Source organism: Medicago truncatula, chromosome 6 (assembly GCF_003473485.1).
Source record: "Medicago truncatula cultivar Jemalong A17 chromosome 6, MtrunA17r5.0-ANR, whole genome shotgun sequence".
In the NCBI taxonomy this organism is placed as follows: Eukaryota; Viridiplantae; Streptophyta; class Magnoliopsida; order Fabales; family Fabaceae; genus Medicago; species Medicago truncatula.
This window is the reverse complement of record NC_053047.1, coordinates 29,421,571-29,484,924: the sequence shown is the minus strand read 5'-3', so window position 1 is coordinate 29,484,924 and position 63,354 is coordinate 29,421,571. Positions and strand designations below refer to the sequence as shown.

Here is a 63,354-nt window from a genome sequence, read left to right as displayed (position 1 = left end):
AAAGTGTGATTTTATTTTATAAGGACTAAAAACAAAACTGTGAATATTTATAGAGACTAAAAACTTAATTAACCAATCTATATATAGTTCATTATACTTGATATGGAGAGGTCACAAGTTCTGGCCAAGATAGCTTGAGGACAATGGAGCACGATAGTCCAAGAGTCTTTGACAAGGGTGATATTTGCAAATACTTAAACGCAATAGCTTATTAAAAATCATAATAAACTAGGAAAAATTGATGTAAGCTCATAAGCAAAAAAATGTCATCAAACAAATATACTTTAATTATACCAGTTTATAAGTTATAAAACATTCAGGTGCGATCATACCATAATTATTGCACTGAATCCCATCAGAACTCCGCAATTAAGCGTATTTAGACGAAAATAATACTAAGATGGGTGACCTCCTGAAAAGTCTTTGTGTTGCACCTCTTTTTAACTTGTCAAAAAAACAGTTATAAAACATTCGATATAAACTAAAAAATTGATCTTATCAATGAGTCATATGCCGTCCCATTAACTACTAGTCTCAACCTGCACTATACTCCATGAGACCATGACATTTTGATTGATAAATCTAAATCCATACAAATATTCATAAAAATAATAATCTAAATCCATACAAATTTCATGACTTGTTCAGTGTTACTTAACTTGATGATCACATGATTCTTAACCATGAAATAAAGTCTCTTTTCTCCCTTTTACAAAACAAAATCTGTTTTAGTAATATTCAAAGATAAATGTTGATTTGTGTCTTTAAGAACACATTTTAAAGAACTTATTATAAAAATATATATTAAAAAAAATCATACATTTGACTTTTTAAAAGTCTGAATATTATATTTTTTTAACGTAAAGATACTCTTTTTAAATTCTTTAATATCTGAATTTAAGATATAAGTTAGCAATATCCATTATTCCATTCAAGATTACCCTTCTATTTTGCTTTTTCTTTGCAAATATCATTTTTTTTTTTTTTACAAAAACAAAACAATATTCATTCATTGAAATTGAAAAAGTACATCATATACAAACATCGGTAAAAATGTAAAGGGTGAATCTGCGAACAAACTCATAACACTCAAGTTAATAGCATACAACGACAAAATGCCTACAAATAATATGATAAAACATAAGTCACCGAAATACCCATGCTTCCGGATCTGCAACGTTGGCACCCAAATCATTGGTTGAATTTGTAATTGACTGATGTCGATCTTCCAATTGTAACTAAACAAACACCACGACAAGATGCAAAATCAGACGCCACACAAGACGACGAACAACATAACGCTGCACTTAGACGACAAAATCACAAAAGAAAAAACTTGATATATGTGAAGAAAGAAAATTTAGAGAGAAGTTAGAGTTCTAAAGGCTAAGCTGTGTAATCTGTGGCCACACTTGCAAAATTGGAGTTTGATTCCGCTCGGTAAAGGATTCTTTGAATTCAATTTAACCTCAATTGAAGATATGCGAAGAATCTGGGCTATTGGTACAGTCAATCTCAAGCCTGGTCTGATGCGGTTCTCACAATGGACTAAGGACTTTGCACCTCATGCTCAATCTCAAACTCATGCTCAAATCTGGGTACATTTCATTAATCTGCCTCTTGAATATTGGGGGATACAAACTCTGTTAGAAATAGCTTCAGGCCTGGGTACTCCTTTGTCCATTGATGAATCTACACAACAAAAGCGATTTAGTTTTTTTGCTAGGGTTTTGATTGATGTGGATTTGTCTGAAAACCTGTTTGAGTCTGTTGTAGTGGATAGAGAGGATCATGCTTTGTCAATTTCAGTTCAGTATGAGAAACACCCCTTGTTCTGTGAACATTGCAAAATGATAGGGCACACTATTCAAAACTGCTCCAAATTAGGTGCCCACAGCTCAACACCAGCCTCTGTTCAGGCTCACAAGAAACTAGCTCACACTTTAACTAAACCTGGGGTGCCTTTGAAAAATGTGATGAATGTGCCGGGAAAACAGTCTAGCAATATGGTAAGGAATATGACACATATTGTGGAAATGGAAGCTCATAAGGCCCCTGCTAGTGATTTGGAGAAAGAAGTCACAAATAAGAACAACTCTGATGGTGCTTGCCTTTGTAATGGAAGTCAAGACCTAGAAATTGTTGAGAACAATGGTGACAATTTGACACTCCACAACTCATTTTCAATGCTGGAATCTGAGGCTGAGCAAGGTACTAACATTAATAACACAAAGGACAAAGAAGCTACTTCCACCATTCTGGATAGGCAAATGGTTAAAAATCCAAGTGTGGGGGAAATTCTTCTAGAAAAGATGCAACTGAATCATTCCACTAACATAGAAAGCCCTAGTAAACTGTTGAAAAGGGTTTCTAAACCAATGGATATGAGTTCAGGCATCTCTCTTGATCAGAATTCTAAAGCGAAGGAAACTACTTTCACTACATTGGGATATGCAAATTGGGAAAAATCTAAGTGTAGAGGACACTTCTCTAGGTAAAATGCAGTTAAATCATATCACTGCCATAGAGGAATCTAGTAAACTGGTAAAAAGAGCCTCTAATCAGGTGGATTTGAGCCCTGCTACCTTACTAAATCAGAATTCTACTTTTGTGACACTGAGGCAGGATTTGGAAAATACTTTTGTTGATAATTCCATGCTGCAAAGTATTATTCCCCTATTACCACTAGGGATGAAGTTTTGGGACCAGACAAAAGGAAAGTTCATGTTGTTGAACGTCCTAAAAACACTTCTGTTATATGCAAGAAAGATGGCAAAATATTGAGCAGGCTTTGGGGGATGAGGACACTGATGCTACTGATAGCACAGTGGATCCTGAAACCGACTCTGAGAGGCATAAATGCAAGCCACCATATGCTGCTCAGTACCTGCTATCACCCTATGAAGTGGTCAAAAAATCCAAAAGAGGCAGGCCCAAGAAGCATAAGAGTCCCACTGAGAAGAAAGATGACCCTTCTACACCTATTGGCTCTCATAAGCTGGCTAATGAAATTGTGAATACTAGATCTCAAACTGGCAGCAAACACCAGACCAAAAACAATAGCTCACAATGAAGTGTATACATTGGAACATAAGGGGAGTTGGTAATCTTGAGACCCAATACACTTGTTTCATATGATCCAAACTCACAAGCCATATTTCTTATTCCTTGCTGAACCACTGGTAGCTTTTACTTCTATTCCATCATGGCTCTGGAAGAGGCTTAATCTTCATCATCATATCCTCAATAACATTACCCCAACTATCTGGTGTTTGTGGAATTAACTCTACACTCCTGCTAGTTTACTTAATAAAGCTCAATGTGTGGCCTTCTCTTGCATGGATGAAGTATACTTAATAAAGCCCCAATGTCCTCACTGGAACCAAGACTAAGAAAAAGAATATCTTAGAACTTGTTGCTAATGTTGGTTCTACTCTGTACCTACAAGATCCAAAACACATATTCCCTCTAATATTTCTCATTGAAGTCCTTTTTTGGAATTTTAAAAGTGTGGGATTTTTTGTTGCTTTGCCTCTTTGTGTTTGTGTTCTTTTAATATAGCATGGTTATATCCTTGGTAGCAGTGTGAGCTAGGCTACTTCGGAAGTGTCTTTGCTTTTCTTATGGTCTTTTATGTTTAATTGGGTATTGGTTTAGTCCCCCCAATTTTATACTTTTCCTTTATTCTTTTAATGCATTTTCTAACTTTATCAAAAAAAAAAAAATAATAATAATAATTTATAAGATTTCTCCTTCACAATTAAATTTTTAAAATATGTGTTAAAAGTCCGTCAAATAGTTAGTAAGTTTAAGAGTGGTCCCCTAATAAATTTCTTCCACGAGAAAAGCCAATGACATGTCAATATTGTCTCCATTCAAAGTGGAGTGTGCTATCCACAGGTTCAGGGACACATGTAACATTTCAATCTTCTTTTATTATCTCATCTACCTTATTGCAAAGTTCAAAACTTGTGAAACCAAAGAGAAGATAAACACAAAACCAAATTCAAAGACACCCTTTTCAATGGCATCTGTTTTAAGCCAAGTTGGTGTAGTTTTGTGCCAAAAGCCATGTTTAAGTGAGAGAAAAAATGGAATTACAGGTACCAATTTCAACACTGGTTCCTTTGGTATTGGTAAGAAAGCAAGGAGTGTGGTGGTGAAAGCAGAGACAGGGGGTGTGAGTAGTATAAATCCAGATATAAGGAAGAATGAAGATAAGGTTGTTGATGCCGTTGTGCTCAGTGAAGTCTCCAAGGCTGTTACACCTTATTGCAGGTATGGTTCAGTTTTTTATGTTTTTCATTTATTTATGGTTAAGTGTATCATTGTGGCTCTTAATATATGTGATTTTAGTATGTTACTAGTACAATTTACCATTTTTATTAGGGAAATGTTAACCGGGCACTCGTTAAGGATATGAAAAAGTAAATTATATAGTAGTTAATACATTAAAATTATGTAATTAATTTATAATAAAGTCAAAAGCAGTTTTTTTTTAAGGTAATAATTTCTTTTATGGTATGCTTAACCAGTGCCTCGGGAGCACCGGTTAGAAGGACCCTTTTTATTATTGGTTAAAATTTTGAAATCTTTATCCGTTATTGAAGAAATCTTGATCCGTTATTGAAATTTGATTATTGGTTAATTTATGTGGTTTTAGTATGTTATTAAGGTTTTAAATAACGTTTTTGTTGCGGCCTTTTTCTCACAACCCCATAAAACCGGTTTGTGAGGTGAGGATTGCCCCCACTTATAAACAGATTGTCAGGCCATGTTCTATCCGTTGTGGGACTCTTAACCTCGGTAACGGACCGTTTTTTAAAACCCTGTTAGTGAAGCTATCCTAGATAGTTTATGGAATTTAGTTGAAAACAACTTATGTACAAGCGGTAGTTGTTTTCATAAGTTCTCTCAAATAGTTTCTCAAGTGGCTATGTCCGTGGATAATCTTAAATAAGTTAATCTAAACAACCCTTTAATGAGAAAATTTGACAAATAGTAGAAAGCAAAAAGAACGAATCGAAAATCAATAGCCTGCATTGATGTCATTTGTAGTTGAGATCAAAATTATGAAACTCTAATTTGTTATATTAGCATTTGATTGATATTAGATGAGTGATTCTGGTTTCTTTCAAGCTTGAAAACTAGTTAAAGAATTTACATTTCATATCAAACTATGATTGATTGATTACATCTGTTTCTGGAAGTCGTTAAAAAAAATGTCATTTATGATTTTAATTTCTGTTTCAGCTATTTTATGATAAATTACCAATGTTTGGTTAAATTGCGTTAGTTGAATGCATTTTGTATATGATAATCTGGAATAATGTTGATAGGTTCCACATAAAAATCCTGCTTAGCCTTGTTATACATTGTTGGTTCCCTACGAAGCACGGATACGGACACAAACACAGACACAGACATGTCGACACAGTTAATAATTTGAAAAAATAACATAATTCAGTGTAATTATAAGTGTCGGTGTCGGACACGACACGTGTCCGACACCAGGACATGCCTAATCCGATGAGTGTTCGTGCTTCAAAGCTGGTCCCAAGCCCAAATAAAAGGAGAGGATTGTGTTAGGCCTCGACAGCTAACATAAAATTTTATTTAATCTTTATGATGTAGATCAAATACGAGCCGACCCTACTTAGTGAGATAAAGATTGGTTGTTGTTGGTAGATTCCACATAAAGAACTTATTAATGGAAAGTTTTTTTTATCATATGCTTCTATAATATATGTCAGTGGATGTAGTTCTAAATTTTATTCTTATTATAATTACTCAAGAAACCTTGTTCTTCATGTTTTGAAGTTATGATCTTAGCAACAATTAATGATAACCTAAAAAGTAACATTTATATTCTTTCTGCAATCTTCTTGAATTTTAGTTTTCTTGTTTAAACTCCAAAACAAATCTTAATCTTTCTGGTTTTGGGTGCTTTGATACAGATGCTGGAGATCAGGAACTTTTCCTCTATGTGATGGAAGTCATGTAAAGCACAACAAAGCCACTGGAGATAATGTTGGGCCTCTTCTTTTGAAAAAATAGAGTTCATAGTATTTACTTGTGTTATGAGAGAAATATTAAATTTTCAGAGGTTGTTTATGTATCAGACACAACATTTCAATGTTGGAAATAAAATGTGACTTATTTTTCAATTCATCTTAAGTTGGTTTGACTTATTTCTTTCAGTTAGTAGTTAAAAACTTTCAGTTATTCAATTTATCGCTATCGAGCAATTATGGTTATGGAGATGCATTTCGAAGAAAGATACAATTTGGTATGATTTAGTAAAATATAGATACAACCCAGTTTTAGAAAATTTGTTTTGGTCGGATGTTTAGTATTCGGAAAGGTTAGACTCACTATGGTGGCGTGATTTATGCTCAATTGGTAAGGTGTGTGAAATGGAACCAAATTGAGTCAGACACATGGTTGAAAACGGTGACAACACTGTATTATGGAAAGATTTATGGTTACAGGGTAAACCAATTTGCGACCAACTTTCGGTTCTTTTTAACCTGGTTGTGGATAAACACTCAACTGTTACGCACAAAATGTCATAGCCTGGTATATTGTAGAACTGGAGGGGGGTTGACTTTGATTGATGTTGTATCTGATGTTCATTGCGCTGGCGTGATTAAGTGGCTGCTGGACGAGTGCAAAGGCTTCAAGGTGAAGGGTTTTTTTTTTATAAGGAAGGTGAATGGTTGTATATAGTCTTCTGTGCTGTTAAAAATTGTTTTGTTCAGATGAAAATTATTGCAGGATATACATCCAACCTGGGTTGAACTATGGAGGAGAGGAGTCACTAGGGACGTTCATCAACAATGTTGTGTCTTATATTTTGATCAGATCGAGTTGGCAAGTCGTTTGTTTGTAAATTGCAGAAAAATTTGACAAATCTGGGAACTAATTTTCAAATGACTGGATTCGAGAGCAGATAGTTGGAGTAATAAGTTAGTTCACAACTTTCTTGTTTAATTCGCTTTGCAAATGAAAGAAGGGAAGGAAAACGTCTCATTTAATTTTGCTTTAACGACTTTATATATTTGGTTGGAACGAAACAATATTCTATTTAACGAAAATATCCTTAACATTCCGGAGGTGGTTGATTGTATTAAGTGGTTGTCATGGTCTTGGTTTATTATCAGAGACGGTAGAAATAAGAATCTTGTCTTCTCAAATACGTGGACGAATCCATTTCCTTGTTTGAATTATGCAGGGCTGAGATAGTGAGGTGCATGAGCTTGGAATTGACGGGAAAATTGGATACATTATATTATTGTTTTACAGAGAAATATCTTTATCGAATTTCGCGCGTTCTATAACTTAAGGCAACTTCCAATACATGTTTAAACACCTTCATAAACCCTCAATGTTTTCAGATTTTATAATCTGAATAGGACGTGCGAAAAGAAAGGAGGGTGGAATAGAAATAACCGTAAATTGGTTGTCGACTCATTAGGTTCATACTAGTGGCTTGTGATCATGATCGATTCTTTCAAGGTAGTAACTTCGCTTATGTTTCCATAGCAGGAACTGACAGAGTTGCTTATGTATGGATATACCAGACATTTTAAAGATGGAGTACTCTGACAATTAAAATTCATGTCAAATGAATGACAACCTTCTATGTGAAATAAAGATTACATTGTCAGCGTTGTCAATTAGAAAGTGACATGAACAGCTTCAAGAAATTATAACATTTCATGTAAAAATTGTCATCAAGTAATGGGGAAAATGTCAAGGAGCTCCTTCCAAGGACGTATCAGGGAATACCGGGTTCGATTTCCAAGGGGAACAACGCTTGACCAGTGCGCATGCCTCAAAGCATAAGCCGGATTAGTCGCCTATCAAGGGTGGATCTGAAACCGGTACGAAAGCCAAAAAAAGTAAAATTGACATAAAGATGGATGGCATACTTAAAACTCAGAGAATGGTTCATGCCTCAACGCATGAGCCGGATTAGTCGCCTACCACAGGTGGGTCGAAAACCGGTGCAAAAGCTAAAAAAATATATATACAGAGCTTTCAATATTGTTGACATAAAGATGGATGGCATACTTAAAACTCAGAGAATGATTCATCCTTTTAATATATACAGAGCTTTCAATATTGAATTAAAATTATGACAATTCCTATTATACCATTCTTAATTGTTAAATCAATATAATTCAATATCTATGTTCGTGACATATGTATTTGAACTCTTTGACTATTTGATATCCTTAGACCCATTTTAAAGATCTAATAACAATAATATAAGAAATCAAAATCAAAGAATTAAGATACATGATGAAAAAGACTATAATCAAGACAATTCAATGCAACTTTTATATTGTTCACTACTGAAGTAACAACATAATTCATTTTCTACAAAGATGGTTTGGTTTATCCATTTGAGATGTCTTTTTTTAAGTAGGTCATTAATTTTTTTTTATTATAGGTCTTCAAGTTTAAAAACCAAAAGAAAATTGAAAAACACGAGAGTAACAAATTCAAAGTTGAAGGCCAAGTTTGAAGGGAAAGTTTTCTAGATAAAATATTAGCATTTATTTTTTATGATCGGTGCACAATATATGGCAGAATGAGTCCCATGATGAAGAGCACACCAATGTATTCAATCAATTCAAATCCTTGCGTTTTTCTGCAGAGAAAAATAAATATAAAAAAATGAATTAAATCCTTGAGCTTAATTACTAATTTTTACAAAAAATATATCTCTAAGATTTAGCATATATACGAACTAGAATCAAAGCTTACCGTAAAGAAGCATAAATCTCAAATGTGGATCAATAGGTAAACCCATTTGCTCAAATCATATAATCGTTAAATAAACTTGTTATAAACCACTTAAAAAAGACTAAAAATAATGATTTATATTGGTATGTAACATGTTCTATAAAATAAATATAAGAACAACTGCAAAAATGAAACAAGTAATGGAAATATATTCTACGAGGAGAAAAAAATTGTAAATTCGATTGAGAAATTATTATTTGCTTTTTCAAATTGAAAGTTAAAATTTGTACTTGTTGTGAGTACAATCTATAAAACTAGGTTTAGTCTCTTTAGGTCATGTCTTGAGAATGCTCTCAAGGTTAGTATTTATAGTCATAGATGGGCTCGATCAGCCCACTAACTTAGGTGTTTAAGTTACTTAAAATTGGATAAGCATTAAGGTTTCTAGCGACTTCTAGAACATGTTATTGTTGGTGCTTGTATAGGCGCAGCCCTATGCTATTTCGACCCTTAAGAAGAGCGCTTATAACTATCTGAGCCTTTATGATGGGCATTGTGTCCTTCATCTGAGTTTTCTCGGTCCACAAGCCCCCCAAGCACGAGTCTTGGGACAAGGCGAAGTGTTTTAGTCGTGATAGGAGATATAGCTTTGTGTGTGTCCTTTCTTGTGGGCATATCCAGGTTGTGTTGTTCTTTATGGAGGGCGCTAAGTCCCCCATCCGGGTTTCCCTGGGCCACAAGGTTGATCGTATAGGATACTTTGGAGCATTATAGAAGCTTCTAGATGCCTGTTGAGGTGGCACCCTTAGGAGGGCGTGCCCAAGGCCGTTTGGACCCTTCTGGAGGGCATTTGTGCCCTTAATTACATATTGACGGTCCACAGCACCCCAAACTCGAGTCTTAGGACAAGGCGAAGTGATTAATTATGAAGTCGCTATTTTGATATTGGAGTATGGGCAATATCTGCATTTTATATGTCCTTTGGCGAGTTCATTGGTGTATGACATGAGTGAGCCCTTTAAGGCGTTATAGTACTCTGCAACTTTATTTTTCTATGTAACTTATGTGGGCGAGTCGTCTAAGGCGCCTTCAGTACTGTTTAAGCTTTTGGTGGGATATTTATTTTGAGACGTCGTATTTATGTTTACTTGTCTTAATGGATTTGAATCGGTTTCATATTTGCTTATAATATTCGTTGCTCTCCCTGGTTTCGAATTCTTCTGCTTGAGAGGATTTTATTCCTCCCGCTCTATGTTATTTAGACGACCTCTGCTTGAGAGGATTTTTATTCCTCCCGCCCTTTGTTATTTAGACGACCTCTGCATGAGAGGATTTTTATTCTTCGCCTTAATATGTTTATTTATTTGTACTATGCAGAAATAAAGTAAAACATGCTATGAAATCATTGTGAGAAAGTAGGATGCCCCGTTAGAAATAAAAACAAATCGAAAAAGGTTAGAAAACTTTCGCATTTCATCTCCATGTTCTTAATGGCGGGACCGTTGCTCCTATATGCATCCTTTTTTCATGGTTTTATTTTCGGCGCGTTGTTGGTGAGTTCTTGTTTTAATTTCGCCCTTTGACGAGTTTATTTGCATTGTGTTTACCTGAATACATAACAATATTTTCCAAACTTCAAAGTAACCAGTATAAATAAAGGAGTCTTAATTGCATTTAATCACATTCAACGGTAACTAACTACTCTTTGTCTTTCTTCTATTTAATCACAAAAGATTGTTGCTAAAACATATTAGCGAAGAATAATAACAAGTTAGCTGATTGGTCACATATTATGTATATGCACAAAATATAAAACCTAATCATTAATCTTTTCTTGAGTCTTGAGTGATGTTGTTTCGGTTGTGCGGCGCTTTCTCTATTTCTTTTGTTGAACCGTGTTTCTGTATCTTTACGCAGTTGGCGAGCAGATTCGTAGATGAAATAATTATGTGTCTTGTGAATGTCCTTCCATGTATCAATTTACAAGCATGAAAGCTATCTGAAGATGTAATTAAGCAATTCCTCGCAATGTATTGAGTAATTGTCCTATCAATTATTCTGAGAATAAAGCTGACATAAACAACTCTTGAGCAAAAGCAGCCTTGTTACTTCTCTTTTGAACATCTTCTTCATGGCCAATATCCACTACTTCTGCTCCGTCAGAGCTGGAAACATAAAACCATCACCACAATTTCAGCATTAAGAATAACACCTGGTATAAATAGATAAAACCTGGATAGATAAAACCTGATATGGTTTCTGATGAAGTATTGCCAACGATGGTTGGCGTGCTTACGAGATCTGATGGTTTGGACTTCGCCGGCCACCACTGTTTCGAGATCGTCGGGAGGTTTTTAAGTTTCTGAGTGCGGCCTAGGTTAGTTTTACCAAGGCCCCACGGTGGGCACCATATGTACTTGCGGTGAGTACAATCTATAAAACTAGGTTTAATTTGTTTAGGTCATGCCCTAAGAATGCTCTCAAGGTTAGTATTTATAGTCATAGATGGGCCGGATCAGCCCACTAACTTAGGCGTTTAAGTTAATTGGAATTGGATAAGCATCAAAGTTTCTAGCAGCTTCTAGAACTTATTATTGGTGGTGCCTGTATAGGAGCCGCCCTAGGCTATTTCGACCCTTGATAAGGGCGCTTATAACTATCTTAGCCTTTATGAAGGGCATTGTGTCCTTCATCTGGGTTTTCCCGATTCAAAATTCGATCTAGTTATATAGTGATAGCTAATGGCAATAAAATTAGGATCGATAAGAAAAAGAGACAAATTTAATCGTTTATGATTCATATCTAAGAAAAAAATATGTTTATAGATTATGAATAACGTAGAACATTTTGATACTAAGGAAGAAATAATACGTGTGTGTGTGTGTATAACAAAAATTAAATATAAATCAAAATAACAATTGATTGCATACCTTTGGTATTTCGTTGATTTGATTTGTTATTTGTGATGTTTTTAATAATAACATCATCATTTTCATCTTCTTCTTCATCGTTGTCCAACTTTATTAAAATCACACGAGATCGGTATGACATACTTGTTCGATAAAAAATCAAACACATAATAGATCTAATTAAGATATTAGATCTACAACATTTCATGTCTGGTGTCACCCTTGTCAAATTAAATCTGATTAATATAAGATCTAATTGGTACAACTCGATAACCTAGTTATAATGTGAACTTGTCAGGGAAGTCACACAAGTAACTACAAATTCACAATCACAATGAGATGTTGCAAAAAATCATAAAACTGATAGAATAACTGAGATCAAAAGAAAGGACAAATAAAGGATATGAAAAAGAAACAATAAAAGAGAAGTATAACTAGGGAGAAGACCTAGAGAGAAGAGAAACAATAAAAGAGAAGGATAACTAGGGAGAAGACCCGGAAAGAAGAAGTGAAGATGAAGGATAAGCAAGTTCTTCTTTAAATAATGAGTAAGAACTAGGGTTAGCAACTATGGGTTTGGGCCCATAAAAATTGGGTTGGACTATTATATAAGCCTAAAATATGGCTATTGCTTTTCTCACCCTATGTGTGAGACACATGACTTATTTTTTTCCCCGAAAATATCATTTGTTTGAATTATTGAACCTGAACTCATATAGAGCGATTTTTGGATTATACAATCCAAAACATGTTGAAACCTAGAAATGACAGTCTAATTGATATCAAAGGTCTCTGCTGACCATTGTACGGTCAAAGCAATTTCTAGGATCGTATGAATGGTCAGTAGTGACTATGATATCATACACCAACTAAAAACTAAAAATAAAAGAAAATTTTAGAATGCATGAGAAGAGAAGAATGAATGAGAATGTTGAAGGATGCAAGGCTATTTATAGCAGTAAATTGTTCCTAGATTGTAACTATGGTCAAAGAAAACTCAATTAACACATCATAAACTGTTCAAACCTTTGGTGTAACACCGCCGTCCACATTCTAGGATGATTCAGATTATATAAATCTGAAATAGTAAGAAGAAATCAGATAATATAATCTGAACAATCCCATACTCTTTTAAACTTGAGGTTTTACGGATTTTGGATGGTGCAAAACATAGGAAAAAAATAAACGACATAATTAAACAACCTAAAACAGCATAATAAGATAAGTAATGATAAAGGGGAAAGTGTTCTAAGAGGTCTTTTTGAACTTGATCCTACTGCCTTGTCAACTGACATATTTCTATTGGCAGGGCAGCAAGATCGAGTTCATAACAACCTCTTGGTGTTCAGATTTGCCGGATAATAATTAAAGAGAAGGTGTTCCAAGAGGTGATTTTGAGCTTGTTCACCAAATGACCAAAATACCCTTGAGTCTAAAACGACTGAAATACCCTTCTTAAGCCAAAATCCACTAATCCAGAATAAAATACACACACAGACAAATAATCACATACAAGCACCTATAAATACACATAATAAATAATTAAAAGAATTCTAGCGAAAAACGACTGTTACAACTCTCCCACACTAAAAAGAATTTTTGTCCTCGAAAATTACCTGAAGAAAACAACTCCGGATACGAAACCCTCATCCTACTCTCTGATTCCCAGGTAGCACTCTCACTAGTTGGTCCAACCCAAATCACCTTCCCCAAAACAATCTCTTTGCCTCTCATACGCTTCACTTCCCGATCCTCAATCCTAACTGCTCAAGTATAAACGGTCAAATTATCCCTTACTTCCAAATCATCCACTTGAATCATGTGAGACACATCATACACGTACTTCCGCAACTGAGACACATGAAACACATCATGAAGATTCGACAACGACGGCGGTAACGCAATTCGACAACAATGAGACTTTGAGACCTAGAAAGAATAGATGCAAATGATTCAATATTTTGGGAGTTATGAGAGAGTGTGTATATATAGAAAATGAGTGTAGGTGTAATTTTTCGACCAAAATCAACTGTGTGAATCGATTCATTAAATGAGTAAATCGATTCAGACCATAAAAGACAAAAATGGAAAAGGCAAGAATGTTATGAAGAATGATGTGTATCAACCAAGTTTTGAAACGATTCATAATGCCCAGGATGAAGATTGATACAATGAATCGGTTGAGACTAAGTCAGAAAGTTTGATGATACGATTCAGGTATTTATGATACGATTCAAAACTGAATCGATTTAGAATTTGTGTGAAACAATTCACGCAAAGTCAGAGACAAAATGTGATATTATTCAGATCAAAATGAATCGATTCAGACAGAGAAAAAACACATTTTTTTGACAAATGGTGTGCAATTTTCTCGAGACACAAGTAAGCAAACACAATGAATCGCTTTGTGCAAGGATGCTTGTAATGCTTGGGTGCTTTAACATATTCTAAGACTACCTATAAAAAGATCAACATGATAAACATATAAAACTCATTTGGTTGGAGCACATCATCAAAAACTATCTTATTTATAGCTAGAGGCTTCACACATCACATATGAGAAGGCCTGGGCAATGGAATTCTATATGGAAACTCAAAGTTCCGCCAAAAGTGAAAAATCTTATTTGGAGAGTTTGCTGTGATTGTTTTCCTACTCGTATACATCTCAACAATAGAAGGGTTGCATGTCTTTCAGAATGTGTTATGTGTAGTGAAGCATATGAGGATTTTTTACATGCTCTTTTTACATGTCCTCGAGTGTCTCAAGTTTGGCAAGTTGTGAACCTAATGAATGTTGTATGTGACGTCGTGATTTAGTATGATAACACGACATTAACAATCTTATGTTTAATGGATCGACTCCAACCATCATAATGCGCTATATTCGCATCAGTCTTTTGAAGTATTTGGAAGCGTCGTAGCTTGAGTTTGTGGAAGCAAGTGAATGAAACGGAAACACAGATTCGTGAACATGCCATCAACGTGTTGGAAGAATGGAAACTTGCTCAAGAATTGCGAAGAACCGCAGGTACACAACCATCACCTATGCCATCGGGGCCACATGCCCCTAGGAGAAAAAATGCAATGTAGATTCATCTTTCTCGATGTCCCATAATAAGGTTGATATCAGTATGTACATTCGAGATGCCAATAGAGGATATGTGCTTGTTAAAATGACATGGTTTGTAATGTTTTGTTCGGTGGATGTAGGAGAAGCTTTGGGACTTTCTGAAGCGTTGCAGTGGGTGGCTGAGTTAGGATTCGAAAGTATGGACTTCTTATTGAATTTGAAGCTCATCATTGATTTCGTTAATAGTAATAATGCTTAAACGCACTATTTACCCCTTAAGTTTGCAAAAGTAGCGATTTTGGCCCCCTTTAAAAAAAATGGCAAAAGTGACTCCCATATTTACCCCCTTTTACAAAACATCAATTTTGACTGAGTCAATCCTATGTGTCATGTCATATGTGTATTTTTTTGAATTAAAAAAAAAAAGCCACGCGTGTATTTACATAATTATTAAAAAGGATAGAAAGGAGAGGCACGTGAGTCTCTCTATTCTCTCTTCCTCCCCGTTATTTCTTCCTCTTCCTTCTTTCCTAACCCACCGCCCCCTTTTTCCGGCCACCCACGGTGGTGCTTCTTTTTCAAAAAATTACCACCATAAAAGTACTCTCCTTCGTATTCCTTACAAAACCCAGAAAAAAAATCATGTTTGGATGACCTTGCTCTGGCGACCACCGCACCGGGAAACATCACCACTGTGCCGCAAATTACAGGGCAAATGATCCAAGGGAGTGAAGCCAGTGGCAAAGGTTGACATCGTACAGAATCCAAGTGAACTCCATTTCAGAGATTTTACTATGGAAACCGTTGAAAAGGAACATACACAAGGGTATCACCAAGGTGAATCAATTTTTTTTGAATTAGAGGCTATAGTTCTCCAAATTTTCGAGGTTAAGGTTACCCATTGCATTGTAGAATCAGAAAATGCAAGAAAGAAACAAACTTGAGAATTAGTGACACGTAATATTATGTTCTTGCTGGATTTATGGTTTGTTAATTTTGGATTTAGTTTGAATTAGTGGTTTGTTAATTCTGGTTTGTTAATTATGGTTTGTGAATTAACGTTTAGCTTGATTTTTGGTTTGATAATTCTGGGTTTGTGTTGTTGCTGGATTTTGTTAATTCTAGCTTGAATTGTTCTTGTTAATTTATTGTTGTTGGATTTTTGGTTTGTTAATTCGGGTTTATATTTAAATGATATAGTAATATTATGGATTTTATTTAAGAAATGGATGAAGAAAATGGAACTCACGTGCATATCCTTTTCTTTCCTTTTTTTTTCTTTCTAATTCTGTAAATACGCGTGTGGTTTTTTATTTATTTTTTTAATTTCAAAAAATACACACGTCATGACACATAGGATTGACCAAGTCAAAATTGGTGTTTTGCAAAAGGGGGTAAACATGGGGTCAATTTTGCCATTTTTTTAAAAAGGGGGTCAAAATCGCTACTTTTGCAAACTTAGGGGGTGAATAGTGCGTTTAAGCCTAGTAATAATAGTAGCAACACTGATTTTGGAAGCATTACTAGCCATTGTCGACAGCTGCTTAGTACTCAATTTACCAACTCTAAGGTAAAGTTTAGCCAGAGGTAAGCAAATTGGGTAACTCATGAATTAGTGCAGGCAACCTCATTAGAAGCTAGCTCCTAATTATATATTGATGTACCACATTGTATCAACGACTTATTATCTAATGAAATGAGCTTAATTTTAGGGTAATAGTCATTTTGATCCTTGAATGTGCAATGAGTAGCCACAATAGTATCTGATTGTATTGAAATTTCAAAATAGTTTATGATTGTGCACTTCGTTAGTCAAAATAGTCCCCCCACATTGAAATGTTATGTTAATATTGTTATATCAGTCCTTAAATATACTTACCGATCAACATATCAATCCCTATAAGTACTTACGTATTATCATATTGGTCCCTATAAGAAAAAAGTTATTGACAACAATAAAAGACTACTTCAATGTCAAGGACTATTTTGACTAACGATGAGCATAATTATGGACTATTTTAAAATTTCAATACATTCAGGGACTATTATGGTTAATTCGTTACACATTCAAAGACCAAAATGACTATTATCCATTTGATTTTTCCCCTAAAAAAAACCCGAAATGTGATTTAACTCAAGAACATTTTGCTTATAAACAAGCCGGAGGGTGTAGATAGTTGGACATTATAGGAAAATTTCAAATAGTTGCGTTTTGTCTGGATCTAGGATTGCAATGAACAAGCCCAATTGTTTTTGGCATAAGAGATTTTCTTTTCCCACCTTTTATATTTCTCACGCATCCTACAAAACTCTAAAAATACTTTTGAATTTTAAGATTTTATAATTTGAAATGATTCTATAAGAGTAAACCATCAATTTGGTCTTTGTATTTGTAAGACACTCTCAAATTAGTCATTGACTCTATTAATATTTCCAAATAATTCATATCTTTGCCAAAAGTTTATCAATTAGATCCATCTCTATGTTTTTATCACATGACAAGACACTTAATTGAAAAACTTTGACAAAGACTATTTTGAAATATTGTCAAAAGTTTCTCAATTAGATCATTGTCTCAATTTTTTTGTCACATGACGACGAAAGACTTAATTAAAAAACTTTTGACAAATACTAAAACTATTTTTAAATATAAATAGATTGAGATACTAATTTGAGAGTGACGTATAAAAACATGAATCAATTTCGTGGTTTGCTCGACTTTATAATCTTTATGTGTAATAACGAAACTCGTGCACCGCAAGGAAATGTACAGCAAGTAAAAAAATAAACTCGTGCACCACACATCTGTCCAACATAGAAACCTAGACAGGGACATGCTACATCATATTAACCCTTATTTCGTTAGTTGTTAGATATTTTGTTTTTTTCTAAACCAACCCTAAATATCTGTGATGCATATAAATACCTTATTCTAGTGACTTTGTTAGTTCCAAAATATTTCAAGTATCTTGACCCTAGTTTCAAACCTACCCCACTTTTTAGCTAAGTTTTTTCTTAGAAAAAAATGATGAAAATGGTTCTTCTCTTGTTCTGCTTAGCCACTGCACTTACCTTCAAAGTTTCTGAGTCTAAATCTGCTGTTTCTTTGCAACCTCATGCTTTGGAGTCCTTTGATGTTGGTTATATTCAGGTACTTTTTATTTAATTAATTAAATAATTAATTTTTCTTGTAATAATCTATAACCCTTTGTTTGGTTTTTATCTTTTTTTTTTGTTAATTAATTCTTGTTGAAGCTGTTTTTGTTTTATGATGTGAAGAACAATGTTTTGTTTTTGTTTTTTGTGTGTTTAATAGATGAAAGGTGCAGAAAACTGCTCTTATTTGGTGATGATAACAACAAGCTGTTCTTCTCCTAAGTTTACTACTGATAAAATCAGTATTGCTTTTGGGGATGCTAGTGGAAACCAGGTTTTGCCTTTACCTTTTTATTTATTTACTTATTTTTTTATTTAATGTATTTTAATAATAAAATTAGTTGAAAATAGAGTTTGGAAATGTTCAAGGGGTTTTCAAAACACCTTTCTTACACTATAAAATGATAGTAGATTTTTAATTTCCTAGACCTATAAATCAAGATAAATAAATGACCTTCAAATTTATGTAAATTATTTTAAAAAAAATTATTTTATTTTATTGAATTAGTGATATTCTTTTTTTGGTGTTTGGGGTTCGAACACCGGAACTTACGTATATTATGAATTGTCTTTATCAACTGAGTTAAGTTTATGTAACGAATTAGTCATATATAGTGAAATAAAATGAAACACTATGAATTTTTTGTTGGATAGATTTTATAAAATAAATTTTATTTTCTTTTGCCGACAAAAAAGGGGAAGAAGCTCCAAACAAAGAGAACAGGGAAACACTAAAAGCCTCACGGAAACATTGGTATAGCGTACATAAATTTGAATACAATTTCTAAACATAAGTTATTTGTGAGAACTCATGAACTTGTTGTTAATAAATCGTCCTCGTGAACTTAACTTAGTTAGTAGCGACGTTGCATGATATATGTAGGGGCTGGAGTTCGAACTCCAAACACCCTATTTATTCATCTTATAAAGGTTAATTTCTAATTCCTAGGCTACCTGACAAAAAAAACTGTTAATCAATTTGTTAACGCATCCAAAAAAAAAAGTTACATATTTGTTCACACGCTTATGTAGTATTAGGCAAAAGTCTATGGTTTGAAAATCAAACTGAACTGGACAGTTCAATCGGTTGAATTGTTAATTAGTGTTGTCTATGATCTGGCTATTTGAGCAGTTCAATCACATTTGCGTCCTAGTTCGAGCGTTTTAAAGTAATTGAACCATGAATCAAGGTCTCGCTGGTTGATGTCTAGTTCAGTTTTATAAAAAAAATTATTGCTGTATATGTTAATATATATCTAATTAAACACGAGAGTCGAGAGTGGTTTGTTGCTCATGCAGTATCTCTCAGTTTGAGGGATTAGTCTTTTGCACGAAGATAAGGTCATACAAAAAAATATAGCTAATTAAGGAAGCATAATTTAAAACTTTTTAATGCAGTGTTTAGTTTGACGTCTAGGAGATATGACACGCGTTCTACAACCCCTCCAACGTGAAAAAACAAAAGCTACTAATTGTAGCCTCTCTTTAGACGCGTATTTACTATGCCTCTACCGCCAATACAAACACTCGCTAAGTAACTTTTGTTGTTCATCAGGTATACGCAGCAAGACTAGACGATCCAAAATCCGGAACATTTGAGCAATGTTCATCAGACTCATTTCAACTAGATGGACCATGTGCATCTCCAATTTGTTTTGCCTATCTATATAGATCAGGTTCAACGGATAACAAGGGTTGGGAACCAGAAAGTGTGAAAATCTACGGATACAATTCAGATGCTGTTACGTTTACTTTCAACTCGTCCATCCCTAGTGACACATGGTATGGATATAACTACTGTGACACTCCATCTCCTCCTTCATCTTCCATTCAACTATCTATTCAGAAATGGGTTTTGTTTGTAATGTTTTTAGGATCTGTATTTAGTGTTTGGATGTAAGTTATGTTGTGCTATATGCACTTAGATGTTCTGTTTCTCTTCTTTTTTTTTTTTGTTATTGCCACGAAACTTATGCAAAGTGTCGAGCCGAGGAGGATAAGGTTTAGGAGAAAATCCTGCAACCAAGTGATCTAATCGGGAAATCGGCGCGAAACTTAGCTATTAGTACTTTATGCTGAAATAGGGATATGAGATATGTAAAACATTAGCTTTTATCTGATGCATGTTCTATATCTCCCTTTTATCTGAGATATAATGCATAAATAAACAGAGGCCTTTTTTTTAGTTATGTGCTTTTATTATGTAATGCATAAACATTGTGGTATCCTCTTCAAAACAAAAACATTATGGTATCAGAGTTTTACTTTTATTATATGCTATATATCCCACATTCAATATTTTAATGATGTCATTTTATTATATTTAATTATTTTAAAAAAGTGTTGTAAAAAAATTATAATAAAAAAGTAAATTTCAATTATGAGTAATTTTCCTCTAGAAAAAATTATGAATAATTTTGCATACGATACCGATAATGTTGGCAGTTGGTTCATTATAGTTGTAGAAATAAATGTTCAACCACTTAACAAATGAATTTGATAAATTTTCAACCACAAAATCTTTCTATTTTTCCCTTTTATCTCGTGACACGTTAGGGAAACAATCTTGTGGTGCGAGTTTAACTTAGTTATTAGGAAATTGTATTGTATATGCATATAGGGGTCGGGGTTTCAACATCGGATTTGTACATATTCACCTTTAAAAGTAAATTTTTAATTACTAGACTATCTGATAAAAAAAATGTTATATGATATTAAGATATTGACGCGAATTTGTGACATGCGATAAAGTTAGAATTTATGATATGCGATAAAGTGGGATTCATATCTTCTACTACACTTTCGTCACTGCTATCCCTCGTGTGTTGATCAAACAACTACATATAAAGGCAGTAAATAGAATTAACAAATGTGGTCATCTAAAAAACTCAACGCATATTTCTTCGCCCATTTTTTTAATAAGCAAAGAGGTTGAATACAAGGACTTCAACTTCCAGGCTCTTTTGTCCCTTTCTTTGTTTCTTGATCCTGCTGGATCTAATATGGTAGGCTTCTTGGTGAAGATATGTCGTATAAAGCGACATGATCTTCGTCGTTCATCACGATTCACTATGAGTTCGTCTCCACAAGAGGAAGGGTGGTGTACCTACACCTTCTCCAATGCTCAGGTCACTAAGGATTTAAGAGTGTGCATAATAATATATGTTAAAGAGTTAGATACTTGACTCAATGTTGTGTGTTAGCATTTATAGGGAATATGCAATGTTTTGGATGTTAAGCCTTCACTGGAACAAGTGTCCCTCAGGGACATCTATTAACATCTTAGGGGTACTACAACATCGGATATGGACTGGACAATCATGATTTATTGGTCCGGACCATTATCCAATGTGATTTAGGGCGTGTCCATCGTATGAATTTGCCTGACTTTGGGTCTCGAATCGACTCGGTTCTAATCCTGAATAATTGCCCCTAACCTATAAGCTAAGGGAGTTAGACCATAGCTTGATAGAAGCTTTCGTTAGTCTGATATTCAAAGATGGAACTTCTTTGAACTCTAAAAGCTTGAGTTTTTTTGTTGGTCGCTTCTTTTTTAGTTATTTTACAAGGTTCGATTCCATCGTCTCATTAAATTAATGGTTTGTGATGGGCGATATTGTTGCCCCATTTGGTGGCCTTTCTGTGGGGGAGTTTATTGACTTTAACTTTCTTTATCGAAGTATTCTATATATATATATATATATATATATATATATATATATATATTACGGTTCATGTATTTCCTTGTCCCTAGACATTGTCCTTCATGAGGTTTGTTGATAGGGGAAAAAATATAGCTTCAAATCTTTAGGCCGGAATTGATTATCTCTTGTTGTGTGTCATTTGGTTTATGAACCTTCGTTTAGTTATTTTTTGTCGTTGTGATTCCCAATGACATGTGTTAGGGAAGTTAGAATGACAAAGCATGTCTATGCAAGGCATCGTTTCAAGGGGATCTGCCACTATTGATAGCCTCTATTCGGCTTCCTAGTTATCATTTGTTGGATCTTTGGGATTCCAACATGTTTCACAACCCATTTAAATGGTGCTCAATGTCCTTCCTTCATTTTTCAAAATTAGTCCTAGATTTAATGTTGCACACATGAGAATTTTCCGATTTTCACCAATTTCTTCTCTACATTGTCTTCACTTCTCAAGTAAGTGTTAATGTGTTTCCCTTCTCTATTTATTCTTTCACGTTATTGATTTGCTTTATACTTCATCTATTCGCATGTTTGTTTATTGTTGATAGGGTTAGCCTTAGGATTAAGAACGGGGAGTTTCTTTGCGCATTCTTGCTTTGAAAGTTGATCAATCAGATCTTATTGTTTTTAGGGGGTTTTAACCCTAACCTTTGTCGTGTCATGTCACTGGTAGAGTTGGGCTTTTTGTAACACCCCGTTACCCAAAAGTAATTAAATAATTAAACATACATCAGAGTAAATCCCAAACGGGCATGTCACACTACATTTTCAAATTTTTCTTAAATAGAAATATAAAACTATTTAATTAAACCTCAATAATCTGCAGCGGAATATTTGCATTAAGAGCAACAACATTAACTGTTTAATTCTCCATGATAATCCTTGGCATAAAAGCCTCAATAACATAAATTCAACCACTAAAAAGGGCTACAACATCAAGTTTCAAAATATGATACATAAGGAATGAAACATAAATAAGGTAAACCCATCCCAACTGTATCAGAGCCCTAGACACTTGAGCCACCACCAACTACTCAGGATCACCTGCAAGTTACCCATAGGAAGGGCAACATTTTCAAGCAGAAGGGGTGAGATTCACAACAAGAAGATATAGATATTAAAATTCGTCAATTGAATCTAACACCCTAAATATAATCAGTTCATCATCTTATATGCATAAATATATATATACTTCATAAAACAACATCATCATCATCAATATGACAATTACAACTAACAACACCGACTCATGCAAATGACATGACAACTCCGCTAAAACAACACCCTAGACTCTTCGATAAATGCAAATATGCATGTGGTACCATAATCAGGGCCGTGACCCACACCGCTGTCGAATGGTTAAAGCATTCTCATCAGGACCTAAGTCCTCACCGCTCAACACCGCTTTTGAACAACTAGTGTTCCACCACTTTGAACGACAAGGCGTTCCAGAGCCGAAGCTCTCCCACTTTGATGCTATGCAACTACCCAACCTGTGTATATCTACATACAACTCAACAAATGCATATATATATATATATATATATATATATATATATATATGTATATGACTCAACTCTCCATAACTCCACACTTGTATGATTTAATGAATGTAAACATACAGCACAGTCATCAATAGTTCATCATTAATCAATCCAACAATCCAGAAAAATGCACAATTTATCTTAATCATGCTCATACATCAGGCTCCATTCAAAACGTTCAAACAGAATTCAACAACTCAAAGATATTAGTAATCAACAACATCAATTATATTAGCTTAGATACATTGAGAGGCTATACCCTTATAGACAACTTCCATCCCTACCCCAAGGATCACTCATGAACTCATTAGACCCTTATACTACGTTATATCTTTCCTAAAAACATCTCTATATGTTTAGGATAAAGTCCCTACACTTAGGAAGAAGTTTGGAAGCATTTGGAGTGAAGAAAATTGCATTTTTAGGGTTTATTGGATGACAGCATCGTGGCACGTTGGTATCCCATCGTGGCACGATTTTTCCAGTGTCAAACGAACTAAATTTCTGATCAAAATCGTGGCACGTTGGTCCCGAATCGTGGCACGATCCTGGTTTGACAGACAGCATCAGATTTTCGACCTTCACGTTTTCGCGCGTAAAAACCCAACCGTTAACCCGTTTTCGATGCCGTTTTCGCCTACACGCTCATGAGACATAGCTCTATCATAATCTACCGAAAAACTAAAGTTTCAACTACCAAAAATCGATTTCCCCAAAATCCACATGATCTCCTATTTGCAGAACGTTGGACACTAACTTTTCAAACATAAAATCCCAATTTTCATTAACCCAACCCCAAAACTGATTGGAACATTAGACTATGAACAACCTATAATCAGAACACCATCTGTACACAATTACTATGGATTTTCTATTTAATTAACAACTAATAACGATTCTCCAACCCTAATTCCCAATTACCAAACCTAAGAACAACAACATGTTAAATCACAAATTCAGAATTCAATAACTATATTACTGAAGCAAATCTCACCCTTACCTTAGTTTTGCAGAAAGATAAAACAGCACAATCGGTTCCTAAGCCTTCCTCTCTTGTTCTTGCTCTTCTTCTCCCTTTTCCCAAAAACTTGTCTGTTGTACGTGAAACTGCTTTTCTGACTATTTCTTTTCCTAACTCCCCAATACATAACTCCCCTTTATTTCATTAACTCCCCTTAATTCTATTAAATCCTAATTAACTCCCTAATTTCTAAAATAATAATAATTCCCACTAATTTTAATTATTATTTTATTAAACCATATATTAAAATGCACACACCACATAAATCATCAAAAATCATATAAAATCACATATGAGACTCCAAATAATTCAAAATAAAATAAATAATAACTAGGGCGTTACAACTCTCCCCAACTTAGAGGATTTCGTCCTCGAAATCTTACCTCAAACAAACAACTCTGGGTACGACTCCCGCATCTTACTTTCCAGCTCCCAAGTTAAACTTTCTCCAGTCGCTCCACCCCAAACGACTCTCACAAGCGGTATCTCTTTACCTCTCAAAGATTTCACCTTCCTATCATCAATTCTCAACGGTAAGGTTTCCACCGTAAGGTTGTCTCTAACTTGCACGTCATCCCTAGGAATAATATGCGAAGGATCCGGTACATACTTCCGCAACTGCGACACATGGAACACGTCATGCAAATTCGAAAGATGAGGGGGCAAACCCACCCTATAAGCCACTGTCCCGACTCTCTCAGATATCTGATATGGGCCAATAAACTTCGGAGTCAACTTCTTAGATTTTAATGCACGGCCTACACCTGTCATAGGAGTGACTCTCAAGAACACATGATCTCCCTCTTGAAACTCAAGGTCCTTCCTACGCTTGTCATGATAGCTCTTCTGTCGACTCTGCGACGCTTTCATCCGTTCTCTTATTAACTTAACCTTTTCCGTAGTTTGTTGAACTATGTCTGGTCCCAACACCACACTTTCTCCCGACTCAAACCAACACAAAGGAGTTCTGCACCTTCGACCATACAAGGCTTCAAACGGTGCCATACCAATACTCGAATGGTAACTATTGTTGTAAGTAAACTCTATCAACGGTAGGTGACTATCCCAAGCTCCACCTTGCTCAAGTACACACACCCTCAATAGATCCTCTAAGGATTGTATCGTCCTCTCCGACTGACCATCTGTCTGAGGATGATAAGCCGAACTCAGCCTCAATTTCGAGCCCAAAGCATCTTGCAAACTCTTCCAGAATCTAGAAGTGAACCTCGGATCTCTATCTGATACAATACTCGACGGAACACCATGCAACTTCACAATGTCCCGGATATAAATCTCCGCCAACTGAGCCACCGGAAAACTGATATTTATCGGAATAAAGTGCGCCGACTTCGTCAATCTATCGACCACAACCCATATAGAATCATGTCCTCTCGGAGTATTAGGTAAACTTGTCACAAAATCCATAGAAATACTATCCCATTTCCACTCCGGTATATCCAATGGTGTCAACAACCCTGCAGGCTTCTGATGTTCAACCTTAGACTTCTGGCAAGTCAAACATGCATACACAAATTGAGCAACATCACGCTTCAAACCAGACCACCAAAACAGCTTTTTCAAATCGTGATACGTCTTCGTAGCTCCCGGATGGATACTCAAGCTGCTCTTGTGACTTTCTTCCAAAATCAACCTTTTCATCTCATCGTTGTCGGGAATGCAAATTCTGCCTCTGAACTTCAACACACCTTGTTCATCAACTTTGAAATCACTATCCTCAGCTTGATTACTATTAACTATTAAATCCACAAACTTGACATCAACCTGTTGCGCTTCTCTGATACTATTCAAGAATTCACTATTGATTTTCAACATACCCAACTGCACACTCTGGGGTGACAATTCGCAAACAAGACTCAAGTCTCTAAACTGTTCAAGCAACTCAAATTCCTCTACCATCATGGCCGACATGTGTAACGTCTTCATACTCAAGGCATCTGCAACTACATTGGCTTTACCCGGATGATAGTTCAACCCAAAGTCATAATCCTTCAATAGCTCTAACCATCTCCTCTGCCTCATGTTCAACTCCTTCTGATCAAATAAATATTTCAAGCTCTTATGGTCACTGAACACTTCAAATCTGGAACCATACAAGTAGTGCCTCCAAATCTTTAAAACAAAAACCACCGCAGCCAACTCTAAATCGTGAGTAGGATAATTCTTTTCATGCACTCTCAGCTGCCTAGAAGCATACGCTACCACCTTACCATCTTGCATCAAAACACCCCCTAGACCCAGCTTAGACGCATCACAGTAAACAACAAACGGTTCTTCTGGCTTAGGCAAAATTAAAATAGGCGCAGTTGTCAACTTTCTCTTCAACTCATTGAAGCTACTCTCACATTGAGCATCCCATACAAAAGACTTACCCTTACAGGTTAACTGAGTCAACGGCAAAGCTAACTTTGAGAATCCCTCAATAAACCTGCGGTAATAACCAGCCAAACCCAAGAAACTTCTGATCTCTGTCACCGACTTCGGCGTCTCCCATTGTGATACTGCATCAACTTTTGAAGGATCCACTGCAATACCACTACCAGAAATAATATGGCCAAGAAAACTCACTTCACTTAACCAAAACTCGCACTTTGACAATTTGGCATACAACTTCTTCTCTTTCAATACTTGCAATACAACCCTCAGATGTTCTGCATGCTCTTCCTCAGTTCTCGAATATATCAAAATGTCATCAATGAATACAACCACAAATTTATCCAGGTAAGCATGAAAAATTCTGTTCATATACTCCATGAACACACCAGGCGCATTAGTAACACCGAAAGGCATCACCTTATATTCGTAATGACCATATCGTGTCCTAAAGGCAGTCTTCTGCATGTCCTCATCTTTCACCTTGATCTGATGGTAACCTGATCTCAAGTCAATTTTACTAAAAATCTTCGCACCAACCAACTGATCCATCAGGTCGTCAATCCTCGGAAGCGGATATCTGTTCTTTATCGTAACTTTATTCAATTGACGGTAGTCAATGCATAACCTCATGCTACCATCCTTCTTCTTTACCAACAACACAGGCGCTCCCCACGGTGAAACACTTGGTCTTACAAACTTCTTGTCGAGTAAGTCCTACAACTGTTTCTTCAACTCAGCAAGTTCGGATGCCGACATACGATAAGGTGCCATCGACACCGGCTTCGTTCCTGGTACTAGATCGATGGAGAACTCAACCTCCCTTTCTGGTGGTACATCTGGAATCTCATCCGGAAAAACTTCAGGAAACTCGCTCACCACTGGTAACCTGCCAATCACAGCTTGGTTTTCTAACGACAAATATTCCATTAAAGAATACATCAAAATCCCATCTCGTTCTAGCTGCTTCATCTCTTTCGTAGTCAAAATCTCAACTCCGTTCTCTTCTTCAGCAGAAGAAAAATGCACTGTCTTGTTAAAGCAGTTGATATGAACTCGGTTATACTCTAACCAATTCATCCTAAAAATAACGTCCATCCCCGTTAGTGGTAAGCAAACTAAATCTACTTCAAAATCCCTACCAAACATAGATATAGGACATCTCAAACAAACAAGAGAAGTAGTCACTGAACCCTTAGCTGGAGTTTCAACGACCATTTCTCCTTTCATATCAGATACAATCAAACCCAATTTATATGCACTCTCTAAAGCAATGAAACAATGAGTAGCACCAGTGTCTATAATAGCAATTAAAGGGATACTATTAAAGAAACAAGTACCTCTGATAAGTCTATCCTCATTTGCGGTTTGCGTACCAGCCAAGGCAAACACTTTCCCACCGGTCCTAACCTTCTTCGGTTGAGTGCACTGAGAACTGATATGACCCTCTCCATTGCAGTTATAGCATACTATATCACCACGCTTGCAATCAGCTAACACGTGACCCTTCTGTCCGCACCTGAAGCACTTCTTCTCATCCTTGGTACAAACATTACTTTTGTGGCCTTTCTCGCCACACTTAAAGCAAACTATTTCAGCAGGAGTGTCTCTCCCCCTGGGTCTTCTCTCATCATTCAGTCGTTGCTTTCCCTTGCCAGCAGGGGCGCTGTACGGCTTAGGACGACTCTGTTGTCCCTTGCCCCTCCGTTCACTCATCACCTTGTAATGAGCCTTTGAATCTTCCTCATAGATTCTGCAGCTGCTTATCAACTCAGAAAGAGTTCTGATCTTCTGATAGCCAATGGCCCTCTTGATATCAGCCCTTAACCCATTCTCGAACTTAATACATTTGGAGAATTCAGCTGTCTCCGCAGTATAGTGAGGATAAAACTTGGCTAGCTCCGTGAACTTTGCAGCATATTCTGTGACAGACATGTCACCTTGTTTCAACTCTAGAAACTCGATTTCCTTCTTGCCACGGACATCTTCCGGAAAATACCTATTCAGGAATTCCCTCCTGAACACAGCCCAGGTCACCACCGCACCGTCCTGCTCAAGCACAGGTAACAGACTTATCCACCAATCATCAGCCTTCTCTGCTAACATGTGCGTCCCAAACCGCACCTTTTGTACTTCAGAGCACTGCATGACCCTGAAAATCCTCTCCACCTCCTTTAGCCATGTCTGAGCACCATCTGGATCATATCTCCCCTTGAATGCCGGTGGATGATTCCTCAAGAAGGTCTCCAGCATTCTCACCTCTCCGTTACCAGCAGCTGGTTGCTGTCCTACAGCTTGAGCAACAGCCTCAAGTGCAGCAGCGATGGCAGCATCATTACGACCAGCCATTTCAAAGTTCTACATAAGAAATAACAATTCAGTACAACGACAAAACAACATTAGAGTTGACACTCTATCCTAGGTGGCTCAACACGACTCTACTACTCGGTCGGACGGACCAACCTGCTCTGATACCAATTGTAACACCCCGTTACCCAAAAGTAATTAAATAATTAAACATACATCAGAGTAAATCCCAAACGGGCATGTCACACTACATTTTCAAATTTTTCTTAAATAGAAATATAAAACTATTTAATTAAACCTCAATAATCTGCAGCGGAATATTTGCATTAAGAGCAACAACATTAACTGTTTAATTCTCCATGATAATCCTTGGCATAAAAGCCTCAACAACATAAATTCAACCACTAAAAAGGGCTACAACATCAAGTTTCAAAATATGATACATAAGGAATGAAACATAAATAAGGTAAACCCATCCCAACTGTATCAGAGCCCTAGACACTTGAGCCACCACCAACTACTCAGGATCACCTGCAAGTTACCCATAGGAAGGGCAACATTTTCAAGCAGAAGGGGTGAGATTCACAACAAGAAGATATAGATATTAAAATTCGTCAATTGAATCTAACACCCTAAATATAATCAGTTCATCATCTTATATGCATAAATATATATATACTTCATAAAACAACATCATCATCATCAATATGACAATTACAACTAACAACACCGACTCATGCAAATGACATGACAACTCCGCTAAAACAACACCCTAGACTCTTCGATAAATGCAAATATGCATGTGGTACCATAATCAGGGCCGTGACCCACACCGCTGTCGAATGGTTAAAGCATTCTCATCAGGACCTAAGTCCTCACCGCTCAACACCGCTTTTGAACAACTAGTGTTCCACCACTTTGAACGACAAGGCGTTCCAGAGCCGAAGCTCTCCCACTTTGATGCTATGCAACTACCCAACCTGTGTATATCTACATACAACTCAACAAATGCATATATATATATATATATATATATATATATATATATATATGTATATGACTCAACTCTCCATAACTCCACACTTGTATGATTTAATGAATGTAAACATACAGCACAGTCATCAATAGTTCATCATTAATCAATCCAACAATCCAGAAAAATGCACAATTTATCTTAATCATGCTCATACATCAGGCTCCATTCAAAACGTTCAAACAGAATTCAACAACTCAAAGATATTAGTAATCAACAACATCAATTATATTAGCTTAGATACATTGAGAGGCTATACCCTTATAGACAACTTCCATCCCTACCCCAAGGATCACTCATGAACTCATTAGACCCTTATACTACGTTATATCTTTCCTAAAAACATCTCTATATGTTTAGGATAAAGTCCCTACACTTAGGAAGAAGTTTGGAAGCATTTGGAGTGAAGAAAATTGCATTTTTAGGGTTTATTGGATGACAGCATCGTGGCACGTTGGTATCCCATCGTGGCACGATTTTTCCAGTGTCAAACGAACTAAATTTCTGATCAAAATCGTGGCACGTTGGTCCCGAATCGTGGCACGATCCTGGTTTGACAGACAGCATCAGATTTTCGACCTTCACGTTTTCGCGCGTAAAAACCCAACCGTTAACCCGTTTTCGATGCCGTTTTCGCCTACACGCTCATGAGACATAGCTCTATCATAATCTACCGAAAAACTAAAGTTTCAACTACCAAAAATCGATTTCCCCAAAACCCACATGATCTCCTATTTGCAGAACGTTGGACACTAACTTTTCAAACATAAAATCCCAATTTTCATTAACCCAACCCCAAAACTGATTGGAACATTAGACTATGAACAACCTATAATCAGAACACCATCTGTACACAATTACTATGGATTTTCTATTTAATTAACAACTAATAACGATTCTCCAACCCTAATTCCCAATTACCAAACCTAAGAACAACAACATGTTAAATCACAAATTCAGAATTCAATAACTATATTACTGAAGCAAATCTCACCCTTACCTTAGTTTTGCAGAAAGATAAAACAGCACAATCGGTTCCTAAGCCTTCCTCTCTTGTTCTTGCTCTTCTTCTCCCTTTTCCCAAAAACTTGTCTGTTGTACGTGAAACTGCTTTTCTGACTATTTCTTTTCCTAACTCCCCAATACATAACTCCCCTTTTCATTAACTCCCCTTAATTCTATTAAATCCTAATTAACTCCCTAATTTCTAAAATAATAATAATTCCCACTAATTTTAATTATTATTTTATTAAACCATATATTAAAATGCACACACCACATAAATCACCAAAAATCATATAAAATCACATATGAGACTCCAAATAATTCAAAATAAAATAAATAACAACTAGGGCGTTACACTTTTAGCCTTCTTTGCTCTTGTTGTTTTGGCTCTGTTTCTTGGTAGGTTCATACCCCCTTTTTATTTTTCTAATCCCGACAACCTTCTTTATGGACCGGGACATGGATAGACTAAGCGAAAGGGTTACCCTCGTGGAATACCCATTATCCTTAATGGGTTCGATCACCAGTTTCCCTTTGTCGGCGATGAAGTTATAGGAAAACCTTCCATCTTTGAGGATCCTAAAGGTTTTATCTGGTACTTTCCGGATGTGATCTTAGACTCTCCTAATTCTTGGACGTGGAGGCTCCTCCCTACGAGGACTGCGTTTGTATTTTGCAACATTTATCTATTATAATGTATGAATGTGTCAATCTTTCTTCACTAGTTCGGGGTGATGTACTTGTAAAAACACTCCAACGTTAAATTCAACAAGGTTTCAAGTTGTTTTAAGGCTTACTGTAACACCCAAGGCCGACGAGGGCGGGGAGTGGTCGCCGGTGCACAAGGCATGACAATGAGCGGCTCCTGACAACTTCTAGACAAGCTGAATCACATCGGAATGAGAGGGATCCTAAGGCTGTGTAGGTATGAGACTACATGGTTGAAGGAAGGCTTATAAGAATGGTTTGATACTACCTATATCAACAAGATGCATCTTCTTTTTGGTAGCACATTCCATAAGAATTCCACAATTAAGCGTGCTTGACTTGGAGTAGTCTTTGAATGGGCGACCTACCTAGAAGTTTCCCAGTAAGCGTGCGAGTGAGGACAAAACACACTGAAAAGACTCGTGTTGGTTTGTAGGGTCCGTCGACAATGCTTAAAGTCGTCTGGGACGTTACACTTACCTTAGAATGGTGAATGTGTACCTGATTTTGCGGCAGGTTGCTCTATTTATAGATTCCCAGGTGGTACATAAGTTTGGGTGTTTGGATGCTTATACCCTTATTGCATAAAGACTTGGTTGACCACCTGATTGTTTGGAGGGCTCAAATTGCCTTATATGATCTTTCACAGTTCTTTGCTAATGCAAGTGATTTGCAAATGCATTTAAGCACCTTGTTGAAACTTAGCTTCGTCAATGGACTTTAGATCCAAGGATTGTTCCTTCACCCAATCCAAAACAGCAACCATGTGACCCAATTACACCAATATATGTTGTCGAATATGTGAAGCACCATTGTTTCAAAGTGGGGTGCAAGTAACAACTCCCTCACAAGCACATGCTTAAATATTTAGCCCAATTCAAGCCCAAAATCTCATATCATTAAAACCTTATATTTTAACACTTATAAAATAAAAAAAAACAACCTTAGAAAAATATCTCTGCTTCGTGTCATAAACAGAACCATAAAAGCGAGACACTAAAACAAATCAAACGGCCATCATCAAAAACAAAATAGGGTTACAAAATCCAACGATCAAAAACCAATCTCAAAAACCTATAAATTCCCAAAACCCTTAACTTCATCGTCCTCTTACCTCTCTTTGCTTCAGCTGTGAAATTCACAGCCACCGAAGCAAGAGAAAAAAAAACCCTCAAAACCCCAAAACGCACCGTTTCATTCCTTCACGTTTTCATAGTTCTACTATGCCTTCATTACCTATCACAAACGACACCGTTTCAATGGAAAGCCCTAAATCAAAATCATCAAAAAAGAAAAAGCTTCTCCAAAACGACGTCGTTTCAGAGGTCGAAGCCGTTTCGGCGAAGAAAAAGGAGAGTTCGAAGAAAAGGAAGAAAAGTTCAGATGATGATGAAGAAACGAAGAGTGATATAAGCTCTGAAGAAGGTTCTAGAAAAGTGAAGAAGGAGAAAAAGAAGAAGAAATCGAAGGTTGAAGATGAAGAAATTGTTGAAGAAGAAGAGGTTGCTGTGAAGAAAGATGATCCGAATGCAGTTTCGAATTTTAGGATTTCGGAACCATTGAGGATGAAATTGAAGGAAAATAAGATTGAAGCTTTGTTTCCGATTCAAGCTATGACTTTTAATACCATTCTTGATGGGTCTGATTTGGTTGGTCGTGCTCGTACTGGACAGGTTTGTGTTTGTTTTTGGTTTAATTTTGTGAATTTTTGTATATGTTATGAATTTTTTCAAGTGATTATGTGATTTAATGATAGTTTGTGTTGGTTAATTTTGTTATTTGGTTTAATTTATGATTTTCTGTTTAGGTTAAGAAAATTTTCAGTAATGATATGATTTGATATGTTTAGGGTTTATGGATGTTGGATTATAAGATTTGATATGATTTAGAGGATTATATGATGTTGAAATGCGGCCATGTTATGAATTTATAGTGTTATTTATCTTTTTTGATTATGATTAATTTTTTATATTATGGCTGTTTTTTGATTTAATTTGTTTTAGGGTTTAATGATGGTGTATGTTGGTTAATTTTGTTATTTAGTTTATTTTTGTGATTTTCTGTTTAGGTTATGTTATTAAGTGATCTTGTATGTTTTTAGGGTTTTTGGATAGTGGATTTAGAGGATTATATGATGTTGAAATGTTATGTATGAGCTTGTTTGGTTTAATTTGTGATTTTCTGTTTAGGATATGAATTTGTGTCAGAGATTTATTGTGTTAAGGGCCTGATTGTGTAGATTAATTTTACACTGTCACCCAATAAGAATCTGTTAATCTGACATGTCATATAAAGGATTTTATAATGATTTTATAATTTATAATGTCTTTATGATTTGGTGGAATTCAAGATGCACATTTGATGTGGGTGTGGAACTATTTTACACTGCCGGTGCATTTATTTGATTTCTCTCAGATATTTTGGGTGTTTTTGTTTTTTGGTTGTATTTGTGAATTTTTGTTAGGTTAATAATTTCTACTTTTCAATTAATCAGAATCTATGTTTTCAACAAAATTATTATAAGATGTGTTGTAGCTTTTGAAAAAATGTGTTTTTTGCGAATGTGGTCGATAAGAGAGATTCAATCAAAGTGATTTGTCTCTATTATATACAAACATATATTGCCATTGCTTCAAATTAATTATTTTAAGAATAGTCTCTATATTAATTTGTGATAATTGCTTTTATTTTAATTTGAATCTTCAACAAAAGAATCCTTGGGTAGCGGTTGGAAAAATCTTTGGATGACCTGTGAGGTGAACTTTGATATTTGAGGGACTAATTTTGTAGTAATTATTTTGGAAAACTAATGTTGTGGTGACAATTTAATATAATGTTGTGGTGACAATTTAATATTCAGAAGCGTATCTAGATTCAAAATATTTTTTAACAAATGAAATGTAGTATGTGCATTCAAGTGTATAGCTTAATCTTTAGCAAATGAAAAGTTTGAAAGTTGCTGTGTGCCAAAACCTGAATTTCAAGTGAATTAAAATTGTACTGCTATTGACTTATCTGGATTTGTTGATTTATCTCTATATTTTGCTTATGTTAAAATGCAGGGTAAAACTCTTGCATTTGTGTTGCCCATATTAGAGTCATTGACAAATGGTCCAGCTAAATCAGTTAGAAAGACTGGCTATGGGAGAGTCCCAAGTGTTATCGTGCTTCTACCTACAAGGGAATTGGCCAATCAGGTATAGTGCATCCAAGCTAATGTGTCAGTTTCTTAGTTTTCCATATCATTCATATATACTTATCTATTGTGGTTTGTGTGTATTAGGTGTATGCTGACTTTGAACTTTATGGTTCATCCTTGGGATTGTCTGCTTGCGCTGTATATGGTGGAGCCCCATATGGCGCTCAGGAGACCAAACTTAGAAGGGGTGTTGATATTGTTATTGGAACACCAGGGCGTATTAAGGTAGTTACTATTTATTTTAGTTATGTTTTGTTTCATGTGACTAGTTTTTTTATATCATGGACAGAAGGATAACTATAGATAGAAGCTTAACTGTAAGTGATTTGTTTTATAGGATCATATCGAGAGGGGGAATATTGACCTGAGCCACCTGAAGTTCCGTGTCCTTGACGAGGCAGATGAGATGTTGAGGATGGGTTTTGTTGATGATGTTGAACTCATTCTAGGTATTGGCTTGTTTTATGCGTATTCATGTGATCTAAATAAGGTTATGGTTATCTAACTGTGATGTTGTCTACAGTCCAACTTCAATAATACTCTTGTTTTCCTTCGTTATTTTACATTGGATGAACCTGTTGCTCATCGTCAGTTGTCAGTCTATCTCTTTCTTATTTCCCACAAATCATGTGGTTCTGTTAACTTGGAGCAACACTGCAATTGTATGCGATCAAGAGGAATTTGGATAGATAGATTAATTAATCACTTGTTATATCTAGATAAGAAATTTCTAGATAAGACAACAGCTTAAACATATAAGGGGCATTTGTGTAAACAAATTAAGCTCTTGTTAATATTGTATAATATAAGGGGCATTTGTAAGTTTATATAATTGAGGAAATGGAATTAAACTCCACATAAGCTGTGCACATAGGTTCTTTATGTATGTTCTCATCTTGAAGAGCTTATGACATTCAGCTGAAAACAGCTTATGACATTCAGCTGAAAACAGCTTATTAGCGTATGCTAATATTTTTACTAGTTATATTTTAACTAGTTATTTCAAACTCAACTTGATCGTTTATGTTTTATGACAAATCTAAGCAAGCCCTTCCAAGCTTCTCCATTTTTAATGGAAACCCAGCTAACACATTTCCTCAAAATCATTTCTCATATTAACTACTGTGTGGAACTGTCTACTTCATATCACTCAATTTATGTTTGTTCAGTTTTTTAGTTTGCACAACATTTTTGGTATTACAATGGGTTTGTATTTGATTTTTACAGGCAAGGTACAAGATGTTACCAAAGTTCAGACACTTCTTTTCAGTGCTACTTTGCCAAGCTGGGTTAAGCAAGTATGTGTCTATGAATCTTGTTCAAAATTTGTTGTTTGTGTCTGTCTATTTGTTATTTATTTGAACTGTTCCCTTATCTAGAAATTTTCTGTTGCCAGATTTCTACGAAATTTCTGAAATCAGATAAGAAAACTGCAGATCTTGTTGGAAATGAGAAAATGAAAGCCAGCACCAATGTTAGGCATATTATCCTTCCATGTAGTAGTACTGCCAGGGCACAGCTTATCCCTGATATTATTCGCTGTTATAGCAGGTGATTTTTAAATATTCATTTTGTGACTTAATACTATATAAATGATGCATTTTAGAAACCTCAAAGTTTATATGTTGTTTATATGTTGGCATGTGGTCTGTTTCAGTGGAGGCCGGACAATTATATTTGCGGAGAAAAAGGAGTCTGCTTCTGAGCTTGCTGGATTGTTGCCTGGAGCAAGAGCTCTCCATGGTGACATACAGCAGTCACAACGTGAGGTGAGCTATGAATTGATACGATTCTTGGTTCTGGATATCTTCATTGAATGAATGTTAATGGGTCTGTAAATTATTTATGACTAATGTGTTTGATTCTAAATTTAAATTGTTAGCCTTAGCAATATAGTTTGTGTATGCCTGTCATTATTACTCTATTGTTTTCTCTGAACTGTTTTCTGTGACTTTCAGATTACGTTGAAAGGCTTTAGATCTGGGAAATTCATGACATTGGTGGCCACCAATGTTGCGGCCAGAGGTCTTGACATCAATGATGTTCAGTTGATTATCCAGGTACACTTGTTCATATATAATATATATTACAATAAACCATTTGTCATATTCCCTTTTATCTGATATTCTGAATCAAATTTGTTTTAGTGTGAGCCTCCGCGGGATGTAGAAGCATATATACATCGATCTGGGCGGACAGGAAGAGCTGGTATATCTGATATTCTGAATCAAATTTATTTTATTTTGATATTCTTGTTGAAGTTTTGGCTTATAGTCTTTTTTAAATGGAAAATTTTGGTTTATATAGTTGCTTTGGTTTTTTTTTCTTAGGCAACACTGGAGTTGCTGTGATGCTTTATGATCCCAGAAGGTCGAATATAGCTAAAATAGAAAGAGAAGCAGGTATTAAATTTGAACATGTATCTGCTCCTCAGCCTGATGAAATTGCCAAAGCAATGGGTGGGGATGCTGCTGAAATGATTACCGATGTGTCTGACAGGTATGCATGTGATATCGTATGTTTATTATCTTACTGTGTTTAACACTGTCATCTGCTGCTAACACATGTCATGTATGCAGTGTGATTCCTGCATTCAAATCTGCTGCTGAGCAACTTCTGAACAACTCTGGTTTATCAGCTGTTGAGTTACTCGCAAAAGCTCTTGCAAAGGCGGTTGTAAGTACCACGCCCTTCCATATTTTTGTCCTTTTAAAATTTATTTCCTCTGATATGGGAAACTGTTATTTCCAGGGTTATACTGAGGTAAAGAACAGATCCCTACTGACTTCGATGGAGGGTTATGTTACATTAATTCTTGAGGGAGGAAAGCCTATGTTCACCCCATCGTAAGAACTTGTGTATATTTAATTAGGCATATCTTTTTTTGTTGGCAACTTTTTTTTAATTCTTCTAAGCTATGTTTTAAACATCACAAGTGTGTTTTTCCCATGTTTGGTCGTTTGATTTATGCTTTTGTTGGTTGTGTCAGCTTTGCATTTGGAACCTTGAGGAGATTCGTACCTGAGGATAAGGTCGATGCAGTGCAAGGTCTTGCTCTTACTGCAGATGGACTGGGTGCTGTTTTTGATGTACCTGCCAAGGACTTGGATATATTTCTCTCAAGTAAAATTTCACCTCATTGCTCTATAGAATTTAGAATATAATGGAATATTACTAGCATTTACGTTATTTCTGTTTTTCACAGCTTTTCCTTCACATACTAGTATATCTTCAATCTTGGTCATTTTTTCATTTTGATTTTTTTCGCTTTCCAGGTCAAAAGAATGCCGTTAATGTAAGCCTGAAGGTTGCTAAAGAATTGCCTAGTTTGCAACAAAGAGAGGAATCAAGTGGGCGCAGATTTGGCGGTGGTCGTGGATTTTCAGGTGGAAGAGGCGGAGGAGGTTATAGGTTTGGCGGAAGAGGTGGTGGTGGTGGTGGTGGAAGAGGTTACGGTGGAGGCAGAGGAGGGGGAAACAGATGGTAAGAAGGAAAGTTGCATACACATAGATGCTGAGCACTGAAGTTTAGTGTTGTGTTGTTGTAACACCTTACCACATTGATGCACAAGAATACCCTTAGGAATGTTTGACCATATCCAACCCCCTTACAATTTTGATGACTGTTTGAACATTGAACTCTTTATACGAGGGTATATTTTTTCCCTCTATTATTATTTATCATTTATGTTATGTGTTATCTCATCAATTTGAATTTTTACTGGAACTTGTAAGAATTAGGTTGCTGCTTTTTTAGAAAGGATTTTTGAGTGTATTGATGACAATGGAGAAGATATATATTCTATCATTTATAATTTTCTGAACTTTCATTCTTTGAACTGTTGCTACTGCCATATATAAGTATGGTAAATTTACTTTATGTAGTTATAGTAAACAAACTAAATTGTTTTTAAAAAAAGTATGGTAATCGATACCACTGCCAGAAACTTCAACAAATGCATACTCTTGGTAATCGTTTACAACTGAATTTTCCATACGAAGACGAACCTAATATGCATTGCACGAGTGTTGGTTTATTACTTCAAAAAATGTATGTTGGGTAAAGTATGTTAGATAAGTATGTTATATTTCAGACAACGATATATTTGAACAGTAATAATAAATCGTGTCTTTTGTTATCCACGACACTGAGACACGGAGATTCACGACAGTGGGATGTGATACTTTTCGTAAGGATGACCCACACGACAACAAGAGAAGTTGGGATGTGATACCGACAACAAGAGAAGTCCGGTATTAAATTGTTATGGTAGAAATTTTCACCGATCATGCTATGAGGATGTATCTGGGATTACTTAACTCAGATCCATTTCGTAAAATGATCTCAGATAATATTGTTTGTCAAACACTAACCTTCTAACATAAATTTGAAAACATGATTTGAATAAGATAATATTGAAGCCTTGTAGCCTTGTGTCCTTGTTTTGATGATGTTTATTTGGATTTTTTTTTTTTCTGACCCTTTTTCTCAAAAAAATTTCAGTAATAGTGTTTATTAGAATGTCCATATGTTGATAGATATAGACTAGAATCATGTTAAAGCACTCTAGCAATTGTCTTCCTTTGTGTTATCTTGTTCCATGTGTCCAATTTAGTATACACACATCAAAAATGTCTTTTCTTTTCGCAAAAGTCAACTTCTAGCATTTTGATTCGATTCAAATTACTTTGAATCGTATCATTAGAAACTTTTGTCATGTGCCTTGCAATTTTGATTCGATTCATGTATTGGTGAACGGTATCATTCATGATTCGATTCAAATTATTTTAAAGAAAAAAAAAATCAAAGGTTTGTGATTTCCACTGCGTTCACAACAATTGTTGGCCAGGATGTCTTTTCTAGACTACAATTGGTTGACGACACATTTTCGAGGAATCTGATTTGGTAAATTTAAATCCACTACGTGAACAGATCTACCATTTTTAACCTAAAACAGTTGTTGCAATCTCCACATAAATGATTTTTTCATATAAACAAAAGCATAAATAATATATAAATTAACCATCAACATGACTTTAAAATTTATTTCAAATTACAAATATAAAACCCAAACAAAAATATTTAGCTCATGGTTTTCTAGTCAATGTTATGGTAAGATTGGTCGTGCTAGTTCTCTTTTTTGATATTCTGTCGCTTAGAATTTTTTTATATCGGTTAAATATATCTTCGATGACATTTTCACCAAAATGGCTAGTTAGCAAAGGTTCAATTCCAGCCCTTATATGTTGTAGGCGTGACATTTCAAAATCAATATCTACACTAGCATTCTTATTTGCTTCCAAAATCTCCAATTGATCGATGACAAATGACCCTTCAGTTAGAACTTCCAATTTCACTTCAGTTGGAGATGGATAATAGTTAGGGAGATTGAAAGTATTGAGGGTCTCTTCTTCTATGATTCCCTGCAAAACATATTGAGTAAAATGTAAGAGGAAACTTATAAGACCAAATTGAAACGAAAATTAATAATGCGATCAATATGAAACCTCATAATTAGTTAAGGGATTGGTTGTGTAAATTTTTGAATAAAATGTTGAGCAATCAAGGAGAGTTTCATTGAGTTGATTCATCACATTGAGTTAAGAGTCACAACACAAAGGATTCCCACACAAATGAGATCACCACTTTTTCACCAAAAATCTTAAGATATTGGGTTTTTGGACCCTCCCACTTGAATGTTGTACAACACTCAACTCTTCAATCTAATGTGGAACTGTAACTCAAACTTGACACATCGCAACATCTCTCTCTCTCTCTCTCTCTCTCTCTCTCTCTCTCTCTCTCTCTCTCTCTCTCTCTCTCTCTCTCTCTCTCTCTCTCTCTCTCTCTCTCTCGTCCGAGACTCCCCACTTTTGTGATCAAATACCACGAATCTCTTCCCATAAATTCGAATCAGACTCTGATGCCACTTTTGAGTCATGACAGTGAGTCTAACTCGTTTGAATCATCACATTGAGTTAAGAGCAACTAGATAAATGAGATTAAACATCACATCCTTGCCCAAAACCTTAAGACATTGAATTTATGAGTACTCTCACTTATATGTTGTTCAACTTCAACCGTTCTATCTAATGCGAGGCCTTAACTCCTTTTGACACATCACAACATCAAATATTTGTTTAAGGTTAAACCCAACCTATATTTTTTTGGATAATAGGTGCATTCTAACTTGATTAAACTATAGAAAATTTCCCTAGAAAATATACATTTTTTTTCACAAGAGTTAGTAAATATTTAAAAAAAAATACAAAAAGTAATATAATATAATAGATAAAAATACATATTTACTTAAATAGACCGATTTGTAAGATTTGAAAAATAGTTCAAATAAACTTATCTTTTTAGTTAAATAGGCTATTCCCTAAAAAAAAAGTTAAATAGGCTATTAGTTTTTTTTTTTTTTTAAATATATAATTCATGAAAATATTAACCCTTATTAACTACCTGATTAACCATATCATTAAGAGCTGTAGCCAAAAGTTCCCAAAGGTAACAAACCCCATTGCTTAATGGATCATCACTTTCTCTTCCTATAAATGTCAGAATCATGCAACCTCCTTCAACCAATTCTTTGGCACGACACTTGAGAAAAAGAGAGAAATCAATACGAAATTGTTCATAATATGCCTTGAAGACATTTGATGGGCTTGTGTTCGCTATGTAAATATTGCCCTTGTTGTTGTTCACACCATTGGGAACCTAATTAATCACCGATCGACAAAAAACAAACGTATTAGGGTTGAAAAATTGATCAAAGCACCTAGAATTAGGGGTGGACATGGATCGATTCGGGATGAAAATTGAAACTAACCAAACTAAACTGTTTGTTTAATTTAAAATAACTAACCGAACCGACCTGTTTGCTTTCGAACTAAACTGAACTGAACTGTCATTATTGATACAGTTGAAAAAAACAAACGAAATCGAATTTTAGTTACCGAACTGTTTCGAATGGAACTGAACTTTTTTAAAACGAACTGAACTGTTTTAGTTCAATTTCAAAACTGTTAGTAATAGTTCAGTTTTTTTTTTTTATTTGGTTCAGTTCAGTTCAATTTTTCAGTTTTTTTTAACCACCCCCACGTAGAATAATAACTCCATATAGAATACAAAAAGATAGTCATAAACAAACCTTAGATAACCAATGAATGCTATATGAGGAATGAACTAAATGTAAACTCTCATTAGGGAAAATTCTGCCATAAAAGGAACCGGGAACACCAGAGAAGTAGCAAGGACCCATTTTATTTTCCAATTCATTAGAAAGCTTTTCTTTGAAGGTGTCAAGGGACTTAAATATGCCGTTGAAGTCGTTTCCGGATAGATCGTTCAAAGAGACATCATATTCAGGAGATTCATGATTCAATTCTATACAAAGCTTTTCCACAACCTTGATAATTTCTGAGATCACCAACAAGGTGTTTGGTCCTGAAGAGCAACCTAAGTCTGCAACTGCGAATCTTCTTGGATATAGACTGCAGTAGAGGTTGGTTATGGCTTTGTCTCTCGAAGATTTTGCCCCAGAAATTACCTTTTGCTGTGTATATGCAACCATTGGAGAAAATTTAGTGTCAACTAGTATGAAACGTGTGCAAAAAACAACCAACACGAAATTCGATTTTTAGGTTGAAATTTCCGTTGTATTATTTTGAAAGTCATATTTTAACATCTAAGCATGTCTGCAAAAAATCGTGAAAAAATTCAAATTTTTTTTTTGAGGGAAAAAAATAAAAAATAAATTCAACTTTTATATCACTTTTTTCGACTTTATATATACTGAAAACAATAGAAGGTCAAAAATATAAAGAGTATCAAATTACATAGTTAGAATATGTGCTTTTTTTAAAAGATCATTTTAGACTTTGTTTGCATTACAAGTTCAATTTAAACAATTAACCCTATACTTTATTTTAAATTTAGTTGCAAATCTCAGACACACAAACATTGAGCAGTGGGAAAATACAGATAAGAAACATTTCTAATACAATTTTGGTGGTTCTACAAATGGTTGATGTAGTGGCAAAAAGGAACAACTTGTTTTTATTGGTATAGAAAACAACATACACACAAACAATTCAACATAAAATAAAAAACATACACCTGAATCAAGGAGTTTTTTGCATAGCTTGTTTCTTCGACGTCACCTCCATTCATGTGCAGTATGTGTGCTAGATCCATTCTTGTTTCTGTTATCTTTCTTAATTAATTTCTGGGTACTTTTCCTTTTATGATTATGCGTTTATATAGATGAATAATGTATGAAAGTTACTATAAAATACTTTGTTTTTCATTTATAAATTTTTTTCTAGGGGATTTCTAAAATAAAATATGTTCACCGAAATTGCAAATGCTGCTAATTATGTCATCCATCTCAAGTGGGTCTTTGAAAAGCTAGTTATACTTATATATATATATATATATATATATATATATATATATATGTGTGTGTGTGTGTGTGTGTGTGTGTGTCAAAAATAAGAGCCGGCAATGTTTTTCTTTGGTGGTGATAGCCGGCAGTGTTTACATTGATGGGAAATATATTAATTTCAATTATTAATTTTAAAAAACAACTTTTTTTTGTTTATTATATTCTTGTGTTGGAAAAAACAGATATGATATAGATAAAATAAAATAAAAAATACAACATGACACAAGAATATAATGTTAAAATTTTATAACTAGAAAAAAAAACACGATTGTTGTCTAATTACAACCACATGATAACACTACGTGAAAACCGTTACAACACATATACTACCCTCAATCACTCCACAACCCCAATACACCCACACAATAATATATAGAAGAAAGAGAGAAAGTGGGAAGATAGAGAGAAGAATAGAAGAGGAATAACTTGGAGAAGAGAAAAGCTAGATCTAAGGAGCTAGAGGGGAGAGTGAAGCCTAAACTAGTAAATTTGAAGGTTTAAGGTAAGGAGGATAGTTCTATTTCATCAAATAAGCTATAATATTCTTTTTCTACTTATGTGTCATAATTGCTTTTGTGTGAATTATGATTTTGAATATGATTTTTGTGCTCCTAGTTAAGTGATGATTTTGAATATGTGAAATTTATTAGAAACTTGTTGTGGGTACTTAAATCTCATTGTTGAATTATGTTGAAAAGGTTATTTTAAAGTTTTGGCTTAAATTGATGAAAAATGATGATGTTGTTGTTGCTGATTGTTGGTGAAATCATGATTATATGATATGAATGTTGTTGGTGATAATAATTCATGGATTGGGTGTTGTGGTTAAGTTGTTGTGTGTGTGTGTGTGTTTTTTTTTTATCACTTTTATGAAAATGAGTTAAAATTTGCGAAGTTTGATTTTGATGAATTTGAATGAAGTGATGAAGTTGTTAGGATGAATTAGAATGAATAGAATTTCTTTTTTCAAACATAAGCTTTGGGTGTAGGATTGTTTGGGAGAAAATCGGGGGGGGGGGGGGGGGGGGGGTTTGAGTAAAAAGCCGTTTTCAGTGTTTTTGAGAAATAAGTGATTTTGGAAGAATTGGATTAAGTTGTTTTGAGATAGGAAAACATGATTTTATAGTAGAATATGATAGGTTTAAGTGATTGGAACGCGTAGGAGAAAACGAAATCGAAAACAGATCGATGATCGGAATTTTATGCACGAAATGACGAAAAAACGAAAATTGAAAATGAAGGTGAGAAAAACACAAAGGGGGGGGGGGGGGGGGGGGGGAACTTGTGTTTGCTTTTTCTTCGTTTTCTCCTAAGCTGAAAACACTTGATCAGAAGCAGATAGAGTTCTACTTCTGAAGTGATGTTCAGAACTAAATGCAGCGGATAAAACTGAGAGAGAGAGAGAAGAAAGACACAAAGCAATTATACAGGTTACTTCCACAAACCGGAAGTAGTCCTGTCCCCCTTGCACTTCCAAGGAGAGTTCACTAAAATGTAATATCTTATTACATCTGCTCACTGCTAAAACTAGCAAGAGACTTCAAACTACTCAAGCACAACTGCAAGAGACTTCTATTCAAACAGAATTACAAAGAATATTGTTTGAGGTTGAACACTTGATATACAATTAGTGGTGTTCACAATAAAAATCAGATACAGACTCTTAAGACTCTAGAATTTCTAAGATATGAACTTTGATAAGAAATTCTTAGTGAACTTTTGATGCAGAACAATTTCAGCAGAGTTTTGGCGCTTTCTAATTGTTATTGAGTCTTGCCATTCTCTAGTCTTCACTCCTTTATATAGAGGTGTGAAAGAGACGTTGTGAATTTTCAGCACATCAAAATAGAGTCGTTTGAAGCTTTGATCAATCACCAATGATCTTTTGCCTGATATGGTTATTGTCCTATGAAGGATCAATTTCAAATCTATTCCAAGTATGAGGGAACAATGTTGCAGGGAGAGCTGTTATTCTTGTCTTGTCGCAGAGACACAAACTGAGTAGTGGAGATAGTGGTTGTACATTTCGTACAATTGTACTTTGTCAACGCTCTTCAAAGAACAAGCATCCAATGCTTTCAAATCCTTTCAAAATAGTCGTTGCTTCATTCTTCCGGTCTTCTGCAATGCTTAGAAGAGATTAAATCCATTGAACAACCTTTTTAAGCTTTAAGTCTTGCATCTCTTGATGAACTTCAGCTTCAGGTGATCTTTAGCTTCTGAAGAACTTGCTTCTGATGACGTCATCACTTCATGAACACTTGACTTTAGGAGCACTTCTCTTTAGATGCTTCAAGCTTCCTTTTTGTTGATTCCATAGCCCTCTCTTGTTCTTCCAGAACCTAATAAAGATATCAAATTTTTGTCTATGGTCCTGTACACTTGAACAAATATTAGCAATTCCAATTGACAATTTTTAATACCTTGTTATCATCAAAACTCTTAAAGGGTAATGTTAAACACATTTTTTTTTCTTCCAACAATCTCCCCCTTTTTGATGATGACAAACATTAGTATTTAAAATGTGCAATTGTTGTTAATCTAATTAACAAGTTGACTATTAGGGTTTAAGGTTTGTAAGCTCCCCCTAAGTCCAATAGTACTTTAAGGCGAGGTTTGTAAGCTCCCCTTGAGTTCTATCCATGTTAATTAAATTAATCATTAAAAACGAAATAACACTCAGAATAATCTCACATTAATAGACTAAGAGATAAGAAGAATGTCCTATTAATTTAATTTGATTAAAATTAAATTAATGGGGCTCAGAGCCTATAAATACTATACATCTACTCCCCCTTTTGTCATCAACAAAAAGTATAAAAACTAAGGACAAAAAGAAAGAGATGAGAAAAACATAGTGAGAAATTCTAATAAAAACAATTCAGAAGCAAAATATTAGTTCAGAAGCGCATAAATTGTTCAGAATCATAACATAAGATCAGAAGCATAAAAAATGGTTCAGAAGTAGAAATATGCAAAAGTACAAATAAAGAAAACAAGCTAAGGGTGTGCAACTAAGGTTGGGCTTGTTTCTGGAATATTTCCATCATCTGTTTCATCATCTTGTTTGTCTCTTCTGCTTGTTGCTTCATTTCTTTCTTGAAGTCATCATTGCTTCTGATCAAGTTCTTCTATCTAACCCTTGCTTCTTCTAGTTTTGCTTCTGTAGAGGACTTGTATTCAAGCAGTAAAAGTTTTTGATCCAAGAGATCTTTCTTCAACGGCTTGTTCTCTCTTTCCAGTGCAACATTCCTTTGCAACAAGTCCAGTTCAGTAGAAGCTGACTTGAAGTTAATCTTGTTCAACCAAGTCAAATCCAGCTCCTTGGGATGAACACCAGAAGGAATAACATCAGTAGCAGTTCTTGCTTCTAGGTACAAAGGTGTCGTTACAAGAGTTCTTCTTCTGACTTCAACCTCCTGTACTTTACTGACAACCCCTGTTAGCTAGTCTTGAAGATTGTTCTGAGCAGTGTTTTGAGCATCAAGACATGATCTTTGAAGTTCAGTCAAGACAACATCTACTCTCTCTTTCAATCTTCTCCACTGATTCACATAATTGTCTTTATGCATCAGATTGTTCCTTGCTTGAACTAGCTTGTTCAGCTCCTGAAATATATTCTCACACACATCTGTTAATATAGAAGAATCTAGAAACAGGGTGGGTGGAGATGGGACATTTGTGGATCTGGTAGGAGCACAAGCTTGAATGACTTGGCTAGAAGATAAGGGTTAGTCAATTGAAGTTGTTTCAGAAGGTATGTTAGGTTTAGAAGTAATAGAAATGGTCTCTGAAACTTGTTCAGGAACAGGTTGTTCAGGAATAGAATGTTCAAGAACAGAGACATCTGGGCAGGTTGTTAAGGCCATTTGTACGTTAGGTGCTTGTTGTTGGGTGATGAGACTAGTTCATATAGCACTTTTGTTATAGTTTTTATGTAATTTTAGTTGAGTTCATATGATTTTGCATAAGATAGAAGCTTCAAATGATACATTTGATGTTGGCAAACAAAGAAGAAATCATGCTCCAATTTACATCATTGGGCTAGGATTTTACAGCAAATTTGAGACATTTTGTATCGTAAAAAATCGTGCTCCGATGGAACCAAATCGGGCTACGATTTGGCAGACACTCCAGCAAGGATATGACTTTAATGAAGCCATCGTGCTCCGATTTACAGCATCAGAGTACGATTTTGGCGTATCTGAGAATTTTCCTATAAAAGGGAAGTTGTTTTCTGAAGGAAGGGTTGGAGAATTTTAGAGAAAGAAACTGACTTTTGGAGCAGGAGATCTGGAGAGAAGGTGGGAGACCATCAACAGTCCTATCCGGTTACCAATTTCATGTAATGAATCCTTCTTTTACATTAGTTATTTGTGCTTTAGCCATCAGTAGCTAGATCCTTTGTGATTAGCTCAAGAGATGATTTTGTTCTATCTCATGTTTATGTAACCTGTAACTCTTAATCTTTATGAATGTCATTCTAGTTTATTCAGTATAAATTGTTCTTAATGCTTTTATGATTCTAACCCAATATAAATGATTTTAGAGTATATATGACTATTGACACTAGCGTGTAACTCTGACATATTTATACTATTCAATCTAACGGACAATCTAGGGATGGAACGTTGTTAGGTTGTGACTTTTAAATTAACGTGTTTAAACATTGAGACGAACTTAGCGAAATTTTGGAATCAATCGGAATTGGCCTATGATGCTTATATGAATATGCTACTATGATCATATGTGAATAATGTATATGCTTGGTTGAGGTGTTTGCACAAGTTTACATTGTTTTGTTGAATTACATTAGGAAATGTAGAAAGTGGCGAAAATAGATGAACTTTGTTAAAATCTGGTTTCATGACCGGATAACTTGCAATTAGCTTCATGATTAAGATGATATGATAGAATAAGAATGAATCAATGTGATTTAAACCATTTGAATAGGTGAATTTTCGTGAAAACTGCACTTTTGCCCGAGCCAACATTCATCGCTCGCCTCTCGAGTGATGATCCTCGCCATAACGAGTGATGAACTTCATCGCTCGCCTCGCGAGCAACTTCTTCTCGCCTCGCGAGTCATGCCCTGCAGCTCGCCATAGCGAGTGTGACCAGTGAGTCAACATGATTTTGTAGTTTTGATCCTTAAGTTGAACTTTAGATGATTCTGAGTGCCTGAACATGTATAATAATGATTAGGCAAGTTTTTAGATTGAGATTGAACCTAGGAAAGTTTAAAAATGGATTGTTGGGTGAAAAATGTCAAATTCCCGAGAGCACCCAGTTTCTTGTTCGCCAAGGCGAGCAGCTTACTCGCCAAGGCGAATGCCTTTTCCTGAACTCGCCATAGCGAGTAGAGGCTCTCGCCTCACGAGCTCATGAGAGACAGAACCCTTGTTAAGTTTATTGTGACCTTTGTCGCACGAGTTGATGTGAGTTGATCTTAGAGGTAAGAAACTAAGTTGTTTATCTTGCTGTTGTTGTTTTAGTAAGACTGATGTATATGATTTGATGTTGTTTATAATGAGATATAATTGTATATACATTACTTGAATTATATATGAATATTTGAGATGTTGATGACTTGCATTTGATATTGTTATATTATGTTGTTTTGCATACTGCCTATGTTGCTGTTTGTTTATTAACTAAGCTGCATGAGTCGGTCTAAGTTGAAAGATGATGTCCAAATTATTGGATTTATATAAGAGGTCGTTGTTTCTAAGAGGTTGAGTTGTTGAGTCCATGCATTAGCATTCATTGTTGGGGGCTTGATGCCCTGGAGCATTTGCTCACCACGTTGGGGGCTTGATGCCCTGTAGCTTTAGCTCAACTAAGTTGAGGGCTCGATGCCTTGGAAGTATATTAATACTTATTACGTTGAGGGCTTGATGCCCTGGATTGGTACCACATGCATTTAAGAGGTTTAAGTTGCATAGTCGAGTTGAAGTCGCATTGTCGAGTCAAAGTTGTTAAGTTGCCAAGATGTTAAGTTGTGATTCTTTATATAAACTGTTAATGAAGTGATATATGATATATTATTATCTATGATGATATTACGATGTTTTCATGTTGCTAAATATAATTGTTGAATTAAATGTTTAATATTATTGTTTTGTGAAATCTCACCCCTTCTACTTGGAAATGTTGCTCTTCGTATGAGTAACTTGCAGGTGATCGAGAGTAGGTTGCTGTGTTTGCTGTCGTGAGTGGCTATCCCTCACTGAGTCGTTTAGGTTCTCTGATACGTAACGGGATGGGATCTTTTGTGGCTATTTTCTATTCCTTACGTATTTGATTTATGATGTTAATTGATTAAGTTGTTTAACTGAATTTTATGAGATGTTTTGATGAGGCCTACGTGCCAAGACTTATTTATGTTGATGAATTAAATCCGCTGCGAAGTTTTGAATTAATATGTTGAAGGATAAATTGTTATTTATCCCATTTATGTTTTTAAGAAATGTAGCATTCCGTTTATGTGTTGATTACTCTGATAAATGTTATGAAATTTTTAAGTTGGGAAAACGGGGTGTTAGAAAGGGGGTAGGCCCTCCGACTTCCTACGTGAAGATGATGTTTTAAGAGGCACCATTGAATCTAGATTGGGGAAGGCCTACTTCCTACATGAAGATGTTGTCTCCATTAATTAATAAAAATTCTGCCAAAATTTCAAACATGTGCAAATGGCAAAGATCAAATGATCACAAATACTCCCATCTCTCTTATATGAAATGAAGAAAGAATTTTTCTCGGTTGGTTTAGTCTTAAGGTTAGAACCTGTTTCCTCATAATATCTATCTTATACAGGCGCAAGAAAAGGGTTAGACTACACACACACACACTCACTTGAAACTTGATTGTTGGGTTGAATAAAGATTACAAGAAATGCTTGAGTTTGTGATTAGTGTACGCTTGAAATGAAAGCCTTTGAGGAGACATAAGTTTTCAATTGAATTGTCATATGTTTATCTTGTTTATGCTACTATGTTTATGCCTTTTGCTTGAGGACAAGCAAAGATTCAAGTGTGGGGGAGTTTCACTACAAGAAACACTACTTTTTGCCAGGGGCAAAATCCATGAGAAAAGGATAGAATCCCTGGGAAAAGGGACTTTTGTGAGGGAATTTGCCAGGGGCGGAAGTACTGGCAAAAGTGCTCGTCACAAACATTTTGTCAGGGGTTACACCCCTGGGACAAAAACGAGGGGCTCAACCCCTGGTATATGGCCTAGCTTTTTCCCTGTCATAACCCCTGACAAAATTCCTCACTTTTTTCTGCAACTGACACATTGAATGACTAACTGACGCACTAACACAATGACTGATGAAATGTCAAATCTGATTCGCAAAAAACCAGGGACTGGACTAGTGAGGGGTTTAACCCCTAACAAAGTGTATATTATATTTTTTTTTAAAAAGTTTTATTTATAAAACCGAATATTTATTTAATTAATTAAATATTATAAAATTATTTTAATTAATAAATTGTATTTAAATTAATTAAAAAATTGATTTTTTTTCTTTTTCTAAAAAAAACAGATTTTAATTTCACTAAAATAATTGTAACATAGTTTTAATTTAAATAAATAACTTTCTTGTACTATACTATTTTTAAACAATATGCATTATTATATTATATTGTTTTATTTTATAATTTGATAAAATATAATAACAAATTTTAATTTATTAAAAAAACAGGTTTTAACATAATTTTAGAAAAACAAATTTCAATACACTATTTAAACAAAATGTTTTCCAACAATAAACCTTTTTAGTATATTATTTTTTATGAAGTATTTTTATTTTAAAAAGAATTTTTAAAATTATCAAAATTTTAAAAAACAGATTTTATTACACAAATTAAAACAGATTTTAAAAAACAGTTTTACTAATAGAGAGAAAAACATATTTTATTACACAAATTAAAATAGATTTTTAAAAACAGTTTTACTAATAGAGAGAAGGCAATACTTAAACTGATACAAAAAATATTTATGTTAATAAGTAGTATAAAAATCAAAACGCAAAAAATTAATAAGTTAATAGAGTTTTAATTACCAAAGTTAGAGAAATGTGTTGATGTTGAAGAGTAGAGTGTATAGAAATGGAGGAGTAATTTTTTTTCTAAGTCTGAGACACTTGCAATGAAGAAACGGACCTGATTGTGTATATATAGGCCAGGAAAAAAACGAGGGCTCAACCGACGGGTAGCCCCTCGCAGACCAAGTCAAATCCTAGCTAGGGCTAGGTGCAGAAAGGTCAGTAAAAAGCCACAACTTCATGCAATAAACGAGGGGTTTTACCCCTGTCACGCCTGCTGCAACAACTTTTGTGCAGGTTGACTTGACAACCTAATGACAATAGCAGAGATTCTCTGTTGAATCACGCGTCCGAGGGGCAGTCCGTTGGATATGCCGTGGCTTTTTGCTGCAATTTCTGAAACATGGTAGGCGGTTTGAATTTTGATTTTCGCGGGCAAACCATACCAGGGCGTGTGTACATTTGTGAGGGCCTCACCCCTGTCAAATGGTAAGTGGTCCCCGAATTCCCAAAATCAATATACCAGGGGTTTTCCTTGGCTTAGGCCCTGGCAAATTTCCCAGGGGTTTAAAACCCCTGTCAAAATCCCTGGCAATATGTCATATTTCTTGTAGTGTAATTTGATGAGTCATTAATTAGTTATTTTAGTATAATATTTAATTTCGTTTTATTTAGATTTAAGTTTATTTTATTTAAATATTGTTTCCTTTTAGAACTATTTTACTTCAATTGCATATTATTATATTTCAGGAACGAATGTTTGATAGATTGAGTCTTTGAGCAAAAGAAAGAGTGTTAGGAGCTGATTCGGGATGAAAATACGAAATATGGGACAAAAATATGTCAGTCCCCAAGTCAGAGAGGTGGCACGGCCCGTGCTCCCACTAGCACGGCCGTGCCAAGCTTCAGGGTTCTCTTTTGCTGCTTTTTCTGCTTTTGCTTCGGAAACAAGCTACATGTTTTGACCAAAAAGCCTGTGGTTTCTTGTAGAACAATCTATTGAATAGTTGCTTAGGTTTTAAGTCGACATAAGACTATAAATAGAGTAGCTAGCTATCAATAACATTCATCTTTTGTTCTTGGAATTCAATAAGTGACAATTGTCTTACTTAATAAAAGTTCTTTTCTTTTCCTTTACTTTCTTGTTATTTACTTTTATGCTTTTCTTCTTTTTCTCGATGTCTACGATGAACATGAGTGAGTAGACTCTTCTTGTCTTGGGATTGTTGGATAAGTTTAATGACGTAATCCTAATCAAACCAAACCATAAACCCTAGTTTTATATAAATTTATTTTCTAATCTAATTTCACTGTTTTTATAATCAATTAGCAATTACTAAGCTAAGAAGCGAACACAGAGGGTTTAGTAATCGTTAATTCATCATCACAAATATTAGGCGAAGGATTGAAAGATGAATTTTAATATTGAAACAAGTGAAATTAGACAAGGGTTGCGAAACATGAGAATAGTCTAGCAAACCTTGAGACATATAAAGTTTTGTTCTTCAAGGATTCTAATAGCAATCAACCATGGGAATAGACGTGGTTGCTAGAAGAACACACTCACTGAGACCGAAAGGAGACGTGATAGGCTAAAGAGAAACTTGTCTTTAGAAAGTAGGTCAAATATAAAGTTAGAGGTTTAAGGTTTGTTTGTGAAGGATTCGTTGTTATGATGAACCAGTAATCCCAAGGCTTCTTTTATTATTATTATTTTCTTCCGTTAAAAATCAAACCTTTTTCAACTAAACCTACTTCTAATCATTCTCTAAAAGTTAGTTAAATTGAACAACTTACTGTCGGAACGATACTCTTTTATTACTACACCAGTAAAAACGTGCACTGTAACACCCCGTTTTCCCAACGTAAAAATTTCATTTAATTAATCAGAGTATTCACATAAACGGAATGTCACATTCTTTTCTTAAAATCATAAACTGAATAAATAACTATTTATCCTTTAAAATTCAATAACAAAATCTTTAATACTTCGCAGCGGAATTTATTCAATAAATAAAAACAGTCTTTGACACTAAGGCCTCTTTATAAATGTCTCATAAAAATCCAATCTAAAAACATAGTCATAAATCTTCAAAAACAATACGTAAGGAATAGAAAAGTAATAACAAAGTTCCCATCCCATTACGTATCAGAGCACCTAAGACACTTGAGCCACCACTCCTACTAATCATTAATACCTGCAAGTTACTCATACGAAGCGCAACATTTTCAAGCAGAAGGGGTGAGATTTCACAAAACAATAATATCAAGCATATAATTCAATAATTATATTTAACAACATAAATAACTTCATCTATTAGTAATAATAATTCTTCATATAATAATTCTTAATAGTTCAACCAACTTCTAATTATCATTTACTCCATATTCATCACATTATAAACATCATCATATAACACATATTAACCAAATCGTAACAAACATAGATCATCACATCACAGTCATAGTTCATATACAACATAACAACATCTTAATCCTAATTCATATCATTAATTCATAATAATAATTATTCATCGAACATCTCATTATCATTTCATGAATAAAAGACAACTTATCAACTTAACATAAACATCATCAAGTACACTTAACAACTCATAGATATCATCATGTAATCATCATCACTAATAACTTTAAAACAACACAATGTAATCAACATCTCACTATAATAATAATCTTATACGATACAACATAATCATCGCTTAATAATAATAATCATATACAATACAACATAAATCATCATCTTATAATGATATGAACAACACATATTAATCATCTTATAATAATATAACAACAACATATACATCATCTCGTCATAACATAATAATATAACAACAACATATTCATCTTCTTATATTAATATAACAACAACGCATTCATCATCTTATAAAATATAACAATAACATAACATAATATTCACTTAATAATAATTAATCATATATAGTACAACATAATCATCACTTAATACTAACAATTATATACATCACAACATATAGCATCATAATAACATCATATAATCAACATCGTAAACAACATCTTAACATTATAATTAGTATCATATACAACATCATAACAACATAACAATATCATAATCAATATCTTAAACAACATAGCAACATCTTAGTCAACATCATATAATTCACATCATAAACATCGTATAATCTTCATAGGTACTTCTTTAACAACACATGGGTAGAAGTGTAACACCCCGTTACCCCAAAGCAATTAAATAACATTTATACGTCAGAGTAATCCACAACGGGCATGCTACACGTCATTTCAAAATTTCTTAAATAGAAAATAAAACTATTTAATCAAACAACTTATTATTTATGAAAACGTAGCAGCGGAATAGTTTTCAAATCCGTAACCTCATAACATCCAACAACAGTCTATGGCATTAAAGGCCTTAGCATAATTCAACAACATTGTTCAAAAGACAATAAAGGCTCTACATCACAATTCCAAAATTTGATACATGGAAAAGAAACAACAAATAATATGAATATTAGTTCCCATCCCACATATCAGAGCCCTAGACACGACATTGAGCCACCACCAACTACTCAGGATCACCTGCAAGTTACCCATAGGAAGGGCAACATTTTCAAGCAGAAGGGGTGAGATTCACAACAACAAATATAGATATTAAAATCTTCAATTGAATCTAACACCCTAATCGTCAAACACATCATCTTGTAAACATATATATGTATAAGTCACAAGCAACAACAACATCAACAATACACCACCATGACGAGTGTATTGTTGACTTATACATATATATGTTTACAAGATGATGTGTTTGATGATTAGGGTGTTAGATTCAATTGAAGATTTTAATATCTATATTTGTTGTTGTGAATCTCACCCCTTCTACTTGAAAATGTTGCCCTTCCTATGGGTAACTTGCAGGTGATCCTGAGTAGTTGGTGGTGGCTCAATGTCGTGTCTAGGGCTCTGATACGTGGGATGGGAACTAATATTCATATTATTTGTTGTTTCTTTTCCATGTATCAAATTTTGGAATTGTGATGTAGAGCCTTTATTGTCTTTTGAACAATGTTGTTGAATTATGCTAAGGCCTTTAATGCCATAGACTGTTGTTGGATGTTATGAGGTTACGGATTTGAAAACTATTCCGCTGCTACGTTTTCATAAATAATAAGTTGTTTGATTAAATAGTTTTATTTTCTATTTAAGAAATTTTGAAATGACGTGTAGCATGCCCGTTGTGGATTACTCTGACGTATAAATGTTATTTAATTGCTTTGGGGTAACGGGGTGTTACAAGAAGACAACTCGACAACTCATAGATGATAATTCATCAACAACTTAACAACTCATGAATGATAATTCATCAACAACGACTTTGACTCGACAAATGCGACAATGCAACTTAGACACTCTTTATGCATGTGGTACCAATCTTCATCATAGTATTAATATACTTTAATCGTGTGGAGGACAAAGCTCCGATCGTGGTGAGGACAAAGCTCAATGTATGCTAATGCATCGACTCTATCAACAAAACATCGTAATCAACTTATCACTTATGCATCCAATAATTTGGAGTTCATCGTCATCTTAATCATCTTATATAGACTCATGCAACTTAGTTAAATAACAATAGCAGCATAATCAGATCACATCAACAATATAACTTTATAATATCAATTCATTTCAACAACATCTTGATCATTCAATAATATTTCAAGTAATGCATTTAATCATTAATTCACATTATAATATTCTCTCATTAATCATAACATCATCATCCACAATATATAATATTCTCTCATTAATCATCAAGTAAATCATATTCATCATTACAACAAAACAACATCATTCAATAATAATAATCATCATATATAACAACTACAAATGCACGTCATCAACATTTCAATCATCAAACATAATTCATGCAATATATATCTAATTATATAACATTATAAATATCCTCAAATCATCATATAACAACTTCACAAATCATCATTAATATCATATATATTCCTCAATTACTAACCCAAGGTTCAACTCATAACAACTCGTGCGACAAGGATCACATTTAACCTAAACAAGACATTCTGTAATACTAGTGCTCGCGAGGCGAGAGCCTCTGCTCGCCATGGCGAGTTCAGTCAGATTCTCCAAAGTTTTATTCTAAGTCTTTCCAGGCTCAATCTCATCCTACATTCTTTCCTAATCAATATTACACATGTTCAGGCACTCAAGGGCATCTAAGGTTCAACTCAAAAGTCAAAATCACGAAATCTTGCATGCTCTCTGGTCAAGCTTGCGAGGCGAGTTCAACTGCTCGCTATGGCGAGCTGCAATGTGCAACTCGCGAAGCGAGGAAAGGTTGCTCGGGTGGCGAGCGATGAAGTTCATCACTCGCCGTGGCGAGGATCATAGCTCGGGAGGCGAGCGATAAATGTCGCTACGGGCAGAATGCAGTTTTCACCTAAAAATCATCAACTCTCATGGTTTTAAGCCTAATCTCGATTCCAGAATTCATCATAATCATTATCTAAGGTCTAGGGACAATCTCTACATCATTCTAACAACTTTTCACCGTTTAATCATCAATTCTATCAATTTTAACCTACTTTTCGATTTCTCTAAAACTCATTCTACTTCCTGTTAAACCTAACCATTGATTGACATACTTAATATAATTGCAAAGTTAGTCTTACCCTTACCTTAAAGAATGAAAATCGCAGCCTCTAGGTCTTCTCCCTCTTCTCTTGGCTTTTTCTCCATTTTCTCCAAAAACAGTCGTACGTTATCTTTTTTCTAAACTAGGTCTCTCCTATTTATATAAATCGTCAACCTACTTATTTTTCTTATTCCACTTACACCACTAAACTCTCTAAATTCGCGAAACAGTCCTTAACTAAATATTTTATTTTATTTTCAAATCTTATTTTATTAAACAATATAATAAGCTACCTAATAAATCATATAATCATATAAACAAACAACATATATATATATATATATATATATATATATATCTATAACATATATATATATTTCTACACTAAATAACATATATTTCTACAACAAATTATATATATATTTCTATAACAAATCACATATATTTATACAACAAATTATATATTTCTAAATAACATATATATATATATATATATATTTCTAAATCAAATAGCATATATATTATACTAATAAATACCAACATATAACATAATAAAATATCACTCATCAAAATAAATCATATAAATCATACAAATCATATAAGCATATTCTAAACTCATTTAAATAATCAAATAATTAAAGAGGGCGTTACATGCACTTACGGTTTTATCCCATTAAGTACCTAATAAACACTCAATCCCTCCAACCCATATCTCACACAAAAGTCTTAAATGGGTCCCACTAATAAACTATCAATAACTTTATGTTACTATATTTCAATTTTTTAATATTAAAAGAGCACGGGTCCCGCTTAAAGTTGGAGGTCTTAAATAAGATTTGGAATCTTATAAGACCCTGAAAAAAATTCTCACCAATGGAGGTACCTAATAAATATCAGGTCTTAAATGTTTAAGACCCTCCCATTGGAGATGGACTAACTTCTTTAAGCGGGCTTTTAGCTCTTGTAAATCTTTGACATTCTTGTAGTTAAATATAAAAAACAAATCGTATAATGATGATACTCAAACTTTTACAAACAAGATCCAAATAACCTAAAGAAACAAAGGTAAATGCTAAACACTAATGAGAGTACAACTTACCCATTGACCAGTCCCACATAACTTAATTAAATAGAATAGGATCATTTTACGACTTCTAAGTGACCCACACCACTTGTGTCTTTCCTGGTGTAGTCGGGTTTAAACTCCAGACCTTACATATATTACGCATTGTCCCTATCAACTGAGTTAAGCTCAGAGGACACACCACTTGTGTCTTTATAAAAAATGACCCACACCTTTTTAAAAATGATTTAGCAAATATTAAACCCAAACAAACATGTCTTCCTCATGGTTTTTTAGTCAACGTTATGGTAAGATTGGTGGCCTCATTTTTCTCTTTGAATATTCCACCTTGTAAAATGTTTTTATAGCGGTTAAATACCTCTTCAGTCACACCTTCACCAAAATGACTAATAAGCAAAGGTTCAATCACAGCTCTTGCACATTTTGCAAGTGTTTCAGACATTTGAAATAAGTCAACTGCATTGCAATTATCAAGATCATTCCTATTTACTTGCGAAACTTGAAATCCATTAATGTCAAATGATTCTTCAGTTAGAACTTCCACTTTTATTTCAGATGGAGATGGAAAATAGATAGGAATGTTGAAAGTATTGAGTTTCTCTTCTTCTATGATTCCCTGCAACACATATTTAACAATTCTTATTAATATTGTCAAATTAACATTTCGAATGTTAAAAAGGGGGTCCAATTGCATTTTTTGAAGGTTATATGTGTTAAATTTTTAGCTAACTCAAATTTTTTTTGACAAAAATAAATGATATTAATTCATTCAAATTGATGTAGCACATCGATATAATAAAAATTCAAAATTGTTAAAAATAAAAATGATGAATCTGCAAACAAACTCACAACATCCATGTTAGTTAGCTCAATTTTGATATTTGGTGTTTCCTTTGGTCAAAAATAAAAAATTTATAAGAGGGGTAGCACTACTTAATTTATAAATAATAGGGGGGCCAATTGCCTTTTTTTATTAGGGATAGTGGTGCAATTTTTAAGATTAAATTTTGTGTTTTGTGCATCATTAATTTCATAAAATCCTCCAAAATGTCTATAAGAAAAATATGAGGTAAAAAATCGGAGTTTTGTGCAATTTTTGTGGACTTTATGTCTATAGGAAAAATTATGAACTAAAAAATATGAAGAATTTTAAATTAGAAGTGCAAAATCTGTGTTTTATTTATTATTGGTCAATTTGAACGATCAAAACCTTTTAAATAATTATGAACCCAATTACACTTTCTATTTTATCAAGGCTTTGTTTTCTAAGATTAGAACAAAACCTCTAAAATGTGTAAAACGCACCGGTTAAAATATCTATGTAAAAATTTAAACTGTTTTTGTATGAAATTTCTATTCATCAATAATTTTGTATGACTTGTTTATATGATGTAAATATTTGTTTAATGTCAAACCCTACGTCTTAATTTTTTAAATATATAATACCCTATTTTCCTATAAGATCGACTCTTAAATATAGTACAAAATATGGGTACATACTCTTTAAATTTTTCTGTAGTTAAATTATTGAATATGTACTACAGTTAGTATTTAATTTAAATAATTACAGGATATATGATATAATATATTAATAATAGTTAAAAAATAATTTCACCTAAATTGATTAGTTTGGTAGGCCTGAAAGTTATTTTGGATGACCTACCATCCTTTTTAGAAAATCTTTTTTTCAGAAAAGTAAAATACTTTTTTGTTTTTACAAAAGTTAAATATATTAGTCTACCTGCATAACCATATCATTAAGAGCCATAGCCAAAAGTTCCCAACCGTAACTAGATGGATTGTCGCATTCTCTTACTAAAAATGTTATAACCATGCAACCCCCTTCAACTAGTTCTTGGGCACGACACTTTAGAAAAAGAGATAAATCTCTATGAAATTGCTCATAGTAAGCCTTGAAGACATTTGAGGGGCTTGTGGTCGCCAAGTAAATGTTGCCCTTATTGTTGTCTACACCCTTAGGGACCTATTTAATCACAAATTGAATAAAAAAATATCCATGTTAGGGTGAAATATATTATTTTCAAGAAGCTAAATTAACCCACCTAAATTGGCTCGGAGGAATTGAACCTTAGACCTCGAGGAAGAACACACTCTCAGGTCCCAAGTCAATATCACGAAGCCAACCAAGTGGGTTAGGGTGAAATCCAAATAGAATACAAAAGTAGAGGTAACATATACAAACCTTAGAGAGCCAATGAAGACTGCAAGAGGCATGAATAAAATGCAAACTTTGGTAAGGAAAAATTCTGCCATAAAAGGAACCGGGAACACCAAAGAAGTAGCAAGGACCAATTTCATTACAAAGTTTTTCTTTGAAGGTCTCAAGGGACCTAAATACGTTGTTGAAATCGTTTCCGGGTAGATCGTTCAAAAATACCTTATATTCGGGAGATTCATGATTCAACTCTTGACAAAGCTTTTCCACAACATTTATAATCTCCGAGATCACCAACAAAGTATTTAGTCCAGAAGAACAACCCAAGTCTGCAACGGCTAAGCTTCTAGGAAACAAGCTGCAATACAGGTTGGTTATGGCTCTGAGTCTCGAAGGTTTTGCCAAAGAAATTGTCGTTCGCTGTATATTTGCAACCAATGGATCAATTTTACAGTGAATGTATTATTTATTTGATGCATGCATTCATAATCTCAGCTATGTTCTTCTATCTTATATAAATGTCTTTAACAAATTTTAAACAATGAAAGTTTGAATAAACTATTTATTAGTTTCCTTAACAAGTATCTAAAAACACTCTTTTACGTTCCCCTTATATGAGATTACTAACTTGAGTCATCTAGCAAACTATACAATGTAATTCAACATGAGATTACTCACATTGTAATAAGAGACTAAGGGTTAGGGATATCTTTTTCGTATTTTTTAAATAACCACCATTTAACAATAATTTTTGAATAACTTTTGAGACAATTTTCTTTCTACAATAAAAAGAAAGGGAAAATTGTTATCATAAAACTTGTCTAAAATTTGGTTGTATAAATATTATTCTCCATTAATTATTACCTAGCTAACTCTTACTACAATAAGAGGCTAGTAAAAAGTTTTTTTTTTTATTTTTTTTTTATCAAAATAAAATTAACAATTATCATTAATCAACCAATGTTCAATACAAGAAGGATAAGAATAAAAAATACGGTGACTAGCACAAGAACCTGCTGCTCTAACTAAAGTATGAGCAACAATGATCGCTTGTCTTTTAACAAACTTCACATCGAAGTTGGAATATAAAAATAACTGATAAATAATACTAGAAACAATAGCATAGAATTCTGAATTACCATGTTCAGAGACGTAAAAAGATATTAATTACCTTCAAAACAATAGAGTTAATAATTTCTAAAATATCTACAATACCAAATTATAAGACTATCTGAGAAAAACATGTCTCAAATTATAAAACGTTTATCATATCAATGAAATATTAATGATGATTTTTCTATTATACCCTTATTTATTACTTTGTTTTTTTTTTTTCAATTCTTTAATTATTTTTCTCATATCATGTATTAATTACAATTTTGTAAAACAACTCATAAATCATAATATATTTTTCTCATACAAAATTAATTACTTTTTTTTTAATACGTGTGAAATGACCAAAACAACTTATAATTTAGGGCGGAGAAAGTATAAGACAAAAGAGTATTGATCACAATCCCTTATATATAAAGACACAAACCTGAAGTGAGGAGTTGTTTGCATAGCTTGCTTCATCGACGCCTCCATTCATGTGTAGTATGTGTGCTAGATCCATTCTTGTTTCTGTTATATCTTTCTTTTAAGGTACTTTTAATTGCTTCTTGTGCATTTAAATAGAGCGCAAGACACACACATTAATATATTATATATAACCAAGTTGCTTGGACTCCAATGGCAAGCAGCTCCTTCCAAGAACGTATTCGGAGAATATCATATTTTATTTCTAAGGGGAACAACGCTTGGCCAGTTCGTATGCCTCTATGCATGAGCCGGAATAATCGTCCATTTTTTATGGTTGGAAACCGGTACGACAGCAAAAAAAAAAAAAAAAACATTATATATAGATCCATGTGATCATATGTGGCTATTAAAATATTCCATCGTTTTTCATTTTGAAAATAAAATATATGTTGATTTAGATTGCAAATCTGGCGTAAAGTCATCCCATGTCTGCAAGAAGGCCCTTCGAATAATAATTTGCAGTGTTTACAACGATGCATTCCGTGTAAAATAATAATTTAACAATAATTTAAAAAAAGCAAAAATCACTTTTTTATTTGATATTTTCCTAACAGTTTTTGTAAAAATAAATCGGATCGATACATATTACTATATGACCATATGGGCGTGTAGCTTCTTCTCCAGGGGATGGGGGTAGCAAAGAGCAAATCAGTAAGGTGTTAAAATGTGAGGTGTGATGGTTGTACCTAGGGGGCTAGACCCTCTATAGTAGTGGATCGGTCTGAAGCTACTACTTGGTATCTTTAGTAATGCTCGGGGGGAGCAACAAGCTCTACCGAATCGAGCCTCTAAAAATTATGGACCTAAAAAAAAATTATAATACTCATCCCCACTTAAATTAAAAAATTACATGTTACTTTTGTTTTCTTCAGGACACGTATGTGTTTTTCCTAAACTCTAGTTCTATATTTTTGACATAAATTTGATGTCATCACTTGATTATCATAATGTTTCCGGATTTGTGTGATAGGAAAATCGGTGGCCGATTTTTGTCGAATACAAAATTTGTATAATCACTTAATCAGTCTATTTGAAAAGCTATTTCATTGAAAGAACCATAACAATTATTTCTTTTTCGCATAAACAATTCGTTTTCCTCTTTCCTACACGTAAGAGTGACATTCAAACGACACCGTTAGGTAAATTCCACCTCTCTTTCACTTAATTTATTTTGTTTTGTTTCATATTTAAAAGTTATTCTGATTCTGATTCTGATTTCATAGAAATGGCCCTGGCAATGCTAGTTATGATTTAATCCCGACGATTGGAGTAATCGGAACGAGCTAGGCACTGACACCTATCTGGTTTAAGTGAATCATCTATAAGTCAGCAATCTCTGCTCGCTACAGGCTGAAAATAAACCAATCCAAACGGGGCCTAAGTGATAGAACAAAAGAATGGTGGGTTTTCTTTTCTTGTATTCACACATGTATATTAAGTGTAAAACTCAAACAATCTTTTATTTGATTAAGTTAGATTGTATATACCATTGAGTGACGTTGCATGTTTTAATTAGTTGTGAGAACTAGGGGTGTTCAA

The 63,354-nt window shown here is 34.4% G+C and overlaps 5 protein-coding genes and 1 pseudogene across 5 annotated transcripts; 4 read left to right on the top strand and 2 right to left on the bottom strand.

The window, feature by feature from the left end:
* The first annotated feature begins 318 nt into the window (after positions 1–318).
* On the top strand, positions 319–437 carry LOC112418336 (uncharacterized; annotated as a pseudogene).
* Positions 438–3,925: 3,488 nt separating this feature from the next.
* LOC25479998 (CDGSH iron-sulfur domain-containing protein NEET) lies at positions 3,926–6,177 on the top strand. The gene is made up of 2 exons (XM_013587566.3): positions 3,926–4,278; positions 5,958–6,177. The coding sequence occupies exons 1-2, from the start codon at positions 4,025–4,027 to the stop codon at positions 6,055–6,057; spliced, it is 354 nt and encodes a 117-aa protein (XP_013443020.2). The 5' UTR covers positions 3,926–4,024; the 3' UTR covers positions 6,058–6,177.
* Positions 6,178–17,666: 11,489 nt separating this feature from the next.
* Positions 17,667–20,078, top strand: LOC25479999 (embryo-specific protein ATS3B). The gene is made up of 3 exons (XM_013587567.3): positions 17,667–17,884; positions 18,050–18,163; positions 19,445–20,078. Exons 1-3 carry the CDS (start codon positions 17,759–17,761, stop codon positions 19,787–19,789), a joined length of 585 nt encoding a protein of 194 aa, XP_013443021.1. The 5' UTR covers positions 17,667–17,758; the 3' UTR covers positions 19,790–20,078.
* A 12,617-nt stretch (positions 20,079–32,695) lies between these two features.
* Positions 32,696–38,624, top strand: LOC25496562 (DEAD-box ATP-dependent RNA helicase 7). The gene is made up of 14 exons (XM_013596945.3): positions 32,696–33,275; positions 34,665–34,799; positions 34,886–35,026; positions 35,139–35,250; positions 36,029–36,099; positions 36,198–36,352; positions 36,459–36,570; positions 36,760–36,861; positions 36,949–37,009; positions 37,132–37,300; positions 37,381–37,477; positions 37,553–37,647; positions 37,791–37,924; positions 38,077–38,624. Exons 1-14 carry the CDS (start codon positions 32,826–32,828, stop codon positions 38,286–38,288), a joined length of 2,046 nt encoding a protein of 681 aa, XP_013452399.1. The 5' UTR covers positions 32,696–32,825; the 3' UTR covers positions 38,289–38,624.
* Positions 38,625–39,813: 1,189 nt separating this feature from the next.
* On the bottom strand, positions 39,814–43,182 carry LOC25496561 (S-adenosyl-L-methionine:benzoic acid/salicylic acid carboxyl methyltransferase 3). The gene is made up of 4 exons (XM_013596944.3): positions 42,923–43,182; positions 41,955–42,359; positions 41,267–41,521; positions 39,814–40,224 (listed from the first exon to the last, which is right to left on the bottom strand). The coding sequence occupies exons 1-4, from the start codon at positions 42,998–43,000 to the stop codon at positions 39,889–39,891; spliced, it is 1,074 nt and encodes a 357-aa protein (XP_013452398.1). The 5' UTR covers positions 43,001–43,182; the 3' UTR covers positions 39,814–39,888.
* A 14,778-nt stretch (positions 43,183–57,960) lies between these two features.
* LOC112422562 (S-adenosyl-L-methionine:benzoic acid/salicylic acid carboxyl methyltransferase 3) lies at positions 57,961–61,887 on the bottom strand. The gene is made up of 4 exons (XM_024785717.2): positions 61,775–61,887; positions 60,262–60,654; positions 59,800–60,042; positions 57,961–58,674 (listed from the first exon to the last, which is right to left on the bottom strand). The coding sequence occupies exons 1-4, from the start codon at positions 61,847–61,849 to the stop codon at positions 58,321–58,323; spliced, it is 1,065 nt and encodes a 354-aa protein (XP_024641485.1). The 5' UTR covers positions 61,850–61,887; the 3' UTR covers positions 57,961–58,320.
* Positions 61,888–63,354: the final 1,467 nt, after the last annotated feature.

Coding starts and splice junctions, on each gene's coding strand:
- LOC25479999 (XM_013587567.3), top strand. CDS start 17,759: ATGATGAAAATGGTTCTTCTCTTGTTCTGCTTAGCCACTGCACTTACC. Junction 17,885..18,049: donor TTGATGTTGGTTATATTCAG/GTACTTTTTATT, acceptor TGTGTTTAATAG/ATGAAAGGTGCAGAAAACTG. Junction 18,164..19,444: donor GGGATGCTAGTGGAAACCAG/GTTTTGCCTTTA, acceptor GTTGTTCATCAG/GTATACGCAGCAAGACTAGA.
- LOC25479998 (XM_013587566.3), top strand. CDS start 4,025: ATGGCATCTGTTTTAAGCCAAGTTGGTGTAGTTTTGTGCCAAAAGCCA. Junction 4,279..5,957: donor GCTGTTACACCTTATTGCAG/GTATGGTTCAGT, acceptor GCTTTGATACAG/ATGCTGGAGATCAGGAACTT.
- LOC112422562 (XM_024785717.2), bottom strand. CDS start 61,849: ATGGATCTAGCACACATACTACACATGAATGGAGGCGTCGATGAAGCA. Junction 60,655..61,774: donor CAAACAACTCCTCACTTCAG/GTTTGTGTCTTT, acceptor GCAAATATACAG/CGAACGACAATTTCTTTGGC. Junction 60,043..60,261: donor GTCTTCATTGGCTCTCTAAG/GTTTGTATATGT, acceptor GTGATTAAATAG/GTCCCTAAGGGTGTAGACAA.
- LOC25496561 (XM_013596944.3), bottom strand. CDS start 43,000: ATGGATCTAGCACACATACTGCACATGAATGGAGGTGACGTCGAAGAA. Junction 41,522..41,954: donor GCATTCATTGGTTATCTAAG/GTTTGTTTATGA, acceptor GTGATTAATTAG/GTTCCCAATGGTGTGAACAA. Junction 40,225..41,266: donor TTAATGATATGGTTAATCAG/GTAGTTAATAAG, acceptor TATGTTTTGCAG/GGAATCATAGAAGAAGAGAC.
- LOC25496562 (XM_013596945.3), top strand. CDS start 32,826: ATGCCTTCATTACCTATCACAAACGACACCGTTTCAATGGAAAGCCCT. Junction 36,571..36,759: donor TACAGCAGTCACAACGTGAG/GTGAGCTATGAA, acceptor TGTGACTTTCAG/ATTACGTTGAAAGGCTTTAG. Junction 36,862..36,948: donor ATGTTCAGTTGATTATCCAG/GTACACTTGTTC, acceptor AATTTGTTTTAG/TGTGAGCCTCCGCGGGATGT.